General features: G+C 47.1%; 2 protein-coding genes and 1 long non-coding RNA gene across 8 annotated transcripts; 1 reads left to right on the forward strand and 2 right to left on the reverse strand.

Moving 5' to 3' along the window:
• Nucleotides 1–3,123: 3,123 nt before the first annotated feature.
• IL22RA1 (interleukin 22 receptor subunit alpha 1) lies at nt 3,124–22,590 on the reverse strand. 2 transcript variants are annotated; one of them, XM_006195433.2, is made up of 7 exons: nt 22,271–22,590; nt 18,016–18,148; nt 16,951–17,129; nt 15,021–15,196; nt 9,781–9,919; nt 6,121–6,242; nt 3,124–5,100 (listed from the first exon to the last, which is right to left on the reverse strand). In XM_006195433.2, the coding sequence occupies exons 1-7, from the start codon at nt 22,311–22,313 to the stop codon at nt 4,147–4,149; spliced, it is 1,746 nt and encodes a 581-aa protein (XP_006195495.1). In that variant the 5' UTR covers nt 22,314–22,590; the 3' UTR covers nt 3,124–4,146. The 2 variants fall into 2 exon arrangements, with proteins under 2 accessions (XP_006195495.1, XP_032351367.1); XM_032495476.1 differs by having other exon boundaries at nt 18,016–18,113; nt 22,271–22,287.
• Nucleotides 22,591–29,644: 7,054 nt separating this feature from the next.
• Nucleotides 29,645–51,742, reverse strand: IFNLR1 (interferon lambda receptor 1). Of its 5 annotated transcripts, XM_032495478.1 has the most exons (7): nt 51,421–51,742; nt 47,933–48,056; nt 40,735–40,919; nt 36,275–36,417; nt 34,589–34,748; nt 34,152–34,285; nt 29,645–33,043 (listed from the first exon to the last, which is right to left on the reverse strand). In XM_032495478.1, the coding sequence occupies exons 1-7, from the start codon at nt 51,476–51,478 to the stop codon at nt 32,300–32,302; spliced, it is 1,548 nt and encodes a 515-aa protein (XP_032351369.1). In that variant the 5' UTR covers nt 51,479–51,742; the 3' UTR covers nt 29,645–32,299. The 5 variants fall into 5 exon arrangements, with proteins under 5 accessions (XP_032351369.1, XP_032351370.1, XP_032351368.1 ...); XM_032495479.1 differs by lacking the exon at nt 47,933–48,056 and having other exon boundaries at nt 51,421–51,522; XM_032495477.1 differs by lacking the exon at nt 51,421–51,742 and having other exon boundaries at nt 47,925–48,716.
• A 795-nt stretch (nt 51,743–52,537) lies between these two features.
• LOC116668300 lies at nt 52,538–56,023 on the forward strand. Its single transcript, XR_004325422.1, has 2 exons — nt 52,538–52,640; nt 55,796–56,023. It is a non-coding gene; the product is annotated as an uncharacterized LOC116668300 (long non-coding RNA).
• The last annotated feature ends 14,696 nt before the right edge of the window (nt 56,024–70,719 follow it).

Raw genomic sequence — 70,719 nt, forward strand, 5'->3', positions numbered from 1 at the left:
GTGGAGTTCCCAGGTATCCCTCCCCTGACCAAGCCCCAGGGATGCCCTAATTCTTCCTGATGTGCCTTAACATGAGGCTATGTTGAGTAGAGTTTGGACTTGGAGCTATATGAACTTTAGTTTAAATCCCAGCCTCTGGCACCTGTTCTCACTAACAGGGGGAACTTGGCCTCCTTTCTGGGCTCCATTTCTTTGTCTGTAAATTGTATGTAGGCTCTACGATGAGAGGGAACTTGTCCGCCTGTTTTGTTCACTGTCTCCTTAGCCCCAAGAGCAGTGCCTGGCATACAGCTGGGCCCTTGATCAATGCATGTTTAAAAGTGAATAAATGAATGCCTGTCTTGCAGAATGTTTGTGAGATTCGAATGTGGTTAAAATGGGTGACGTGCGTGATAAACTACCTCGCTCATGGCTAGTACTTTTCAAAATGTTTCCTTATTTCTCTCCTTTCCTTTTCCCTTTCATTTCTCTCTTTGGACTTATGAATATGAAGGACAGTCTCTTGAACCCTATTTCACCTGCCAACCACCTTGAACCTCCACACCACTTTTTCAGGCAGCAACCAAACTGTCTTTGGCTACTGACTCCACCTGGTGGCCAAGTGGAGAACTGTCTGGTCCAGTGCTTTCCCCCTCCACCACTACCCTCCTTCTCTCTGCTTCAGTCTCCCCTCCCTTTGTCACTCTCATACTTCAGTTAATTCCAATTACTGTTCTTCTCGTACTAAGAGGTCAAAATGCACCTTCTTTATGCCCATTCCTCCTTAGAATGGGAAGAGGGAATTGGACTTGAGCAGCCAAGTTGGGGTATCAGAGCTATGTCCCACCAGCACCAGCGCCAGCAGGTGAGGCAGGGGCTGACTGTATCACTCTGGCCATTCCTGCCTCAGCTCATTGTTTCTGTCCTACTTTCTGTAAGCTGGGGCAGGGTTGGGGAGGTGGATAGCAATAGGGGACAAGCCCTGGTGGTGACACCTGGCCTCCTTGTCCAGGCTGACTCAGACTGGGGAGGAGCAGAGCGATTCGGCTCTCGGGGACGCTGGGGGACCCCTAGTCCTATTGGCCCTATTCTCTGGGTGGAAACTCAGGCAACCCCTGTGTGCTCCTGGGGTGGGGGCTTGGGAGGCCAGGGGTCTGCTGGCATCACAGGTTGAAATACCACCCCTACGTGCAGCTCGCCCACCCCCATCAGGGGGCAGATGGGCGTGGCTCTAGGGAAGTGATATGAGGCCAATGGATAGGAAAACTGCTGCAATAAGAGTATGGGTCTTGCCACTTGCCTGAGAGGATTCACCAAAGGAGTTTATTACAAACCCAGATTCCCCAGGAGCTGCGGATGCAGCAGGTCTGGGCTGGGGTTGAGGAAGCTGTATTTTTAGGGAGCTCTCCAGGGGATTCTCACGGTGAGGCAAGTTTAGGAAACCGACTTGGGCAAGAAACCCTTTGGCCGTATTTTCCTCCTTTGGAAAATACCAGTATTGCAGCCTGTCATGGAAGGTTAACAGAAGAAAGAGTGATGAAGTGCAGGAACTCTCCAGCAGCATGGCTGAGTTCCTCCTCTTACTGCTCCCAGTACTGCCACTGCTGCTCTGCTGGTCTTCCACCCCCAGGCTGGGCTCTGTATGCCCTGGAGGCAGGTGACGTCTCGCAAGACTCACCTGACTCTGGCTGGGTGGGGCTGGGCTGTGGAAAGTCCTGGAGTGGGGTCAAGGCCGAGGACACTCAGGAATGCCAAGGCCCTAGCCCAGCCCTGGGGCCTTGGACACCCTGCCTCCTAGCTGGTTCCAGCCGTATCCATAGCCTGGGCTGCCTGCCTGTCTGGGAGAGCTGAGGAGGGACGCAGCCTGGGGTCTGTCCCTTAGTGGGGACAGGGCCAGTCCAGCGAGGGTCACAGGACTCAGAGTCATGGACTGGTAGGAACGTCTATCACCTGAGGACCTTAGAGAGCTCTGTGGACTTGTGAGTTGGAAGAGATGTTTATGGCTTTTAATTAAAAAAAAATAAATAAAAAGCTTTGTGACAGCCCGTCTCGCTTACCTGGTGAGAACAGTCCAGCTGTTAAGTTGCTTTCCTTTACGAAACAAGATGAACCTTTGGCCAAGTTCACCCCAAGTGACAGGAAGCAGACTTGTTTGCAGTGTGCGGGAAGGGAGCAGCCATTAGGGCCAACTTAGCAGCTGCTGGGAGGAAAATGGGCCCCCAGGTGCTCAGGAGGGCGGCCCACCCTTCCTCTAAGGACGTGTTGGGTCTAAGTCAGTGACCCTGAAGCGATGTTAAATATTAATTACAAGCAGATAAGGACAGCACTACCTGGTGCTGTGTCGCAGGGAGGGGAGGGGTTAGGAAGAGAGGGGCAGACATACTAGGCACAGAGAAGGGGGACATTGCACACTGCGGAAAGGGGCACACTGAGGCCACTGGACTGTGACCCTGTTTCTCAGAAATGTTCAGACAGGGCTTTGGGGCAGGAGGGTGATGGGGGTGCCTGGCCCCCAAGGACCCCACTGGGGTCCTCCCCTCCTTATGCCGCCAAGAATCTCATCTTTTGAGAACCCAAACTGGTATGGAAATTTCCTTACCTTGGTGAGGAGAAAAAGTGCTAGGTTTGAGCTCCACCTGTGTCAGAGCCTTGGTGGAGGCCCATGGGGCAGTCCCTTCTCTTCTCTGGGCCTCGGTTCCCTCATCCCTGAGGTCACATGAGAGGCAAACGTTGCAAAGAATGTGACAGCACACGCTGAACGCACAGACAAGGGCCCTGCCTTAATGTCAGAGCAGACACAGGGCAGGAGGGCAGGGGAGCCCGGTGCTGCCTCTGGTGGGCTGTTGGGGAGGCGGGCCTGGGGGGCTTCGTGCAAAGCAAGTCCTCCGACAGTGCCACCACCTGCCCCAAACAGCTTCCACCTATAAGCTCAGGGAGAAGATTCCATTTGTTTCTGGTCCCTATTTCCAGAAGGCCCTTCCCTCGCCCCCTCCTAGACAGTCGCATCCCTCCGGCTTGGTCTGGAGCAATCCTGAGGAAATCAGGATAATCTGAGCCCATGGGAAAATGATCCAAAACCAACCTGAGTTGAGGGAGTGGGTCATTCCTGTACCATCAGATTTAAAAAAAAAAAATCACAACAGGAAATAGCTACTGTTTATTGGGCTCTGCCCAGGTGCCAGCACTATTAAATACTTTATAGACATGATTTAATTTCATCCTCACCATCCGTGAGGTAGGTGTTACCTCCATTACACAGATGAGGAAACTGAGGTTTTGAGCAGGGATTCATCTGCTTGAAGTCACACAGCTGGTAAGTAGTAAGGTTGGAATTTCAACCCATATGGGCTGAACCCAGGGCTGAGCTTCCAAAGCTGTGAAGTAAGTACAGTTTATAATTGTGTCTCCTTCAGGCTCCACATGGCCCCGTATTTCTTTCAAACCCTGCTCCCAGGATAGAGCCTGAAACTCCTGCCAACAGTAAAGGGTCATGTGTTCTCCCTCGCTGGTGGACCTGCGCTTTATGTGGGGTAAAGCCTCAGCCAGGGAATGAAGCTGACATGGTGCCATGTTAGGCAGTAGCCTGGGTTGGGATGAGCCACAGGCTGCACCCCACCCTGCAGTCTTGCCATTCTGCTGCCCCTGGTCTTGGCAGACATGCAGGTTGTTCTGGTTCTGCCCCATCTGCTATGAGGCATCCTTTCCCAGGCTCCTTTCTTCCTCTTCGGGGAATCACCGAGGAGGCAGAGACCTCATTCTGCTGAATTAGATGATGAAACTAGCCAGGAATGGAGTGCAGATAGGTGGGCCCCTGGAGAGCTCTGTGTCCAGCATAGTAGGAGCTGGGGCCCTGGATCCCTGGGAAGTCTCCCTGCATTAACTCCTGCCCTCTGACTGTCCCATCCTGCCCTGCAGGGCTTGGTGTGCACACGCTTATTTGCACAAACTCATGTGCACAAGATACACTTCAGTATCCCCTCTGGCTGGCGTTCTTCTCATGCCCTTTTGCTGCCATGGGAGCTTGGCCACAGCAGGGCCCCAGGGTCCTCCTTCTGCTGGTTCCTCAAGGGCACGTGCCTGGGGATGGGCAGCAGAGTGTGGGAGGGGTGGCTGAGGATGGAGGCGGGTGGCGGCAAGAGGAAGCCCCAGGCCTGCCCAGTTCTCCGTTCAGGACTCCCACTGCACAGTCAGGGCCAGGCCTCTGAAAAGAGAGTCCAGCTCCGTGGGCGGCTCCAGGTCTGGGGCCTGAGGGCCTGGGCTCTTGACCTCAGTCTCCGACACTGGACCCTCATCACTGGGACACACAAGGGACTCCAGCAGGCCCCAGGGCCTTGGACTCTCATTAGTAGGGGAACATGGTGGGGAAGGAGTGTGCAATGGGAGGGACACGGGGTGGCCCTCGATCTGGACAGAGGAGAGGAGGGGTAGCTGGCCCTTTAGGTACCTGGGTGTCCCTGGCTCCCCTCTGTGTATGACGTTAGAGTCAGGTACTCTGTCCATGTGAACCCCCAGATGCTGGTGGAAGGGTTTTGCTTCTTCAGGGTCCTCCAGAGCCAAGGAGGTTACCTGCTGCAGAGAAAGGCCACCGGAGATGCAGCTTCCAGCTAGTGCCTCTTTCTGGGGCTGACCTTTGGTTCTGAGCTGTTTGGGACTGGAGAATGTCACAGGTGGGGAGTCGCTACCAGAGCCTTGCAGGCATATCCCGTAGGAAGTGGGCCAACTGTCTGGAGCATCCTGAGGGGTGTAGGAAGGAGGCTGGACCTCAGAAATGGCCTGTGGAGTGTAGAGCGGGGGCTGAACTTCAGAGGATACCTGAGGTGCATAGCATGGGGGCTTGCCCTCAGAGGCTGCCTGTGGGGCATAGGACAGTGGGGGGACAGTCTGATGAGCTTGCCCTCTGGCGGGCTGGAGGCTGGAGAGGTCCGGCTGCCCGAGGTAGGTGATCTCAGATAGGCTGGGCTGTGGTGGGGCTCCTGGGGACTCCCTGGGCCCAGAGACCTTGACTTGGGAGTACCGGACAGGCTGGGCCAGACTGCTGGGGCCGCCGAGGTCAAAGACAGGGATCAGGACGTGCTCCTGGATGAACCGCAGAGGCTGGAAGGTGAGTACACGCTGGACATCCTGTGTAGGGGGAACAGCCCACCCATTAGAGCACATTCTAAGCTCCCGGCAGTGCCTCAGTCCTCCACGGCGGGGAGGGGAGCAGAGGGGAAGCGGTAGACCATCTGGGGGTTTTTCCAAGATGTATAAGCCCTACATCCCCATTGCTTCCCAAAGATTTTGCTAAGTGCTGGGGACTCCGTGAAGGGTCGGAGCTCCCAGCCTGTTAGCCGAGAGCCACTTCTAAAGTCTGGGTTATCTGGGGAGAGAGATTTGGGCTGTGGACTCTCTAGGCGGTGGATACTCAGAAACTAGTTGACTCAGATTTGGGGTTGCATTGGAGGGGGGTGCCTTCAAGGTGGTGGTTCAAGTGCTTTTCAGCTCCTGGGTCCCTAAGGGCCTAATGTAGGGGGCATGGTGGGGATGAATGGGGGACAGGGGGAGGCCCAGAGAGTTTTACAGGAAATGGCTCTTTGGGCTTTGACAGTGAGCACAATGCTCTTGGAGGGGCAAGGGGCATGAGCCGGCTCCTGGAGCCCCGGGCCTCTGGGCTCTGCAGCTGTGGCCAAGATGCAGCGCTGGTGGCTGAACTCAGGCTGTGGGGACTTGTATAGTTTGCTAGGGCCTAATTTTTACAAATTAGTTGCCAAGATTTGGAAAGTGGGAGATTTCAAATTACAATCTGAAATCCTGACTTTGCTTGTGAAGATGCGGCAACACTGGGCCTGCGTTTCCAGGTGGCAGTACCCGGGCTGCCCGTTTGGACGGGGTGTGTGCCCCTAGGCTCTCCGCGGTACCCACCTCTCCTTGGTCCCTGGCAGTGGCCGGCTCTCTCGGGTCCCGGTCACCTGCCTGGCCTGGATGCTTTCAAGCCACATGGGATTTCTATTCCATGCCTACTCCTCCTGGTCACCTGTCTCCAGTACACCCTGACCTGCTGGCCAGGTCTTTAGTTTGGAGGGGAGAAAGAAGAGCCGGGGTCCTCCCCTGGGCCCGTGTCCTCCCCTTGACCTCTCCTCCTGCCCCAGGGCGCCTGCTCACCAGAGAGCTGGGAGGCGGTGGCGGCTTGGTGACGTATCTGTAGCTCAGGTAGCAGAGCCCTGCGACCAGGAAGCCCATGGAGAACAGGAAGGCGCCGGAGAAGGAGTAGGTCCACGTCCGATCTGGGTGAGCAGGAGGCCAGAACAGAAGGGGTGAGGCTGCTGCGAACTCCGGCCTCTCCCTCCCCTGCCTCTCGGGCCAGGCTCCGGAAGGCCTCTCCCACCCCCAACACTGTGCTGGCAGGGATGAGGACACAGATGGAGGGCCACACACCATGTCTCTAAATATGCAGAATTTCTAAACCATGCTTTCACATTGTTAGGCAAATGCTCCCACCTTGACAAACATACCTTTCATAACAGCCTGAGAGGCCAGGTTTGAATTTTGACTCTTGGACTCCTTGGGGTACTGTGCTGAGATGTGGAGGTGCAGGGAGAGCCCGCCACAGCCCCTCACTCAGCCTGGCTCCAGCCCACAATGCCAAGGCCTCATGCACATCCAGTGTCTTCCCTTGGGAAAGACCCAAGGAAGAGCTCTGCCTAGGCTGGACGTGGGCTCTGGCCATTTGTACAGGGAAATTCAGGGTCACAGGTTCTCAGGGGGATCTGCCCACTTGGACCTAAGGACTATTCATCTTGTGGGGAGGGCCATGGCCAGAGCAGGGCCAGATGGGGCCTTCTAAAATGCGGGGCTCAGACAAGGACCACCCTTGCCTGGGTCTAAGGACAGTTCTGCCTTCCTGGTGGGGGCAGGGGAAAGAGGCAAATGGGAGGCAGATGGGACAGTGGGAGGGGCCCGTCCTCACTACCTCTCTACCCAGGTGTGAGCTGGGTATCCGGAAGACCTCACTCAGGAGGGAGCCTGGGGAGGGGCTACACTTTCTAAAAGGGAAGGAGAGGATGGCTCAGGGCTTCAGTGCCGAGCCTCCTCCCTATGGTCCTGCATCTCTGGGGTGAGTAGATGCAGCCAGTTCTTGGCATGACACGCTTCCTGTTGCCGACCCAAGTGGGACTGGCCAGGGGCTTGGGAAGGAAGAGGTAGCTGGAGTTTTTGTTGAAACTGGCGATTTGTTTTACCCAAGGGTCTTAACTCTCAAAGTCACCCTCCTTCTATTCCTGGCCCCTGTATGGCTTCAGCTTGGGGAGTTGATCACCAGTTGCCAATGACCTTGGCAATGGCCATAAACCCTGGGAATCGCTGGCGCCTTTGCTCCTAGCTCACTCCTTGCTCCTCCCCCAGCCCTTGTGGCTCAGGCCTCCCTGGGTGGGCTTCCCACTTTAGGGATACCCTGTCCCCTGTCACATGATACTCCCATCGCTGTTCCAGGGAGAAGACACGACCCAAATGTCTCTACATGACATGCCTAATGTCACTGGAAAAACCACTGCTCCCTGTTCCAGGACAGGACAAGAACTTGGAATATTTTCCTGCCATTTCACTCATGGTAAAGCAGGAAGAAATAATAGAAACAAACTGGAATGTGGGGTATTAGAGGTCTGGCTCAGCCACTGATATGCTGACCCTTCTCTCTTCTGCATGACTCTCTTTGGTCTACCATTTATTCAATCATCAGGAATGACTGAACTCTTACTATATGCCCCGCACTGCATGGGGTACTCTACCAATGTCATCCCATTCCACCAAACAGAGGGCCAGGGCCCTTCTTACAGATAATGAAGCTGAGTCTCAGAGAGGTTAATTGAATTGAACAAGGTCACACAGCTACTCAGTGGAGAAGCCAGAATTAACGTATACAATGCCAAAGCTCATCCTCACAGCCACTACACAATGATGCCTCATCAGTAAAATTAGGATATGGGGTGAGGTGACCCCTAGAGCCCTTTCCAGTGTCAAGATGCTAGGAAGATGCTCCACCACGAGGCAGATAAAGGAGGGATTCTGGGCTCTGGGGATAAGACAGACCCCAGGATACAGGGTCAAGGGCAGGACATTTCATTCTGAGGTGGAAGTGAGAGGAATAAGGGATGGGCTGTAAACACAATTGCAAAGTGGTGGTTAGAGCCCAGGCTTCAGGTTCACTGACTAGCTGTGTGGTCACCGGCAAGTTGCTTAACCTCTCTGAGCCAGAGTTCCTCCTCTATAAAATGGGAATTATGTTACCCAACTTGCATCTTATTGTTATAAAGATTCAATGGGATAATATATGTAAAGCCTTTAACATAGTGTTTGACAATAGAACAGGTACTTAAAAATGAAAGGAATTGTCATTAATATACTTGATTATAAAGGATATGGCGTTTTCTATGTGTCACCAAGAAATAGCCACCAAGAAATATGATTTATATAAAAATAGCTAATCTTAGAAAAAAATGGTATCATATCTTGGGCTAGATCAGGTAAGGACAAGCCAACAGCATGATACGAGTGGAGTGGTCTGCACATTGTCAATAAGCAATAAGTTTGGGGGGGGCAGGAATGGATGAGCTCTATCTAGCATGGTCAGGGGAGAGGGTCACAGATCACATATGCACTCCCAGCCCAGTGCCTGTAGAGCTGGTTTCCTTTTTCTAGCTCTACTCTTGCCAAGTTCTATTCTGGTCTTTGCATGTGGCCATTTCCCCGGGAAGGGCATGCCCCATACAAGTGGCCAGTGCTGGCCGCTCCACCAGGCAGAGCTTCCCATGGAAACACATGCGCTGGGACTCGGGTGGAGAAATCAGTCTCTTGTGGGCTCTTGAGGAAACTGGCGAGTTGAGTTTCCAAACAAAGCTGAGGACTGAAACCTACCCAATGAGGATTCTACCAAGCTGCAGTTATATCCTCGGGCCCAGCCTCCAGCAACCGCCTCGCCTCTATTCCTCAGAAGAGAAATCACCTACTGACATCACCAACCTAAACATGATGACTAAGTTGGAGACTGTTTCCCCAAATCCATCCAATCCAATGCTATCATTTTCATCCTCTAAATTTGCAGCTTTGAGCATTAGAACATTTCTATCTCTGTGAAAATAAACACTAGTAAAAATATCATGATGCTTATGATGAGAGTCGAGTTTCAAAGTGCTGGAGGAAGGGAGCATGGGACACCATCTCACTGAGCCAATGACTCACAACTGTTTCTATAGTAGCGCAGTGATGAGAACATGTTCTCCGGAACTCGGCCTAGTTCTCTCTCTCCTCACCTGCGCTATCTTGGGAAAGTTACTTAATCACTCTGAACCTCAGTTTCTACAGTGGAATGGAGATGCTTCATTGATTGCTCATGAGGACTGTGTTTCCTATTGCCTTGGTCCCCGGTTGGCACCGGAGAAATGCTATTATAATCACTGTAATTTTTATTTGACTCTGGAAGGTATTGAGGGATCTTTTTATCTTCTCCGTTCACCCATCTGCAGATTATTTCCCAGGATATCTCACTTGAGTTAATATTAAGGTGAATTTGCTTTGCCAAGGTACACACACAACTTGCTGGAGAGAGGAAATTCAGACATACGCTGGAGGGTGGAGTCAAACATTTGTTATAATAACCCACCAGCTAACTCGTTTATGGATAAACAAAGATTGACTCTAATAATACACTAATAACCCTTCTGTAGTTGTTTAGGACACTGCCAAGCCTCACCATGGTTACAGGGAGGAAAGCACAGTGAGGTTTGAATTCAGGAGTCCCAACCACCCTCTGGATTCAGCTGAACTTACCTGGCAGCGTCTTCACTCGGCACATGTAGGGGGCACTCTCCTTGGACCAGGTTGGAACCAAAATCATAATGGTCCCAAGGTACTCTGTGTCAGGGGTCAGGCCAAAGAACTCAAATTCTCTCTGCTTCCCTCCGAGGTGCTGAATTTGACAGAGAACCCAGAGTAACGTCTCTTATACACCAACCTCCATATGGAGCCCAAGTGAGCCCGCTTACACCTCTGGCTAGGTTACTGCACTTAATAAAACAATCCCACCAGCTGCCCAAACCATAAACCGGTAGATCAGTCTGCAGTGCTCCATTCCCATTCCTCTACCTTCTGCTTTCTCCCCAAATCCAGTTAGTTGCAAGCTTCATGTACTTTCCCTTGGAACAGTGTCTGGTACATAGTAAGCACTCTATAAATACTAGCTGCACCAGCATCAGCACCACCACCACCACCATCACCACCACCATCACCACCATCACTACCACCACCACCACCACCACCATCAATACCACCATCACGATATCACCATCACCACCACCATCACTACCACTATCACCATCACCACCACCATTACTACCACCATCACCGCCACCACCACCATCACCACCACCATTACCACCACCATCACTACCACCACCATCATCATCATCACCATCACTACCGCCATCACGATATCACCATCACCACCATCACCACCACCATCACTACCACCATCACGAAATCAACACCACCACCACCACCACTACCACCATCATGATATCACCATCACCACCACTATTCTTCCTTCTTCTAGTTATCTTCTGCCTCCTTCTTCTTTATCAAATATCAAAAACCCTTTGAATATCTATCCTTGTCTTGAGTCCTCATTGTGTCTACCCTAACTGGGCCTCAATATCTTCAATTTGGACTCTTGCAGTGGCCTCCTTACTATTCACCTGTCTCTGGTTTTGTTCCTGTCCACTTCCATATTTGTCCTAGTGCCACAGTGATCTTTCTAAAAGATTAATACACTTACAATGCTCCTGTACTCAATATCCTTTGATGGCCCGGCTCATACTAAAGGATAAAAGCCTGGTCCATGATCCCTTGTTCACTCATTTCTCCCTACAGCCCACTTGGCAATGTGGAATGACTGTCGCTCCTGCAAACACTTTGCTTCTGAAATAAGCCCTTGCTCCTTTGCTTCTGCTGATCTGTCTGCTGGAGCTGCTTGTCAGGTCTTGCCCTCCTGTATGTCACTAAACTCTTTGACCTTGAACTCCCCTCTTGGCTGCCTCATTCCATCATTCTGGTTCTCCTCCTACCTCTCTGATTGCTGTAATTGGTTTCAGGCCCTTAGTGTTGTTGTTCTGCAAGATTCGCTCTTTATCCACTTTTTTTTCCTTCTCTCTCCACTATTTTCTCACTTAGTGATCTTTTCTGGACCCCTGACCCCTGTGATCACCAATGTGATAACTCCCAAACTGATCTCAGTAAGAGCTATGGGGTTTCTGATGCACACTGCCAGATCCCTGCTAGACAGCAGTCTGTGGGCATCTCTAACTCAACATGTCCAACCATTCTGATCTCCAACCTCTGGGTCCTGCCCATGCCTAACCCCAAACTCGCACCTGCATTTGATCCCCTAATTCTGTTAAAAATATCTTTCTTGTTTTAATATCCAAGGCCCAAAACTTAAAGCCATTTTTGACAAACTCTGTTTCATACCTCATGTATCTAATTGCCCTGAAAGAATCCATAAACTTTTCTTTAAAGATCCAGGAGCTGTATTCTTGGGAGTTCGAAAGCTAAGAATTTTCTTCTTTGGTTCTTTGTGTTTCAGCAATGCCTTCTCTTTTCTAGGCACACAGAGGCTAAGGTTTAGGATTATTTGGTAGTTTTTCTTTTGAAGGGAGTGAAGATGTGCATAAATGGATTTAACAACTTATTGTTTTGTGACACTCATGTGGTTGAAATTACACCCAATAAATATCAGGTGATACAACTCCAGTAGGGTTGTCAAGGCCCCAAGACCCTCCTTTCCTCAATTTTTTACTGCCTCCATCCTGGTTCAGGCCCTTATCATTTCCAGCCTATACCATTGCAATTGCCCTCTGACTTCTCACCTTGATTGCTTTCATTTCCACAGTGATCTCCCTGCTCTCTGCTCCCAGAAATTTATAGCTTCTGTTGGACCAAACTTCCTTAAAATAACAACTATCAACTCTGGTCAAAATAAAAATCACCTACAAGCATCGGAAAGTAAGTAAAAAGCAGGCAGATACTGGAGAAGGGAGGAAAGGAATGGCACTGAATGAATTTCTCCCTCTTTTTAAAAGTCTTTTAGCCTGAAGGCAGGCCCCTATTTATACCACGTGGGGTGGCTAAGAACTAGATAAAAACCCTGTAATCTTACTGGTTTGAGTAATCCGAAGACAGACACAGGGCAATTATAAAAGTTGGAAAGTAGGGTAGAAACCACAGGTAAGAGAGGTTTATAGAGAGGGAGGCTTGAATTCTGCATAAATTCCTGGCTGGTGCCTAAAGGCTGCATGAATGGGGTAGACTCCCAGCAGCCCAGGAAAAGTTTCAACTGAACTTTACTGAACTGAGATTTTGAACTCTGAAGCTCAGTCAAGTTAACCGCCTACTAAGACAAACAAACACACACACATACACAAAATCAATACCCTTTGGAGGAATAGAACAGAGTCCAGAGTCCTTTCAACATATCGTTCACAGTGTCCAGGATGCATTCCAAAATTTTTAGACATATAAAGAGAAAATGTAACCCATATTCAGGAGAAAAGACAGTCAATGGTAACCTACCCCAAGATGACTAAAATTTTTGAATTAAAAGATAATGATTTTAAAGTGGTTAGGATAACTCTGCTCAAGGAAGTGAAGGAAAATGTGCTTAGAATGAATGAATGACTAGGAATTCTTAGTAGCATATAGAAAGTATAAAAATTAGAGACTTTAGAACAGAAAAATACAATATCTAAAATAAAAAATGTCACTGAATGTCTTACCAACAGGTTGGAGATGTTGGAAGAGTCAGAGAACTTGAAATGAGATCAATAGAAAGACAGAATTAGTGGTGATGGTTGGACAATTTTTGACTATACTGAAAACCACTGAATTCTACACTTTAAAGGGGTGAATTTTGTGGTATGTGAATTATATCTCCATTTTTTAAAAAGGGAAAGATTGTCAGAATGCTGTCTGCAAGATATACTTCAAATATAAAGGCATAGATAGGTTGAAAAATAAATGGGTGTAAAAAGATACACCATGAAAATTCTAAGTATAAGAAGGCTGGGGTCACTATATTAACATCAGATAAGGTAGAGTTCAATAAAAAGAGTATTACTAGAGATAAAAAGGGACATTTCATAACCATAAAAGGGTCAATTCACCAGGAGGCTGTAACAGCCATAAAGGTGTATGTGTATTTGTCTGATAATAGAGTTTCAAATATGCACAGAATTAAAAGGGAAAACAAAGCCATAGTCAAAGCTGGAGATTGTAACACTCTGATCAATTAAAAGAACAATCGACCTCCCTCGAATCAGGAAAGACATAGGAGATCTGAGTAGCACTATTAGCCACCTTTATCTAATTGATATTTATAGAGCACTCCACCAAACACCTGCAAAATACATATTCTTTTCAAGTGCACATGGAACATTCACCAGGAGAGGCCATATGCTGGGCCATAAACAGGTCTCCATAAATTTAAAAGGACTGAAATCATACAGAGTATGTTCTCTGACCATCAATTGAATTAAATTGTAAACCAATAACAATAAAATATTCAGTAAAGCCCCAAATATTTACCAAAAATTAGCTGTGATTAGGTCTCTCCCGGCTCAGTAATCTCTAATTGCTCCCCCCACCCCACCGTGACCACTGAAATAAATAAAGATTCCTCCAGCCACCATCCAAACCTCTAGAGCATGGCCCCAGCCTGTCTTCTAGGGTTCATCTCCCATTGCTCCTCTCCACCAGTATTTCTCAAACTTCAGGGTGGGTAAGAAGCACTGGGCTGCTCACTAAAATTCAGATCCTAAAGATGCAACTCTAGAATTTGATGAAGCAGATTATAAGGGGGGCCCCAGAACCTGCATTTTAAACAAATGCTGCAAGAGATTTTGCTGCTGTTGGTTTGGGACTGTATTTTGAGAAACTGTTCTGTATGTCCCTGTGCTCCAGCCCAAATAGGCAGTTTTGTGCTTTCCAACAATATTCTCTCTCTGATCACAGTGGGGCAGTGTAGGCCAGTGTGGGGACATGGGGTGGGGGTGGGGAATCTGGGCTTGGAGCAGAGCTGGATTTGAATCTTGATTATGCCATTACTTGCTGAACAATCTTGAGCAAGTGACTTAAACTCTCTGAGCCTCTGTTTTCTCATTCAGAAAATGGAGATAATAACACCTACCTCATAGGGTTGTGGTGAAGATTAAATGACATATGAGTATATATCCCCTGACACACCCAGGAATTGGTATTGGCACCAGGAAGTTCTGTTCTTAGAGGTCTTTCCAGAAACCTCTGAACTGACATCTCTCTCCCCTCCTGGCTCTGCTCTGTCCCACACAATACCCTTATTTTCCTCTGCCTATAGCTGTTTGAATTCTTGTTTTAACTCTCTCCCCATCCATTAGATTATAAGCCCCTTGAATGCAGGAATTCAATGGAACAATGGATCAGTGGCACATGCTGGGGGGCGGGGCGGGGAACACTCTATTTTCTGAATACAAAAAAGAAGCAACTTGTAGATCATTTTACAATTTACGTCCTTGCCTTCCACCTTTCATTACTGATCTTAAGACACTACCGGTATCCAGTTCCTACAAAAAGTGAAGAACCAGCAAAAAGAGTTACAACAGTAGAAATTGGTTCCAGCATTTTCCAAAGTGGACACCTGAGGATGTTAACAGAAAATTTTCCCCAGGATGTTAGAAGGCAACAGCCAAGAGAGGGGGAAAAATAAATATATATATATATATATATATATATATATATAATGCAAAATAAAAGGAATTGTCTGATCAAGTAAATGTGAGAGAAGTTGTATTAAACATATTGAAACTGAGTCTTGGCTTTGCAGGACTTGACAGAGCTTTAGCATGTTATTGTATATGTGACTCTACAAGAGGGAGGCTGATTTATATAGCACATCTCCTTCTACTTAATGCAATGCAGAGAGGAAAGTGGGTTTCTGAGTCAGGGAAGGACCATGGTGGCAGATATATTTACCATTTATTTACCATTTGGTAGGTGTCGTTGATGTGCAGCTCTAAGCGGTAGAAGAGGTCCTGGAAGATGTCCTCCAGGGTTAGCCGGTGGCCATTCTTTGCATGGATGGGCGTGTAGGTGGGATGGACAATCATCTGGATGGATCTCACCTTGGGGATACAGGTCACATCGGGTGGTTTGATGATAGCTGGGAGAAGGAAGAGAAAAAAGAAATGAAAAAGTTGGAATCAGCCAGAAGTGGCTGAGAGGCTGCCTTGGCCCAAGGGAAATGACTGCTTTCCCTCCCTTCCTACCCCAAACCCAGCTTATGCTTCTAAAGGCACCAGCCAGACAAACAGGTGAGAAGAGAAAAATTCTGCACGCAACTGGTGTAGGGTGTAAGGCTGGCAAAGGAGTTACCAAGGATGAGTGGGAAGGGCCCAGGGAGAGGGGCCCTGGCCCCCCAGGTTGATCACACCCTTGCCCCAGCATCCACGCATCCCCACCTAGAGTCTTCTGGGAGCACCCTAACCCCTAGTCTACCGGCAATGACAGCTTTGGGGACTGATGGCTCAACTACATATCCTGAATAATGTTTGCAGTGCCCAATATTATTGATTCAGCCTCAAAGGCCAGGCCTCAGACTTCGGTCTCTCTCAAGATGGAATTTTCTAAATAACCACATGACCTTTACTGGTTTCTAGACCCCTTTGGGAATTTGATGAATGCTCTGGCTCTTTCCCCCCAAAATGTACATATACAAAAATCTCGCACTCAATTTCAGGGATTCAGGAGCCTCATTCTCCCTGAAGCTAATTTATAAAAAGCCCTCAAGGGTCAATTGACCTCCAAGATTAAAAGCATCTGACTAGAAGAATGTTTGCTTCAGTGCTGTTTATAAAATTGGAAAACTGAGTTAAATGTCCTCAAGAAGGGAATTAGGGAGGTTAGAGTCCTCCATAGAATGGATTATTTTTGCAGCCGTGAAACATCATGTTGTAGAAAAATATTTAATGACATTAGCAAATGTTCATGATCCTATTACATGAAAAGCAAGCAACCAACCAGATTACAGAAGAGTAGATACTTTTTTGTAAAAGCTCTAGTAACTGTGGTTATGTTTAAGTGTTCAAGTTATTGGGGCCTATTTTATTTTTCTTTGTGTATTTCTATGTTTTCCAAATTTTGTACAATAAACATCCATTAACTGAACAAGCCAAGGAAAAATATAAAATAATTTGCTTAATTTTATTTTTTATTTTCTTAAAAAACCATGTGGCGGTTAAGTCAGTCAGTGCACATCATCACCTGCTTTAACTTGTGTGGGGAGTTTGGTAACTCATGCATGCATGCATGCATGCATCCATACATTCATTTTTTTCCTTCATCATACATATTGAGCATCTCCCATGTGCCTGGCGCTATGCTAAGGGGCTGGGAATACAGTGGATTCCAAGCTCTCACACATCTTCACGGAGCTTATGTTTCAGTGGGGCAGGCAGATGATACATATGCAAGCAAACACAGTAATTGCAGATTGGCATCTGAGCTCTGAAGACAGTGAATGGTTTATTGTGATGGAGAACAAGAGGCAGTGACCTCGTGAAAAGGGGTTGTTGGGGCTGGGAGTAGGGATGCTTGCTCAGGAAATGATGTTGAAGCGGAGACCAAGACTGAGGATTGAGGAAGAGTCGAGGGAAGAGTAGGGGGACCGAGTTAGGAGGCCATGGTTGTAGTCAAGAGGCGAGATGAAGGTGGTCTGAATAGGGAGGTCGGGGTGGAGACAGAGAAAGATGAACAACTGCGCTGGAGATGCTGTCTAGTCGGGGTACCTTCCCTAAAAGCCACCTCCCTAACTGCCCCTGGGAGGCTGAGCCCTTCTGGACCCTCCACTCACTCTGGAGGGGAAGAGGCCATCCTTCTCCTGCCCCTTGTCCCGGGCACCAGGGGGCTCCCACTCACTGTGCTGCAGTGAGTTGAACCGGTCGGTCATCTTGGTGGCTGACTGGCCTTCCCCGTCGATGGCCGTGACCTGGGCGTAGTAGAACTCCGTGAGGTTGCCTGTCTCCATGGTCAGGTTGCAGGATTTCCTGGTGATCCGTTGGCAGCCCTCCTTCACCAGCCACTCTCCCTCTCCGTAGCTGCAGACAAGGGAGGGGCCGGAGCACACCTTTAATGAACAGGCTTGGCACCAGGCCTGTGGTTTATTAACAGTGATAACGTTATCTAATATTTACTTAGCACGTGTCCCTGGCCCTTTACGCGGGTGATCTGTTAGTCTTACAACAATGCCGTGAGGTTCATGCGTTACTCTCTCTCCTTTTCAAGTAAGGGAGCTGAGGCTTAAAGAAGTAAAATTTGCCCAGGTGTTTGAAGCACACAAGTGGGGAGCCAGGATTTGAACCCAGTCTGAGTCCGCGTTCTGGGCACTGTTAGCCACATTTACACATGAGGGAACTGGGGCTTGGAGAGGGCAAGTGGCTTGCCACAGGATGAAGGGGCAGGACCAGGAACAGAACCCAGGTTTGCAGACACCTGAGCACCTGCTACCCTCCTCCCCTGCTTGGGAAGGGAGAGCAGGAACGGAGTGGGGGGTGGGCTCGGCTTTTTGTTGGCCTAGTCTCACCAGAATAATAAAACAACCATTGGGAGCCGACTCATTGCCAGGCACAACTGCCAATGATTATTGTCTTGAACCCACCTAACAACCCTATGAAGAAGGTACTGTGGCTGCCTTTACGTCATGGATGGGGACACTGAGGCTTGGTGAGGTTACCCAACTGCCCAGGGTTATAAGGTGAGAGCCTGAACGCAAGCCTGCGCAGTCTGACCCCAGAGTCCACACTTGTAACCACTACTTTAACCTCCCTCTGCAAAAGAAACATAAAGGAGCTCAGCTTTATCTGGGGAGGGCTGCCGTGTAACACCCGCCTGGATAGAGGGGGGGTGTGGGGAAATAGGGAAGAAGAGGGATCGTTTTTGGTTTCAGAGCAGAGTCAAAAGAGGTCATGTTGCCAGGAAGCCTACGTCTTATACTGGACGCTGTAGACGGTGTCTGGGGAGCTCTCCAGCCTGCTGTCCCACGTCAGGATGTTCTCAAAGTTGCTGGACTGGAATTTCACGTGCTGAAGGAGATTAGAGGTGTCCTCAGTGTTGTGAGCTGTAGGATGTGGGGGCAGGGTGAGCAGATGGACACAGAGACCCCCTGCCCTCTGCCCCAGGCCTCTAACGAGCTGTCCACTGAGGGCGCGAGAGGCAGCACCCACGCACCGAGACTGCGCTAAATGACCAGCGCCACTCCCCTTCATTTCTGTTTCCCCTTTTTATTGAGCTATGATTCACAGTGCATAACATTCACCACTTTAAAGCAAACAATTCAGTGGTTTCCCAGTATATTCACCAAGTTGTGCAACTATTACCACTATCTAGTTCCAGAATGTTTTCATCACCCCCCCAAAAATCCTTGTATCCATTAGCAGTCGCTCCTCATCCCTATCCATCCCCTCCTCCCAGCCCCAGGCCACCAATACTCTGCTTTCTGAGTCTATGGATTTGCCTATTTGGACATTTCCTATACATGGAGTCATGCAATATATGGCCTTTTGTGTCCGGCTTCTTTCACTTAGGGTAATGTTCTCAAAGCTCATCCATATTGTAGCATGAATTAGTGCTTATTTCCTTCTTATGGCTGAATAATATTCCGTTGTGTGGATAGGCCACATTTTGTTCATCCTATCCTCAGCTGATGGACATTTAGGTTGTTTCCACTTTTTGGCTATTTTTTTTATTGAGGTATAGTCAACTTACAATGTTGTATTAATTTCTGGTGTACAGTATAGTGATTCAGTTTTATATGTATATATATATATATATTCCTTTTCATATTCTTTTTCATTATAGGCTATTACAAGGTAATGAACATATTTCCCTGTGCTATACAGTAGGACCTTTTTGTTGATCTATTTTATATATAGTAGTGTGTATCTGCAAATCCTGAACTACCAGTTTATCCCTGTCCCCTTGTATAACACTGCTGTGAACATTTGTGTACAAGTTTTTAAGTGGACGTGTGTTTTCAGTTCTCTGGGGTATACAGCAGTGGGATTGCTGGGTCCTATGGTGATTCGATGTTCAACTTTTTGAGAGCTGCCTAACTGTGTGCCACATTGTTTTCCAAAGAGGCTGCACCATTTCGCATTCCCTCCAACAACACTCGAGTGGTGCGATTATTCCACATCCTTGCCAACACTTGCTGTTGTTTTCTCATTTATTTCTCAAACCCACCTGAAGTGAGTGTCCTCACCATCGAAATACTTTAGATAGTCAACTAAACATTGAATGTCTAAGAAGTAACTTGCCCAGAGTCAGTAATTTCAGACAAGGGTGGAGAAGATGATTGTGAATTCCTGCCTCTCTGCTGATCAAACCGACCCCTGCTCACCCACCACACGCCTTCGGAGGAGGGCAAAGGCAACTTCTGCAGCCACATGGCTTTTATACAGAGAGGATGCTGACTGAGACCACATATGGGCAGCCCGACCATATCTGGGGAGGCTGTTTAAACAACTAGAACTTCAATTTCTTCATCTCTAAAATGAGAATAATTGGACTGACCTAAAGATAAGCAGTAATGACAACAGCAGCAGCTGATACTGCGACATGCACAGCAAGTGCCAGGCATTGGGCTCAGTCTCGTCATTCAATTCTCCTGACAACCTGATGATGCAGCTACTATCGTTACCCCCATTTTATGGATGAGAAAAACCGAGGCTCAGAGAGGCAGCCTGCAATAGTCATCACAGTGCTAGACTGCTCAGGGGGTGGATACAATGGAGCAAGGAAGGGGCAGCAAAGGCCAGAGCCCCAGGAAGAGGACCCAGGAGGGGCCACTGCCCCTGAAGCAATTTTCACTGTAAATCTCTTTTCTCAGGCCTCCAAGCTTGGTCTGTGGGAAGGAAGAGAGTGCAGGCGGCCAGAGCTGGCAGCTGGCCCTGAACGTGCTCAGAGGGCCTGGCTGGCTAGGGTGGGAAATCAACAGGTGCAGACCCAGTCAAGACCTTGAGGCCTTGTGTGTACAGGCATTTTTGATGTGATGTGTGTGTTGCCTCCACCCCACCCCAGTGTGACCGTGACCACCAGCAGGTCCAGAGTGTGAGGGAGTGGACAGCTATTGAGTCTTCCACTCCGAGTCCACATATAGTATTTCTGCAAGAAGGGTCCATGGGCTTCGGAGGCATCTGTGGGGCTGGGGAAGTATCCCCATCAGTATTAGGACAGCCTGGCCCCGCTGTGCATCCACTGGCTAAATCTAAGGCCATGTTCCTCTTTGAATCTGGGTTGGTCAGGCCCTGTAGCTGCAGAAATCTTTGTGCTCCAGGCTTCCTGGAGCCTCCAGAATGAGGCCAAGGGGACTAGGGGGTTCTCACTGCCCAGCCCCAAAGTGTGGCTGATATCTTGTTTGGATCTGAGTCTGGGCAGAACTGGGGTCTGTTCTGGAGGGAGGGGGCCTGGATTCAGGGCTGGCCTTAAGTTGAGGGAAGAAATCTCCTTGAGGTCAGAACTGAATGGTGGCTTTGGGTGAGGTGGTGAGGTTCAGGTAAGGCCAGAGAGAGGGTGGGATTTGAGATGGGCCAGGGTGATCTGGGGGTGGACTTGGTTAGGGTCTGCAGTGGGAAGGTTGCTGGGGGGGGGGTCAGTGTCCTGGGTGGCCTACATGGGTTTGGAGGAGCCTGGTGGCTGAGGCTGGCACATGCTTGGGAGATAAAAGGCCCAGGTTGGGCAGAGTTTGGCACCACTTTTCAGGAGGGAACTGAAGTTGGCTTCTTGATGTGGAGTAGGTGGACCTTGGCTGGCCCCCCTCTTTTAGAGGGTGTCGAGGGCTAACGAGATCTTCCCTCTCCTCTTGCCTGCTCCTGCCTCTTCCTCCTCAAATTCATCACCAATTCTTCAGACTGCGTGGTTTCTGCACTTCCTGGGTGAAAGTCTACATTGTGAAATCCTGGGGAGACGTGTATTATCTACAGACTGACAGACTGGTACGCCTGATCAAAGGAAGTTTTCGCATTTGCTTGGAAAAACAATTTTATGTCACCCAGTTGGGAAGCTAAGGACAAACAAACAAAAACAATTCAACATGCTCTGGAATCAGCCTAAGAATGCTAGGAGTGAAGGGACCTGCGTCTCCAGAGTGACCCTACCCACTCTTAACAATCTCCTAAGGGCTGGTTACCCCGGGGCCCCATTGTAAGGGGCTGACAGCCTCTAAGACTTCCAACTAGAGTGGGTGGAGGGTCCAAAGGGCCATATCTTGGGATCTCCTGGGGGAATGCATCAAGTCTCCCTGGCTCATCATGAGTCCAGGGTGCTGGGGCTGCCCTGTTTGAGGCCAGGGGGAGGACAGACCGAGGGCCCGGGCGGCAGCTGGAAGTGCTGAGGATGCAGGCAGCATCACAGGGCACAGCCACAGATGGGGCTGGGAAGCTCTGGCCCTTTATGGCCTTCATCCTGCACTTGAGCTAGAAGGGGCCTTGCAGCCCTCCTCCTTCTGTCGTCAGGACTCTGCTTTCACTTCCTAAGAAAGTCCCCTGATTTTTATTAAACATCTCAGGGAGCAGAGAGACAATCTAGGACTTCAAACATCAGTCTGAAAGTTCTCCATAATGACACATCAAAAAAGCCCACTTTATTCAATTTGAAAAGGACATATTCAATTCAATATGTCCTTTAGTCCCATTTTCAAAAGAGCGCTGGTGTTTTAAGACCTACTGATGCAACAGACCTGGCCATTCTGGGAAAGTGCTCTTTCAAATCTAGCACAAAGGACTGGAAGGTCTCTTCCAGGCAATGGCTAGAACCAAGCTTTGCCATCTTGACGCTCCCTCGCCTCCCTACGTCAGGACAGTGCCAGCCAGAAGCAGAGGGACAGAGGTACTACTTCTACCAGAATGATCTGAATGGTCAAAGGATGTCCATCTCCCTTAGGCTAATTCTCCATCCACTGGGGTGGGGGTTCCCAGCACTCTCAGACAGGTGGCTGCATCCCCCAGTCTTCAGGTTCAGTTTAGTCTCTGGAAGAACCCAGGGTCTGAGGGACCCCCTTGTGCTCCCCAGCAACCTGAGCTGGCATCTACTTCACCAGGGAAACCCGGCACCCAGTTTGGACCAGCAGAGAAGAAACTGAAACTGGTAGTGCTGGGGCTGGATGGGGTTCCTGGGGAGGTGATTCTGATCATAGGCTCCTGGGGTCAGGGGGCGTTCTGACCACCAGGCGACAGGGACTTACCGACCAGGGATCCCGCAGCCAGGATGGTCAGTAGGGTCCTCATCGGGGCTGGGCACAGAGCCCTCTTTTGGCCTCCAGTCTGGGCTGAGCACAGAGGGAGGACTGGGAAGCTTTGGCGCCTTGGCAGCTGGCTCCACCCAGGCACGGGGCGGGGAAAGGAGGGGAAGGTGGGACCCGAGCAGTGGGGAGCTGGGTACAAAGGTGCCTGGCCGGTGTGCTTCGGAATTCCAGGTCCTGGGCAGGATCCAAGGGAGTTCCCTTCTTAGTTGCAGAAAGCAGCAGTGGTGACAGGCCGGCTTGTTTATCTGGTCTGGTGGCTGACTCACCCCAAGGCTCTTCAATGCTTTATTAGGGAGCCGAGAGGCAGAAAAGGCAAAAATAATCCATGATGTACAGCCTTATCAGAGAGCAATCTGGCTCTATGTATCAGAAGCCTGCAACCCACAATAACTTTTGCTCCAAGTATTCCGTTTTTAGAGATTCACCCAAGGGAAACAACTGGAGCAGGTGAAGAAGCAGAAAATATATTCCAGAATGTTCCTTGTGGCAGAGGAGAAGCTAGACTGCTTGGCTTTGTTCTGGCCGGAGCAGACAGAGGGTGTCTGCTGCCCCTCCTTGTGCCCCACACTGAAGTAGGTTGGCCATGCTGGGTGGTGGGCTTGGGGATCGCTTTCCTCCTACAGAGGCCGCTGGGTGAGACACTCCCACATCAAACCTTTGGGGTCTAGGACCTGCAAAACATTAGGAAAAAAAAATGGATCTGAAATTTCAGTGACTCTTTCTACTGTGCTAGAGATGGGGGGAAAATCATGAATGGGCCTTTGGTTTGGGACAGTGAGGATCTGACCTGCTCACCCAAGCGGTCCTGCCTTGTAGAACTGTATCTACAGGAATAATAGGAAATCCACGGGGATGAACATTTAGGAAATGATTTTCCCCTTCTCGCCTGGCCTCAGAGAAAGTTGAGTTGAAGGGGCCTCGACTCTGGTGAGGGTGGACATGATCAGAGATCTCTGCCCCTGGGGAGGGTCTGGCTGGCCCCAGTCACAGCACAGCAGGCTGAGGCCTCTAGCAGGAGAGCAGGCTCCTAAGGGACCTGGCTTTAGGATGTAATAGGCTGTGATATCCAGGGACCTGTATTTCAGCTTTTCTTTTCTGTGTTGTAATTGTTTTCTGTCAGCTCTGAGTCTCTGGTAAAGTCAAATTTGAGCTGTGCTTTGGGGAAATTAAGGTATGGCTGGTGCCAGTCCTTTCCTGTTACTTGCAGGAAACTACATTTCCCAGGCTCCTTCGTCAACTGCTTCCTGATAGGTTCAGCCAGTGGGAGGCACTGGAGGAAGACTGCTGAGCAGGAGGAGAGACGCCAGGGTATTTCTCCCCCTCTTTCTCTGCCTTGAGTGGACCCTGCACAATGGCTGTGTCTCCTCTGGAGCTCCAGCTCCCTCCCGCCAGGCAGACGGCACCATCTTTCTGTCAGGTGCCCTGAGTTCTGATAACAACATCTCCCATTTTTCCCTTTAGCTCAAAGGATGGAGCCACTTCCTGGTGAATCTCGAGGCTGCTCCCCAGGCCCTGACTGGCTTCTCAGCTCTTCCATCACCTGAGTAACCAACTCCCTTGTATAAAAGTCCCTGGATTTGAAAAACTTCAGGGGTTTCTGTGCTCCCGAATGGACCATGATGGATACAGGGCCTTTAATGACTTTAGGGACAACGGGGTGTGGGGAGATCATGGCCAGAGAAACAGTTACAAAATACCAAGAAGGGACCACAGGGAGAGGAGCAGTCGCTGGAGCAATCTGGGCTGGCTGGGTGGGAGGACAAGCTGCAGCTCCACAGATCCGTGGAACGTGGGGTCTTCCTGGGGCACTCTCAGAAGCACCTGGAGGAAGGTACCTGGTAAAAGAACAAGACTCCCTCTGGTTATGAGGGACTATGATTATGGGACTATTAATGAGAAGGAAGACACCTGGATTGTTAAAGAACTTGGGAACATCCAGACATCATTTCTAACAGTTAAAAAAAAAAAGAGAGAGAAAGAGAGAGAACAGCATCCTTGTCTGACAATAGGGGTTTGGTTAAATGCATAATGTCCACTCAGTGCAAGATGAATGCAACCTTCAAAATAATGCTAGAGAAAACTGTTTTGTGGCCTGATAAAGATTCATCATATTCTGTCAAATGCAAAGAAGCCTGACGCAAACTACGTACAGTACAAGCGTCATTAAAACACATACACACGTAGAGAAAAAAAAGTCCTGAGCGATATATGTGAAAATACTCATGGCGTTATCTCTGGGTGGTAGTAGAATTACAGGTATGTTTACTTTCCTTCCTTTGCTCATCTGCATTTCCTGAAGTTCTTATAGCAAATGGATTATTTTCAATTAGGGAAAAGTAAGATCACTGAATAAAACAAGCTGATGCTGAAGACGTGCCTTTGTCTGGGCTGTACCATCTCTGGGAATACTATTTCTTCTCCCTCTGCCAAAGTCCCTCTTCTTCCAAGCCGGCTGGGATGGTTTCTCCTCCTGTAAGAAGTTCAGGACGACTGCAGCCCACCACAGATTCGCTCTAACAAGTCCTCCTGGAGCTCTGGTCTGCAGTGCCTTTGGCATCACCCAGTGTTATTCCTCAGCTGTGCTCACGTTTACCACGGGAAAGGAGAGACCTGGGTTGGGGGCAAGATGAGGTATCGGCACCATCTTCCAAATATTGGAGGGGCTGTTGGAGGGAGAAGGGTTGAGCCCCCTTTTATGCCATTACCTCTAAACAAAAAAACCACAGGGGTTGGGGGAGCATATTAAGGAGGCAGATTTCTTTTGATTTAAGGAAACAGCTCTCTCTACAAAAACGTGGCTGACTTCAGGATGGGCTGCTCTTGGTTACTGGGGGTATTCAGTGAGAAGCTGTGACCATAAGTAGATGTCCCCTAGATAACCTCATGCTCTGATCCCAAAATTCAATTGTTTTGTCTCCCCAGTGAGGAGGACATGTTCTGAGTGCAAAGAGCACCCCTTGCTTTTCTCTGCACCTCCATGTGGTTGAACACAGAGCAGCTGTCCAACCCTGACCATGGAACTGATCTTTATGGCAGCAGATTGACCTTGCTCATTCTCCAGTGCAGACTGCCAGGAAAATGTACTTGTTTTCGCTCTGATAAATTTTTTCCAACACACCTTGCACTGTCTTGCCTCTGAGCCTTTGTACAAGCTGTACCCGCTGCCCAGAACACCATTTCCACCCCCTTCCCCCCTAATTCCTATTCCTTCTTCAGATCACTTCTCTAACTCACTTCCTCCAGGAAGCCTTCCCTGGGTGAGCGCACCCGGGTGGGTGAAGAGCCCCAGCTCTGTGCTCCCGTGGCCTGCTGTCTCTCCCCCATCCCAGTATGTATCTCACCACATTCTTCATTTCCCACTTTGGGGGACAAAGCATGTAACTTGCTCTCTTTGAGATCTCAGCATCCAGCACAAACTGACACAGAGCGGGTACCCAGTAATATTTTCTGAATGAATGAGTGTGCTGGAGGGAGCTGGCCAGGGCATCAGTCCTGGCTGTGGAACATCCCTAGGCTGTATTTGTCCTAAAATGACAAATACTCAGGAGTGTGACCTGCTCCTGTCCCTTCTCTCAGCACCCAGGGATGCCAGAACCTGTTCTACAGAAGCAAGAACATCTGAAGGCAGTGGGGTGTGCTTTGGGGGAGGGCAGAGGGCTGTTTCCTGGCCGGTGACTCAGCAGTGAGAGAGCCTGAGGGGGGTCCCTGGCCATTTGAGGATAGGAGGAGCAAGGAATGAGGCTCTGACAACTCGGGCCAGAGCCTTTTCTTAAAGAAAAACCTGAGAGTCAGATTTATTCTGGAGTCCATCTGACTCCAAGCCTGGCTGTGTCAGTCAGGGACATTGACTTGGATGGTCCAGGCTGGGAGCCTGGGTCTGGCCCGAACCCTGTGTCTGACTCCAGGTGAACTTTGCAGGGTCTTGGTCCTTCTCAGAGCCTCAGTTTATCTGTCTGTAAAGGAAGCTGGGTCTGGAAGTCCTCTAAGGGCCCTTGGAGCTCAAATGGCCTCTGCTTCTATGTCGTTTTGGGGTTGGAAACCTCTCCTGACATCCTGGAAATCCCTGCATGGCTGTTGTCAGTGACACCAGCACAAATTCAGCTCAACATTCATTGACTCTGCTTCAAATTTCAGGTCTCTCTCAGGGTAAGGAGGCCCAGAAGCTTATTGCATGCTTATACGATCATGCTTCCTTATAAAAACATTAAGAAGACCCTACGTCTCTTGCCAGGATTGGGGAAACAGTTTCATGTATACACTGGGAGCCAGGAAATGCACAGATTACTGGCTTTGGGCGTGAAGACCTGGGTTCGAATCCTAGCAGAGCCACTTGCCTGCAGTGTGCAGGTGGCTTAATCTCTCACCCTCAGTTTTCTCATCTATAAAAGTGAAGTAACAATCTCTACTCCTCAGTGTTGCTGGCGGGATTAAACAAGCTGATGTCTCTGGACAGTTTCCGAGGAGGAGACCTCATACAGTGAGTCTCCTCTGTTACAAAATGAGAAACCAAGGACTAAGTAAGGTCCCTTCAAAACCTTTGCAAAAACCCAGCCTCCTGGGTGTGTAGGTATGGAGGTGGCAGGAGGTGGCAAGGAGGACAGTGATAAGTGTGCCCTTAGAAGTTTGAGTTGGTGGTAGTTTTCTGAGACCAGATTCCAGGGATGGGAGAACTAAGGGCATTGCATTGTGCAGTTTAGTCTTTGAGGCTGGTTGAGAGCTATTTGGAGGAGGGGCGTTCCCTGAAAGGGCCTGGAACTCAGAGATGGGAGTTAGAGTGGGGGATTCTGAGCCCCTGTTGGAATCTGGCTTCCAGGACATCCATTTAGTGCCCAGAGAAGCCAAGGCTTGGAGCGGGGTCGCATATGTCGTGTAAGAATGGATGAGACTCACCCTGGAGGCATAGACTCCTGGAAGAGGGCCTCCTACCACCTGCTGATAGTTTTTTTCACCAGGATGGGCTACTCTGAGGCATTCTTACCTTGGGATCCCCACCTCCTCCTTACCCACTTAGGCCGTAAGGGGGGAAAAGACCCTTGATAGTTTATAAAAGGCAGTCACACTTCTGCATCTATATCATCGCATGCCAAGGGGTGGGGCTCCCTGGGCTGGACTAGGTCCTGGCGCCAACCAGTATTTCTTGAGTAATTGACTCATGGAACTGACTCACTCATTTAAATATAGCTATAACTTCTGGTCTGTTTTTTTTTTTTAAACCCCGACACGGTCATCACTTTAGCCCAATTTTGTGTACACAGGAACGAGCTCAAGGAAGCTGTAAGCAAGCAGTCATTGACCAAGTGCTAAGTCATACAGAAAACAACGTGTTACAGTTAGAGGATGAAGGGTCAGTTTGTCTCCCACTTCGGACCCCTCCCTCGCCATTTCACTTACTGAGCAGCACTGATTCCCCGCCCCCAAGCAGATGCTGGGTTGAGAGAGGGCAGCCAACCACATGCAACAGGATTTGGGATCTGGGATGGTATCTAATGCAAGATCTCTGGCTACTTTATGTGTAAGTCAGCCCCAGCCAGCCCCTTACTGACTCCAGTTCATACATCAATTCACTCATCCATCCATCTATCCATTCATTCCTTCATTCATTTATTCAATACCAAGTTTCCATCCTGTGCCAGATGCTGGTACCAGGAGGGAAACAGTCCCTTCCCTAAAGGAGTTCTCCATTACCTCAGTGCTGCCCACCGTCAGACATACCCTGAGCACTGTTCTAAGAACCTATGCCATGTGGCAGCCCTACCATCCCACCACTGTCCAGAAGGTGGCAGAAAACAGGCCAAGAGGAGCTCAAAAGGTGACCTGGCATCAAAGGGCAGGGTGGGAGACAGTTGGGGATCACCTGGAAAGGAAGTTCTGCCCACCTCTCTGAAAAGGACCTACTGAACATCCATTCGAGAGGGCAGATGCCCCAACCTGACCATAAGCTGCAATATGCACTCAATGTGAGCTGGCAAGGATACTGGGTTACAAGTAATAGAATGCCCTGGGAGTTGGCTTAAAACTAGGATGCAGGGAAGCCAAGGACAGGGCTGCAGGGGGGCCTCGAATGGACTGGGTCCGGAGTTTATCATTTCTCATCCTGGCAGCTCACATGGAGGCCCCATTCTTGTCTTGTCTGTATCCTGGACTTTCCTGGTCCTTGGGGTGGGAAATAGTGTTATAGCAGGTGGGATTCCAGAGAAAGGGACTTGTTAGATCAGCTCATCTTGGGTATGGAGCTTGCCCTGGCACCAACCAGTAAATGATGACAGTCTGCAAGCACAGTGCTGGGCAGTGTGAAAATTAATAAACAGAAACCTCATTTAAGCTGGAGTTGGGAGGAGAGAAGGGGAGCTCTCATGCCCTCTAGCTGTCAATTGCAGACTCAACAGTTAGAGACATACCTTTGCATCTCCAACAGGAATAGGGTTACTACCTTACTATCCAGCAGGAGGAAAAAATTTCTCCTTGCCTGGCAACAGCCTAGCCAATGAGACACTGTCATAACCCAGCCAATGAAAAGCCACTACACTTCGAACTCCCGGTTTCCTCCAATGGACTCTTGGTTTATAATAGCCACTCCCAAACCTCATTTCCCCTCTGAAAGAACTCATTTCCTCTTCTCTGGACTTGCCTGTGGCTCACCATAGAGTGAATGTTCCGAATTGTAGTTTTTGCTGTTCCCGAGTAAACTGATTTTGCTGGTAAAATACCTGGCTGTTTTATTTTATTTAAATCACCAGCAGTTACCCCATGGGAGAATCAGTGGGAACTGGGAGACCCTTGGGGGTAGAGAGCTACTAGAATGAGTTTGGGTTTGCAAGGCCTCTGCATAGAATGTTCTGTATCCTTCCATAGACCTCTGTTGCAAAAGGGTGAGCTGCCAGGGGTGAGGTTCAGCTCTGGCCTCACTGCAGCACCTTTCTCCTGCACTCAGCTTGATGGATTCCAACTGCTGGTACCTGCGACTCTGTGGAAGGGAGTGGCCTTCTACACAGGCCTGATGGGATAAATTCCCAGCTCCCGCCCCTGGCGCGGGAACAAATCTGGAGGGTCCAACGCTGAACTCCCAAAGCTCCCCAGGAGGACTGAGTCCCAGTGGCCCAGAGCGATGACCTGTTTGATTATGCCCCTGGACTGGCTGCCTCCCCTCCCTCTCGTCCCACTTTCCTAGCAATACTTTCTGGAATCGCTGTGCTGCTTTGTACCCCGCAATTGTTTCTGGGTCTGCTTTTGGGGACCCAACCCAAGAGCCTTCTAGTCTTAACAGTGAGATGAGTGGTGAGACGCCTTTGAGAAACGAGAGCACACACTTTTCCATTCAATTCTGCCTTTTTTTTTTCTCTAAAAATAGAGCTCTTTATTAAAAATGGTTTAAGGTAGGTTCCAACAAGCATTAGAAAATTATTTAAATATGGTATAAACATAAAATAAAATTAGAAATAAATATAAATATCCAAGAACAATATGCAGGCTTCTCAGTACCCTGAGGAACTGTAATGTGGCTTTCATCTAGGGTGTCACCCGCTCTCCCCTGATGCCCTTCAAGCGTGGCCCTGGAGCTGGTGCTAGTTCCTGGCTGCTGGGGACGGGAAAGGGCTTTGTAAACAGTTAAGTGCTGAGCACACCTGACAAATGATTCTACTGATTGGCATGCTCTTTCCTAATGTTTCCCACAGTTTTTTATTTATAACTTAATGACTATAAAGAAGCTGGAATTTAGAATTAATAGAAAGCCCCGCCTATGTGAGAAATTAAACTTTGGAAAAATGCTTTAAAAAACCTCACAAGGTTTCCAAATAGAGATAAGGTGGTTCCTTCACACAAGCCGAAGACAATAGAGCTGATAGCTGTTAGTTATTTGGAATTACCTCCTTGAAGCAACTTGGCTGGTTCCAGAAAGGACATTAGGCTTGGTCTGGGTAAGGGCATTTTCCTGGAAACTGGCCCTGAGCCACAGCCTTCTCCAGCTCCATGGTTTCAGTTTGTTCTTCCTCTTCTGCCCTCAGTGATGTATGTGGAACAAGCCTCACTGCAGGCAGACCCTTGCAGAAACGCAAAGTGTATGCACGGGTGTGTGCTGTCATGTGCCTGAGTCCCAGCGGTGGTGAAGGCCCTTTGCCAGCCTAGTGCCCCTTGGAAATCCTTGCTGAGAACTCGGCACTGTGTTGACATGGCCGAGGGGACAGGGGCTGGCCCAGCTGGTGAGACCAAAGATCTCACCTTTAGGGACATACGCAGTAAGTCAGCATTTCAGCTCCTTCATTTGAAACAAAAGGCAGGTGTTCAGTTTCAAAAGGGGTTTGCTCACTTTTTCTTTAGCAGTGGGAACTCCTAAGCACAACGTCACGGGGGAGGCCGCTGGGGAGTCAGGCCACAGCGAGGCTGCTCTGGGTGAACCGGGGGCATCCGACAGCCCATGGCTCCCCCCTAAATTGAGACTCCTCCCGTGAAGCCTGGGGCCTTTTTGAGAGCACTGCTTGGGAACCGCTAGACCAAATGCCCTGGAGAAGCTTTTCCAGATCTTTCCCTTTATGCTGTATCCTCATGTTGGCTTCAAAACAACACAGCCCTGTGGCTAAAATGGCTATGAAGATGCTTTTTACACAAATGGAAAAGCGTTAAGTCCTGGCAGGTTAAGCGGCAGACCCCAGGTCATAGAGCCAAGGACTGACTGTTCCGATCCCTGGTCACAAAGCTCACAGAAAGCTTGGTCTAGTGGGGGAAAATTCAGCTATGCTCATCCACATACTGTTGGGTGTAGGTTAACAAAGCAGTTGTTTGAGAACATCGATCACGACCCCCAGGGAAGGACAGTCACTTGTTTCCAGGAGACACTGGTTTCTCACTCCTGGAAGGGGAAATGGGACTCCTTGACAAACACAATGTTCAACCGAAGGGTCTACAGTGCTAAGATGGGGATCACAGGCCCAGCCTCACGAGTTAATCAGACGCCCTGGAAGGTGGACCGTTAGTTCTTGCTTTGCTGGGAAAAGGGAGAGGGACCAGGGTCCCCCTTGGCTGGGCTCTGGCTCTGAGAGTTCAGTGTCCTGACCAGGAGGCGGGGGCAGCGAGGGCAGGAGGCAGACCAGAAGTGAGAAGCTGACAGGTGGACGCTTCCAGTCGCTCTGAGTTTAGGGTCACAGGTGGTCCCCTCAGAGCCTGGGTGGATGGAGAGACCTACCAGCCACCAGGTGACATGTGCCAGTGGTGTGGCAGGCATGGCGCTACACACATCTCTGTGGAAACCCTCCCCTTGCCCCAGGTGGTACCTGCAAACATGGAAACTCAGGTAGAGAAGGAAGGTGTCTCCCCCAAGGCCACACAACCAGTAAAGGGCAGCGCTGGGATTTGGACCCAGGTCTGTCTGATATCAAAAACTGTGCAACATGTGACTCAGGACTGGGATTTGAATGATGACGCCCTCCCACATCCTCTCCAACACCCTCAGCCAACTGGGTTTTTCTTCACCGAGGCCCACCGTAGGGGGCTTATAAATCAGGATGCTGAGACTCAGGGAGGAGGGAGCCCAGTGGGTGCTGGAGAAGGGTGTAAGACTCTGCTATACCAGGTGTGCCTCCAGATTTCCTCCCCTCCTCCAAATCCAGATGGGCCCTTATGGTATCAGCCTTCAGCGTCCACTGTGGCCTGACCTCACCTGCTTCATGTTGTCCAGGGATGATTTTTCCAACTGGCTTGTCACCCCCGGGACAGTGGGGGTGATCTGACACCCAACCAACCTCTGACTTCAGCCCATCCTCAGCTCTACACTTCTTGGCAATCAGCCCAAAGCTGGCAGGTCACAGGACAAGGGGGCTTCTGGCTGCTTAACCTAGCAGACAGCCTCCAGCTGGGGTTCCCCAAAGGGCTGCAAGAACTCCCTGCTGCCCCAGCAATGATGCTCTCAGGCTTTCAAGTCTAGGGGGCTTCTTGAGTCCCCAGGAAGCTTGGCAGCACCAAGAAGCCAGGGGCAGCTCACCTGGCCAAGTAATGCCCCAGTGTCTGACCTCTGGTCTCGGCCCTCCGGAGGCTCTCAGCTGCCCAGGTGCTGGCTCGGCTGTCCTCGCTTTCTGATTCCCTTCCATCTTCTTCCTCCTCATCTTCCTCCTCCTCCTCTTCCTCAGGGCTGCTGTCCCAGCAGAAGGTCAGTGTCCGAAGAGAAACTAGGGGCTCTCTGGGGACCAGATTCAGCCCTGATGATAAGCCCCAGCTCGCCCAGGAGGAGAGGTCGTCTTTCAGGGGCTCTTCCAGGGAGCTCGAATCCTCAGGGAACTCAGATGATGGGAGAGGCCCTTGGCCTGGCCCCTTCTTGGTCAAATAGCCAGAGGACCCAGCCTCGTCCCAGGGGGAGGAGCCTGCAGTGCTGGCCCAGCTTCTGTCTGAGGAATCACAAGCAGAGGAGACTTCGACCTGGACCAGAGGAGGTCCAGTGTGTCCTGGAATCTGGTGCTCCCCACCCAAGAAGAGGGGCGTTTCGATGTAGGGCTGGAAGCTGACATCGTCGTCTGTGTCCTCCTTGTCCGTGTCCTCCTTGTGGTCCTGCTCCTCCTTGGCACTGTCCTTCTCTGATCTTGCCTGGACGGTGGCAGGGGCCCTGACTCTAGGGGTCAGCCTGACTCTTCCAGTCAGGTCCTTCTGGGGACAGAGGATCAAGTCATGCAGGCACTCTGGGCCACTGGGTTGAAATGTTGCCTCGGGGTGTCTGTGTCCAGAGAAATCCTAATTTGGGGAAGGGAGAGAAGAAAATTCAGCCTTTCCTGAAGCATGGCTGTTCTGATTTGGGCTCCCCTGGAAATAGCCCCCGAGACAAATGTAAGTAGTTTCTTTGGGAAGCAATCCCAGGAAGTGGCAGCAAGGGAGAGCAGCCGATAGTGGGTGTAATCAGGCAAGTGACCCCCTAGGGCAGCTGGAGCTTAGCCCTGCTGGGGACTCGGAGCCACTGCAGCATGTGCGCCTCAGAGCACTGTTGGGTGAGGAGTGGAAGCACTATGGCGGCGCGAATTCCCCGGCACTTGCAGCCTGTCGTGTGCAGGGGCAGAGTGGACCCCAGAGGCCAGAGAAAGCCCCAGGTTGCAGGTGCCCACTGCAGAGGTCGAGCTGGTGACTTTTCACATAATGGGAAGGTGGAGGGATAGGGCAAGATGCAGACGCATCTAACACAGAGGTGGTCCTGCAGTGAGTGGGAGTTCCCTGCAGGTCCCGGAGCCGGGAATGTTGCAAACACTCTCGTGTGGCAGGGACACTCAGAGTCCATCCTTAAAGCTTCCACTTGACCTGAGGGCCCACTGAGCCTCCTATGGCCCAGCCTCCCTTTCCTGGCCTTCATGTGAACAAGTCTGACACCTCCGACCTCTCCAGGCATCCCCTGTCCCAGCTGGCTCCCAGGTTCTAAGCGAGTGAGCTAGCAGACTGGCGAGGAAGTTCCAGGGTCTGCCGAGGCAAGACTCACCCTCGGTTAGATTATGAAATAAGTGCTGGGACCCTTTTAAGATGTCCCCTTTTGGTGCCATCCTCCTCGCCTCCCCTCTGGGTATCTCTCCTGAGTCCCAAGGCTGGGGGCTCTGCTCTCAGCACCTAACAAATCCTTAGCAGAGATGAAGTTATTTTAAAAAGGGACTTAAGGCATGTGTCCCTCCCAGGCATATTTACTATTTTAATTTGGTGCCAAAGGAATGAATTACTAATGGTGAAAATTTAGACAGGAAGATAGATGTTTTACAGTCAGGACAATCTCAATATTCTATCTGAACTACCTCTAAGTCTAGCTTCACTTCCTTACTCTTCAACAACCCTCCTTCTCTGTTGCACACCCCCAGATTTGCCATACCAGGGCCTGTGGCATCTTTGCACGCTGAAACCAGGGGTTCCCCTTGAAGCTCTTCCAGATCACACACCCTGTGGCAACCACCACCAGCAGTGGCAGCAGAAGTGGTAGGAGCACCAGGAATGCCCAGTTGGAGCCTAGGAAGAAAAAAATAATAACAACTGGAGAAACAGGGGGTCCTATCTATCAACTGCATATGTGCTGAGGGCTTCACATACATTATCCTATTTAATACTCATAAGAAAGAACCCATCCTATATACTGTGGAAGCCAAGGTTCAGAGAGGTTATGTAAGCTGCTCAAAGACACACAGCAAGTGGGGCGAGCTGGGATTTTAATTGAGGTGAGTCTGTTTCTAGACTTGTGGTCTTCACTACCATATTATGAGGATCCTAAGGGCCTGTGGAGAAGTCCCCACTTCTGTACCACTCTGCACTCACCTGGGGCCTCCAGGAAGAAGCAAGTAGGCTCGGAGAACTCGCTGTATTTAGGGTCACCAAAGGTGTAGATGGTTCTGGCGCTGAGGCAGTGGTGTCCGCTGGTGGCTGGCTGGAGGGGAATCTGGACTGGCTGGCCATGGGGAGTGACTGGAAATCGGGTCTGTTCGGAGAGAGAAGCAGAGGTGGGTAGACCTGCTGTGGGGACTGCCCTGTACAACCAGGACAGGGTGGGGTTGGCAGGCGGGACACAGCTGTGATTCCCACATCTTCTTTTCTTGCATTCAGGTTTAAACATTAAGGGAGAACTTCCCAACTCTCTTCCACTGAGTCTTGACGTAGAGATGGTCTGGGGTCAAAAGTAGCCGTGCTACTCGGGGTCAGTCCCATGCACACCCCACCAGGGCCCTCTGGTCCTCACTTTCAGGGGCAGATTCCTCAGGCTTCCTACCCTCAGGTCCTCCCCATCAATTGCAGGGGAGGTGGGAGTGGTCATTCAGCCACTACCGACACAGAGAACTCTAGGGCTGCCTGTCCAGCAGAGTAGCCACTGTCCACATGTGGTTACTGAGCATTTGAAGGGCGGCTGGGACAAATCGAGATGTGCTCTAAGTGTAAAATATGCACTGGCTTTCAAAGACTAAGTGAAAAATGAATGTAAAACAGATCAATAATTTTTACAGGGAATTATATGTTGAGATGATAATGTTCTATTGGATGAAATAAAATCCATTTTGAAAATTAAATTCCCCTGCTTCCTTTTACTTCCTTTAATGTGTAACATTTAAAATTACACATTGTGGCTTGCATTATATTTCTACTGGAGTGTTTGAAAGTATCTGTGAGGTTCTTAAAGGCAGGGACCACATCAGATGAAGATCTACATCCCTGGGAGCCAGAGTGTGCAGGAAGTCAGGTGTGTGAGCCTTGGTTCAGTAAAAGAAGGAATGAATAAGAACAGGGGTCAGTAGACTACAGCCCCACCTGTTTTTGAAAAGAGAGTTTTACTGGAACACAGCTACGCCTGTTCACCTACTTACTTACTTAGGGCTCCTTTCATGTTACAGATGGAGTTGAATACATGTGACAGACTGTATGGCCCGCAAAGCCAGAAATATTTACTATCTGGCCAATTACAGAAAAAGTTTGCCAACCCCTGCCACAAATAAATATATACAGACATGTGCACATGCATACACAGAACAAGTCTGAAATTGGAAATACCCCAGAGTTATTTGCGATCATCTCTGGGTACTTCCGGTTGTCTTCCCAGAACTTATTAGCGTATTCTAGTGTTTTTCTGATGAATCTGGTGGCTTGGCAAGTAGGTCTTCTGGAGCCCATCATACTTCAATCAGATTTTATTTTTTAAAAAAGAAGTTTTCATAAGTAAAAGAAAAAGATAGAAAACCACTGTGCTATTACTACCTGTTATGTGCAGGGGCAAGATGCCCTGAACTTGGCCTCTCAGGTGGAGAGGGGCAGAGGTGGGGTGGAGAGGGGCAGAGGTGGGGCACAGGCCAGTCACACTGTGCAAAGTCAGCGGGTGACTGTCAGGAGTGAGAGGTATGTGGGGAAGGCTTCCTGGAGGAGGCATTCAGGGAATAGGCTGGGAGGGTGAGGAGCACTGGGGTTTGCTGGGAAGTAAGGAAGGGAACCCAGCCTGGGGGTGTGAAAGGGGCTTCTCACCTTGTTCCTGGTCCCCTCCTTCCAGAAATCCACCTCATAGTTCAGATCCGGTGGGGGCACACAGTGGGGTAGCCGGTATGTGGCATTGACACTCAGGATCTCCTCTGTCTGGGTGAGTACCAGGACAGGCGGGGCCGGCTCCACTGACAGAAACAGAAAGGACCTGTCAGTACCATCTGGGGCCACAGAGCATCCATCCGCCTGCCCCCAGGCAGGCCTGCTTCTCACCCAGCCCAGAGACAGTGACTCCTGCCGTCCCTTCCACCTGGCGGCCCTTCACACATCATTGATCTGGCAGAATCCTGCTCATTTGTGTAAGTTTTCTATTGCTGCCATAACACGTGGCTTAAAACAACACAGATTTATTATCTCACAGTTCTGTAGGTTAGAGTCTGGGTCGGCTCGATGGGGTCCTCAACTCTTAGTCTCACAGGTTGGAAATCAAGGTGTCAGCTGGCCTGGACTCTTACTGGAACGTCTGGGGGAGACTTCACTTCCAGGCTCATTCAGGTTGTCCACAGAATTCAGTTCCTTGTGGTTGTCAGGCAGAGATCTGTTTCCATGCTGGTTGTTGGCTGGGAGCCTCTCTCAGCTCCTGAAAGCATCTACATTTCCAATCACATTGCCCCTCATCTTCCAGTGAGGAACACCATGGCTGAATCCTTCTCACTTCAAATCTCTCTGACTTTCCCTTCTTCAACATCTCTTCTGCTTCCAGCTGGAGTGAGTTCTCTGCTTTTAAGGGTTCATGGGATTAGACTGGGCCCATTTAGATAATCCAAGATAATCTCGCTATTTTAAGGTCCATAAACTTAATTAAAATCCTTTTGCCATGTAATAGAAACACCTAACATATTCAGAGGTTCCAGGGATTAGGGCATGAACATCTTTAGGGGAGTCATTCTGCCTATCATGGTCCGGACTCCCCCAGATTCACGTCCCTCCCAACTGCAACATCCATTCACCCCATCCCAAGGTCCCCCAAGGTCTCATCCCATTACAGCATCAACTCAAATTCCAAAATCCCATCACCTGAAGTATCTACACCAGGTTCAGGTGAGACTCTGGGTACAATCCATTCAGTGTGACTCCTGGGGCACAACTGCCATCCACTTGTGGGCCAGTGAAAAGAAAGTACACGTTATCTGCTCCCAACATGAGATGGTGGCAAAGGCACAGGATAATCGTTTTAGACATTCTGGTTCAAACAGGGAGAAATAGAAGGTAAAAAGGAATCACTGGGCGAAAGCAGTTTTGAAATGTTGCCAGGTGAACTCCATTAGATGTTAAGGTCTGGGAAGTACTTCTTGGCTCTCAGCACTGCTCTCTGGGCTCTTGGTCCCACCCTCTGAATCATCCTTCCTTTTCACGGAAGGTAGCAGCTACTTGCAAGCTAGGTCGTTTTACCAGTCTGCTTCTTTCCAGTGAAAACTGGGACGGGGGGATGGGTAACAGCCTTCTTTCATTTCATATTCTCTCTGTCCCTTTTTGTCCAAGCTGGCAGTGTTTCTGCTGATATAAAATTCTCAAGAATTTCATGGGTCTCCTGTGGATGTCACGGGGACCCACTCCATTAGACAGACGCTAGTTCCACAAATTGTTCTGAAATAAGCCCCTCTCGATTTTTGGCTTTTGCCGAGCTGGTTGAGGGGTGCCACGTTAGCTTTCAAGAGGCCCCTCGATTTGACTGAGGGAAACTGAGTCACACCCTTAAATCCGCTTCAAAGAGCCATTTTTTGACTGAACATTTTTGATCTTTCTGGGGTCTTAGTAAATGGCTGTACAACCACCCACTTGGCTACTTCTCTCCTTCACACTCTTGGAAGCAATTTTTTCATTTTAATCTCTCTGGCCATCCGGATAGGTTGAGAATTTCCCAAATTTTAAAGTCCTGGTTCCTTTTTGTTTAGGCTCTGTTTTCAATTTCTCTCTCTCTTTCTCCTTGTGTTTTGCTATAATTACCAAGAATAGACCAGTATTTTACTTGGAAATCACCTTGATTAAATATCCAAATTCACCATTTACAAGTTCTGCTTTCCATAAACCTGCAGGACAATTCTGCTAATCTTTTTGCCAGTATGTAAGAGGCATTCTCGTTCCTCAAATTTTCTTTCTTTTTTTTTTTTTCAATTAAGTTATAGTCAGTTTACAGTGTTGTGTCAACTTCTCCCTTCCTCAAATTTTCAACAACACATTCCTCACTTCCTTCTTTGAGGCAGTGCCTTTAACATCCATAATTCTACTAACAGTCTGTTCAGGGTGATTTAAGTATTCTTGAAGGAGATTTAGGTTTTCTCTAGGATGCTACTCACTTCCTTGTGAGCCCTCACTGGCAGTCTTTAATGTCCATATTTCTACTGACAGTCTGTTCAAGGTCATCTAGGTGTGACTGATGGTTTGAAGATGCAGGAGGCAAGGAATAAAGCAATAAGAGAAAATTAATACACCACTGTTCAAGGTCCAGCTGAAATGCCACTTTTTCCATACAGCCCTCCCTGATTACCAGCCTGCATGAGCTCTGACCACACTGGTCATCCCTACCCTGCATTTCTGCTCAGGGAAAACATGTGGCTTCCCCTAGATACCACTACTTATGTGTTCAGGAAATATCTACTGGACACTGATATGTATTCAGCCCTGGGCAGGGAGCTGAAAGGAATGGGAGATGAGGCCTCCACAAGCCTTGACCTCCAGGAGTTGGAAGAAATTAGGGGAAAATGAAATATGCAAACTACTGAAATTCAGGAAAGAAAGTGACCAGGGCCACATTTGAGGGCAGCAGAAGAAAGGTCACTGGGACTTGAAGTGTGCTGTAGGGGAATCAGAAGAGCTTCAAGGAGGAGAAGGTAAAAAGAATTAATAAAAAAAAAAAGTAACCTGGTCTCTGCATCTTTCCCTACTGTTCTAGTTCTTATTGCTATCCATGCAACCACTGCAGTGGTTCATCCATCATCCTTCCAGCCAGACAGTCTTTCTGCCTGCCTTCCCTTCTTTCTTTTCCTTTACATCCATCTATCCATCCTTTCCCTTCCCATTCACTCATATTTCTAAATGGTCCTTCCTTCTTCTTAATCATCCTGCCTTCCTTTCTTTCCAACCGACATCCCTTCCTTCCTATCCATCCTTTCTTCCTATTCATTTATACTTTCTTCCTTCCTTTTATCTAGCCAATCAGCCTATGTTTTTGTTTCTACTCCTCCATGCTTCCCATCCATACATTCTTTTCTTTCCAGACCTCTTTCCATCTTGTTTTTCCTTTATCCTTTGCCTCTCCTCCCCTCTCACCCTTCCTTTCCTTCCCAGGCAGCCAGCCTTCCTTCTATGCTCTCTACTCACTGATCCATCATCTGCTTTCATTCCTATCCTCCACCTCTCCATCCATACTTGCTTCTTACCTTGTAAGCATTTATCCCTCCATCTAGTCTCCTTCCTTCCCACTCATCTCATCATCACTCCCCTTCCATCCTCTCCATACTTCCTTTCTGCTTCCCCATCCATCCTTTTCCTCTTTCTATCCATCTACCCAGTCAGCTTCCTCCCATCCAAATCATCCCTTCTTTCTTCTCTGCCATTTTTTCCTGCCCCATCCTTATTTCAATTCCTTCTTCCCCTTCCTTCAAGCCCTATTTTGTCCTCAGCAGCCTGGACAACAAGTTACAGATCTCAGCTCCATGAGGCTATTGTCTGAGTATTTTTTTTTTTTTTTTTTTTTTTAGTGGAGGTACTGGGGACTGAACCCAGGATCTCGTGCCTGCTGAGCATGTGCTGTGCTACGGGGCTATACCCTCTGCCCAGCGATTGTCTGAGTATTTATCCTTCCCTTCTTACCACCCCATCTCACTCTTGACCTGATCCAGTGCCTTGTCTATGATCAGAAAGAGCCATTTCACGCCCATCTCCACCACTTACTAGCTGGCAAGTTCCTTAACCTCGATGAGTTTTGTTTTGCTTATTTTTAAAAAAACGGGTTGATGAAAACAAACCTCACAGGCTTCTTGTGAAGATTAGAAATAAAATATATCGTGGGAAAAAAAGTGCTCTCCTGGCTCAGTGTGAACACTGGTGACTTCTGATGCCATAAGCATAGGGAATGTATCTTTTCTATTTCGTCTTCTTTTCCCCACAAATTTCTACAATGTACAGAAATTACTTTACATTTTTTTTTTATTTCTCAAAGAGAGAGACTGAACATAAAAAAGTAGGTATGAGCACATAAAGCGCCTTGTGTAGTTCACGACCAAGGTTGTGCTCAATAAAAGGTAACGGACCACATTAGCAGGAGGCACACACTGAATTGCTGGTGCTGGTCACCTCCTCTCACTCCCTGCCATGAAGTCGGGCTGCCAGGGCCCATGGCGGGCTGCCCACTGCTTTGGGGAGGTGGGAGACAGGTGACTAGGACAGCAGCCGCACTGAGCCCAGCTCCTGGACAGAGAGCCTCCCACAGGTCCCTCACCTACCTTCAAAAAGGTAATCTATGGAATTCGACTCCACCCAGGGGGACCGGGTGCTGGGAGAAACCGCTTGCACGCGCCCCTTGAACTTGTTGCACAGGTCCTGTTTTTCCAGGCACATCAGAGAACACACCAGCTCTTTGATCCCTGCACACTTATCCACTCTTCGCCACCGTTTGGGGGTTGCAGAGCTGAGGGAGGAGACAGGAGAGAGCAGGACATGGAGTCACCCTCTTGGTGTGAGGAAACTTGGAGAACATGTGATCACTCGTCCCTCTGTCCCACCTGACCGTCCATCCACTCATCTGTTCAGCTAGCCAATCACTGGCTGAAACAGAATGAGAACAATCCAGTTAGGAGCTCAGGGCCTGTGGTGACAGATGAGGGTGGGAATCCTGGCTCTGCCCCTCATGAGCTCTGGAACCTTACAAAGTCACCACCCTAAGCGTCCGTCTCCTCATCTGTCACGCCTCCCCACAGGGCCATTGTGGTGGCTGCTGTTGTTAAGACTAGTAACCATTTTCCACATGTGTATTTGTTCAGGCACTTATGGACCACCTGCTGTATGTCGGGCACCATGCTGGGTGCTGTGCAGATGTCAGAGGGGAACACACGGGTTCATGACTCCAACCTCCTGAGAACACTGAGATCCAGAGATGGGACCTGCTTGCCGGGCATGTTCTTGGGGAATTAGTGATACATGACAGATAAAGTCCTGCCCTTAGGAATTTCCGTGCTGGTGGGAGGGGATGTGAGACAATCATCATGTCAACAAGATAGATCCAGGGGCTGGTAAGTGCAGTGATAACAGGGTAACGTGGGGTGACTGCTTTCCAAAGGCAGCTCAGGAAAGGCCAGGAAGGGAGTGTTGAAGCTGAGGCTGCGATGACGAGAAGGAGCCAGGAAAAGGCCTGGGGGAAGGACAGCAAAAGTAAAAGCCCTGCGATGGGAAGAGGCTTGATCCGTCCAGAAAAAAGCAAGGCCAGGGTGGCCAGTGGACAAGGAGGCAGAAGATGGACAGACTGGAGCTGAGGGTGGAGGGGGTGGGCAGAGCAGGCAGGGTCTCGCCATCTTGGTAAGGAGTTGGGATTTTATTCCAAGTGTGATAGGAAGCCGCCAGAAGGTTCTGAATAGAGGGACTGAGGTTATCCAGTTTATGTTTTTAAAGTATCACTCTGATAAGCCAGCTAGGAGGCGCAGCAGTACTCCAAGAGAGAATGGTGGTAGAGATGGCAAGATGAGGTTGGATGGAGGGTATATTTTGGAGGCAAAGCTGATAAGACTTGCTGATGGATTGGATGTGGAATGTGAGGCAAAGGAGAACTGGGGACTCTTCCTGGGCTTTGAGACTGAGCAATGGGCGAAAGGAAAAGGCTGAGATGTGCGTAGGCAAAGAGAACAGATTTGAGGGAAGAATTCCCCCGTTTTGTTTCTTGCTGGTGTTAGAGCATGTGAACTTTAACAAAAAAAGGAACTGGTAATATGAGACAAAATAGAGACTTCAAAATTCAAAGCATTACTAAAGATGAAAAGAATCAGTACACAACAGTAAATGGTTCCACTTACCAGGAAGATATAAAAATTCTAACTTATACCTGCCTGCTAAGTAGCTTCAAACTCTATTCAGCCAAAAAACACAAAACTACAGGAAGGATTAGAAAATCCACAATTACAATGAGAAATTTTTAATACACCTCACTCAGTAATTGACAGTTAAACAAACAAAAAAAATTAGTCAATATGTTAAAAAACGAACTACATAATTATCAGAGTTGATCTAATGGACATAAACAGAAAAAACAAAAAATGGGTTTAGCCACACAGATACTATAGACAAAATATTAACAGATATTAACAAATATAAAGCAATTCTCAAGAAATTTCAAAGAATCAGTATCTCTCAAACTACTCCCTCTGACTGCAAATAATCCAGTTAAAAATCATTAACAAAAAAAGAGAACTAAAGAAAGTTTGAACATTTTTAAGTGTTTTAAAATGACTCATGGATCAAAGAAAGAATTAGGGAAGTCTCTAAAACTGAATGATGATGAAAATAATGCAAATAAAGATTTGAGGTGCAGTTCAGTAATACTTAGAGGGACACGTATAGCTATAAATATTTATAACAGAAAATAAGGAAGAATAGAAATTAATAAGCTAAGCAATTGACTGAATGAAGCAGTCAGAAAACGCATGCTAAAAACACATCCACAAACAGATCAAATCTGTGAACTGCTACTTCCAACTGGGCTAAAGGACATTTTAAAATGATACAAGACATGAAAGAACAACACAAACCAGAATCAGAGAAACCCAGAAAGAAGGTAACAGAACAAGGGAAAGAATCAGATTAAAAAAAGAAAACAACCACATTTCAGAAATGAGGAATCAATTAGAAGAAACGTAGAGCAAATCAAAACAACAGATAATGCCTTAAAAGAAACAGAAAATGAAAAGAGAGAAAGTTTTCACAATAAAAGAGAACTGAAACATACATGCTGAAATTAGACAACTTCCAGAAGAAAGCACAGAAGGGGATCTTTGTGACCTCGAGTCAGGCAAGTAGTTCTTAGGACAACAAGAGCCTTTACTACAAAAGAAAAGAAACCTGTTGTGTTAGTCTGCCAGGGCTGCCGTGACAAAATGCCAGACTAGGGGGCTGAAGCAATGGAAAATGTATTTCTCACCATTCTGGAGGCTGGAAGTCCAAGATCGTGGAGTTAGCAGGTTTGCTGTCTCCTGAGGCCTCTCTCAGGAGATGGTCACCTCCTTACTGTGTTCTTACATGGCCTTTTTTCCTGTGCAAGAGCATCCCTGGTGTTCCTTCCCCTCTCATAGAGACCAGTCCTACTGCATCAGGGCTCCACCCTTAGCACCACATTTAATCTTAATACCACTTTAAAGGCCCTATCTCCTAATTCAGTCACATGAGTGCTAGGGCTTCAGCACGTGAGTGACTATAGAGGGGACACAATTCAGTCCACAACAGGGCTATTATGAATTAAGCTGCTATGAAAGTTCATGTACAAGTCTTTGTACGGACATATGTTTTCATATCTCTTGACTAAAGATCTAGGGGTTGAATCTGGGAAACTTGGTAACTAAATGTGTAACTTTTTCTTTTTAGGTTATTAAAAGATATTGAATACAGTTCCCAGTGTTATACAGTAGGTCCTTGTTGTTTATCTATTTTATATATAGTACTGTGTCTATGTTAATCCCAAACTCCTAATTTATCCTTCCCCCATGAATATGTAACTTTACAAGAAACTGTTAAGCTGTTCTCCAAACTGACTGTACCACTGTAGTTCCCACCAACCATGTATAGTCAGTATCCATGGGGGACTGGCTCTAGGACCCCCTTTTTGGTATTGAAATCTGTGGATGTTAAATTCTCGTATATAAGATGGTCTAGTATTTGCATATAACCTATTCACATTCTCCTATATACTTTAAATCATCTCTAGATTACTTATAATACTAAAATGTTATATAAATAGTTGTAAATACAATGTAAATGCTACATAAATAGTTGTCTTTGTGTGGCAAACTCACATTTGGCATTTTGGAACTTTCTGGATTAAAACAAATATTTTTTTTTGACCCATGGTTGGTTGAGTCCATGGATGCAGAACCCCTGAATATGAAGGGCCAATTGCATGAGAGTTACTCCACACATTTGTCTACACTTAGTATTGTCAGACCTTTTAATTTTAACCATTCTAGTGAGCGTGTAGCAGTATTTCATTGTAGCTTTACTCTGCATTTCCCTAGTGACTGATAATGGTGAACATATTTTCATATGCTTATTGTCCATTTGTATATCTTCTTTTGTGAAGTGACTATTCAAATCTTTTTGGGTGATTTATCTTCTAATTTTTTTAAACTTTTTTTAATTGAGTTACAGTCATTTTACAATGCTGTGTCAAATTCCAGTGTAGAGCACAATTTTTCAGTTATACATGAACATACATAATATATTCATTGTCACATTTTTTTCTCTGTGAGCTACCACAAGATCTTGTATATATTTCCCTGTGCTATACAGTATAATCTTGTTTGCCTGTTCTGCATATGCCTGTCAGTATCTATAGATTTTGAAATCCAAGTCTGTCCCTTCCCACCCCCTGCCCTGTCTTCTTATTATTAAGATGTAGGGGTTCTTAATCTATTTTGGATACAAGTCTTATATACAAGTGTAAATACTGTGAATATATTTTTTTCTCAGTGGCTGGCTTTTTCATTTTCTTCAGGCTCTTTTTTTGAGAATAAAAGTTTTAAATTTGGCGAAATCCAGTTTATCAGTATTACTAAGTTGTGCACCCCTTTAATTCATATGCTGAGCCCCTAACCCCTCAATGTGACTGTATTTGGAGATAGGGCCTTCAAAGAAGTAATTAAGATTAAATGCGGTCACAACAGTGGGGAGCCCTCAGCCAATAGCACTGGTGTTATAAGAAGAGGAAAGGGCACCAGGGATGCTCTCACACAAACAAAAGACCGGGAGAGAACACAGAGGGAAGACGACCATCTCCTATGAGAGGCCTCGGGAGACAGCAAACCTGCTGACACCTTGATCTTGGACTTCCAGCCTCTGGAATGGTGAGAAATACATTTCTGTTGTTTAAGACCCCAATGTGTGGTATTTCGTTACGGCAGCCCTAGCAAACGAATACAGATTTTAGTACCATAGTGGGGTGCTACTGTAACAAATATCTAAAAATAAGTTAGTGGCTTTGCAGCTGGCTAATGGGTAGAGGCTGAAAGACTTTTGAGGTTTATGTTATAAAAAGCTAGAATTACCTTGAAATGACTGTTGGTAGGAATATACATGTTAAAGGTGATTCCAGGGCGATCTCATATGGAAAGGAGGAGCATCTTACTGGAAACTGGAAGAATGATCCTTGTTATAAAGTACAAAGAACTTCGCTGATTATACTTTAGAGTGTCATGGAAAATTAGAAGTGAAAAGCGATGAACTTGGATACTTAGCTGAGGAGATTTCTGAGTAGTGTGTTAAAGATGTGACCTGGTTTCTCTCTACTGCTTACAATAAAACGAGAGAGGAGAGACAAATAGAAGGAATTCTTAAATAAAAAGGAAAAAGAACTTGAAGATCTGGAAAATTCTCAGCCTATACCTATTACAAAACATGAGAGAGCATGTTTTGGAGAGAATACCAAGGTTGTGGTTGGAAAATGATTTTATAAAGAGATCATGGGTGAAGCTCCCAGATTTAATCAGTCATCTCGGTAGAAGCCAAGAACAGAGATGGGATTATTATATACATCACCCCAACTCTGTTCCCTGAAAAGATGTAAAAGCAATGGCTAAGTAGTGATCAGCACAGGTAGCACACAGACTATGTTCTTTAAAACCACTTCCCACCAAATGGAAGAACGGCTGGTTTCGGGTTTTAGGTCAGGAATCATGCAAATGAATCTGGAACATGTCTTCATAACAGATAGCAATAAAGATAGCAAGACTTACTAGGGTCAAGTTAAAAGGACCCAGGAGCCAACATGAAGAGACTTTCACTGACCAAAGATGAGACAATTCAAGGTTCAATGAGTAGAATACATTGCAGTGAATTGAAACCATCGGGTATAAGTACTTGAGATCATAATGATAATAAAACGACAAGTCAGGGGCTGGGTGTAGCTCCGTGATAGGGAGCATGCTTAGTATGCACGAGGTCCTGGGTTAAATCCTCAGTACGTCCATTAAAAAAAAAAAGAGAGAGAAATACAAGAGAAAAAAAGAAGTCAATCAATTTTGGGACACAAGAGGGAACCAACTCACTTTTTTGAAAACTGGTATATTAAAGGAAAAAAAAAAAAACCAAGTGTTTATTCTATCTTGCTTATTTGAATAGTACCGTTGAATATCAAATACTACATGAGAGGAAGCATCTCTTTATAAAATAATTCCAACCGATAAATGGAAAAATAATACAATTAGAATATCACTGCTTTGGAATCCTCACTGGTGTTGAAAAAGTATAAAGGGGAAGGAAACTATCATAAAGATCCAGAGGTTGGGCTTTCGACTCTTTAGTCAGTTTATCCCATCTCCACTATTCTCAGCTGTGAATGAGCAAAACACACTCTTGGTGCTTCAATCCCCTCAACTGCAGAGTGGGGTTACCGAACCCTTTCTCACGGGGCGGTGTGAGATTAAATACGTTTCATGTTATGGACACAGTGCAAACAGCAAACACACTGGACATGTTAGATGTTTTCTGCCTCCTGATACAGTTCTATACTGTACTTTCTTTTGACAGCTCTCTCACAGTCTGTCCGCTGCCCAGTCAGGCCCCCAACACTCACATCTGGATGCTACATTTGGAGAGTCCGTATATTAACAGGAAGAGCACAAGCTTTGGGGTCAGAACAGACTTAGGTTTTTCTTCTGATTCCATCACTGGCTTCCTTGGGCAAGTCATGGCACCTCTGAGCTCAGTTTCCTCACCTCTAAAGTGGGGGAAATGCAGTGCCTGCCTGGTGATACTGGGAGGAAGAGGGGAAATATTCATGCAAGGCTCGCAGTACTGAGGCTGGCACAGGGTTGGTCTCGAGTACCAGGCAGTCCCTTTTCCCTCCTGCTTCCTCCTTCTTACCAAGTCTAGATTAATCCTCCTATTTGCTTTTCTCAGCTTACTCTCTTACGAAAGCTCTTTAGATGACTTCCCACTGTGGGCAAAGATGGCCAATCTGCTTTCATTTTCAGATTCTTCTGGATCAGCAATGGCTGCCTGGGCTGCCAAGCTGAGAAGGACCCAGGGCTCTGTGCAGGCTCCGTAGGAAAAAGGGTGATCAGCGAGCGACGCCTACCACAGCTCTGCAAGAGATACACTTGCCTCCCATATCCCCTGGAATGCTGAGCACCCCATCCGGGCCTTAGAGAATTCCACCATTGGGCCCTCGCAGCTCCATCCAAGTCCTGCTCTGACTTTTCTCAAAGATCCACCCCATCCTTGGCAGGCCCATCACCTGTGCATTCACTATTTTCCATTCAACATCATCCCCATCTCCAGACCTTTATCAAACTCCCTCTCCCACTACGTGTCCTGTGCTGGCTCCTGTAGGACACAGGGAACCAGTGAGAGCTGCTCACACTGGATGCAGCTATTCCAGAGAAGTCCCTCCAGCCCCTGCCCACCTCCTCAGTCTCCCCACCCACCAACCCGGAGGCACCTCTCCACCTTTGATAGGCCACAAAATAGGTCACGTCCTGGGGGTTGCCAGGCCCAGGGAGCCACGTCAGGTAGACACTGAAGTTCCGGGAGAGCAGCGTCACGTTCTGCGGAGGGGCCAGAACAGGCTTCCCTGCGGGGGAGAAAGAGGTCACGAAGCCTGCAGCTCCTGACTGGTCTTGACATGGGCCATTCCAAGCTGAGGAGCTGCATGGCAGACAGTCAGGTGCTTGCTGAGTTTAAGGACCAGGAGTTTCCTGGTGTGGCTGAAGCATAGGGGACATGATGTAGGCTGGAAACCAGAGGGTCAGGATTCCAGTCACGGCTGTGCCACTGACCGGCTGTACTGCAGCCCCTTCCCCTTCCTCAGTGGCCCATCTGAGTCATGAGAGGACCGGCCCACTCTGGCCCCTGAGTGTTCCGGCAGAATGCTGCAGAACAGGAACCATCTAATAGATCCCTGGACTCCAGGAGGGAACATCCCTGAGGGTCTCAAGGAGCAGAGGCTCTGTCTTGTTTTCAGCTGTGTCCCCAGAGCCTGCCTGCAATGGTCCCTAGCACGTAGTAGGTGCACAGCAAAAATCCGTTGAGTGAATGCATGGATATTGTGATAACCTGGACTATTTCAAAGGCCTCCTAACTGGTCTCCCTGATTCCAACCTTGTCCCCACAATCCATTCTCCACATAGCAGCAAGGGTTAAAATGAAAGTCAGATAATGTCACTCTTCTGCTTTAAACTTCTAATGGTTCTATTTCACTCAACATAAAATCCAAAGGCTTTCCAATCACCCACAAGACCCTACCCAATCCCACCCACGACTCCCCTTGCTCCGTCTGCTCCAGCCACGCTGGCCGGTTCCTGTTCCCAGAGCTTGCTGGGCTCGCTCCCATTTCTGGACTGTTTCCTCTGCCTAGACTGCTCTCTCCCTGGATATCCATCTAGCTCACTCCTTCACATCTCTGCTTAGATGTCACTGTCTCAATGACTCCCTCACCACCTCTAACTGGCCCCTATTTCCTTCTTTGGCACCTCCTCCTTCTCACCGCTAACCCTCATCTTCGGAAATATGCATCTGATTACACAACTGCCCAGTTTCTGCCTTCCCCGTGTCCTCAGAATAAAGTCCATGTTCCTTGTCAAGGTACGTAAGGCCCTGCCCAGCTTGGCCTGGCTGGGCCACCTTGTCAACCTCTTCCTGACACCTCCCCCACTGACTCACCAGGCTGCAGCCAATCTTGCTTGTTGCCCATCTCAAACCACTGCATTCTTTTGTGTGCCTTTGAACCCAGGTGTCTTTGCCTGCCTGGTATTCACTATCTCATCTTGCACAGACTTGACTCAAACGTCACTTCCTCCAGGGAGTGTTCCCTGACATCTTTCAGACGTAGTGGTGATGCTGATGCTGATAATAACAGCTGCTAATGTGCACTGTGTCCAAGCTACGTGCCAGGCACTCTGTGAAGCACGTTACCTGCATTTTCTCTCTCAATTCTCCCCACCTCCCTAGGAGGCAGGTACTATCTATGAACATCACATTACAGATGAGGAAACTGAGGTCCTCTCAGCTAATAAGGCGTAGATCAGAACTGAAATCACACTTCCTCCCCCAGGTTCTCATGGGGCCTGTTCAGCCCGATTCTTCCAACATCTATGGATCACTATTGGTCAAGGACATCTATTGGTCACTGTCTTGCCAGAGGTCACAAAGTGGACTACAACTCCATTCCTGTCCTTTAGAAACTCATGGGCCTACAGAGAATTCAGTGTCTCGAAGTGTCACATGGGCTATGATGGAAATCCATACAGGTGACAGACAGTATCAGGGAGGGAGGGGCTGGTTTGCTGATGGCTCTCAGTTTGGCTCCCCACCCCTGACCTTTAAGACTCAATTATGGTGCCTGCTTCCTCCCCACCCAGCTGTGTGCTCCAGCTGGAAATGGATCACCAGGATGTTAATGCTGACAGTGCTCCCAGCTTCTAGACTGTCTAGCAGGTGGCAGGCAGGAGGCCAAAATCTGTCTACAAGTGGCTTATAAACCATCCTTTGGGCAGGACAGGCCTCAAATCTGAGCTTGGCCACCGTGGAGAAACAGCAACTAGAGTAGTTACTGTCTCTTGAGCCTTCGAACGGTGCCAAGCACCAGGGTGACACTTTACACACAAAATCTCATTCAATCCCCAGGACAAACCATCGTATGGGATAAGCATCATTCCCCTTCCATGGAGGGCACCAGGCTCAGAGACAGACGGTAAATAATTTGCTGAGGCTTCACAACCAGTGTGTGTGGCAGCCAGGATGTAAAACTGAACCCAGCTGTGCTTCACCCTAAACCTTCACCCCACAGTTTGTGTCGAGTACATTAAATATCTCTCTGGTGTAAGTACAGCTAGGTCCAGACAGGAAAACCATTGAGGTTGACAGCGAGAAAGGGGGACAGAGAACCCCCGCCTCCCCTCCCCCCGCACAGGTACACTGTCCCTCATCAGCTGCAGTAACACTTGCTGCTGTGAAGGCACCAGGGGCTGGGCATCCCTGAGCTGGCCTGGGTGAACGGGCCGCCCTGAGTCAGCTGCCCGCTCCACAGCCAAAGCTGGCCATGCTGGCTTCAGCCTGGCTTCTGTGTTCTACGTGTCTCACCAATGCCTTCTCTCCTGGGAAATTCCCTTAACTACTCTGAGCCTCAGTTTCCCCAACTGAACAGGGAGAATATAATATCTACCTCATAGGAAGGCTGGGTTGTGATACATAACTAGAATAATGGGGTGCCCAGGGCAAAGACGCTCAAAGAAAAGTTGGCTTTTAACATTAGTATTAGATTATTTCCCAGGGGCCTTCTAGCTCTTAAATTACTAGTCTAAGACTAGGGAGAGATCCTGGAGCTTTCTGGGGCCGACTTTCCCCCTGGATTGGTTGGGGCTTGGAGGTTGGGTCCTTTCCCAAGGTATTCTGTACCCTGTCACCTTATTTACCAGTGAGGCTCAGCAGAAATGAGGCTTGTTAGAACAGCAGGGCACAGGCTGAGCTGGAGCGCCTAATCCTCGGGACCCAGGGAACTTCTGAAACCCCCAGCCGAGGGAAGGGGAGGAAGGGCACTTCTGCCTGACTTCTCCTAACTGGGGAGGGTCAAGTATGGTATTTACGCAGGGGACAGCGCTTTTAGGAAACTTTAAGAAGCACTTTATATAAATGCAGCTGACTTTTGAACTGCCACCGTCTCTTTTCCTGTTCATCTGAAGCTGAACTGGCATTAGGAAACTGAATCAGTTTATTCCCGGAAAGGAATTTCAAAGACCCAGGTCTGTTCAGTTCTTGGAAGAAGAAACCTGGTGGTGGATGGGCACCGGCCGATTCGCAGCACCCAACACCAGTCACTGCGTACAGACTGCGGCCCCGCGGCCCTCCCTCCCCGGAGTTCTGGGTCCGAAGGTGGGTGCATCCTGGCTGGAGCGCCCCGCGGCCCCGCGCCCACCCCGCGGCCCGCGCCGCGCCCTTACCTGAAGCGGACTGCAGCAGGCCCAGGAGCAGCGGGGCCCACCGCCAGGCCCCCTTCATGCCGGCCCTCCCGCGGCCCTCAGGCGGGGCCAGGTCCCGCCTCCTGCCTCCAGCCTCCAACCTCCTGGCCCCCCCCAGGGCAGGTGACTCGGCCGACAGCCAATCGGAGGCCGAGCCGCGGACCAGCCGCTCCCTGGCCAGGATTCCTCCGGGGCTTCCCCTGGGGCAGCCCCGGCCGCCCGGCGCCCTGCACCGGCTTTGCCTCCGCTCAAACGCCCACCATAGCTCCTCAGTGCCTCTACTTCGTTTCGTTCTTCCCAGTCCTGGAGGAAATCTCAGTAAATCCGTGTGTGGAGGGAGAGGAGGGGAGGAAAACTTTATTATTAATAACCACAGTTAGAAATGCCGACACAGGGACTTTTAACAGGTCTAAGAGTCAAGTTCAGGGCCAGTTTCAACATAGCCTCAGACACCAGTGGCTGGATTCCAGCCGAGTTCTAAGCCAAGCACTTTCTGCTCATCATCTTTAATCCCCGCGAGAATCCGGTGGGTCTGTCCTGTTTTTCTCTGCATCCTTCACGCGGAGAGTGGCAGCCTCCAGAGCTTCATGGGCTTGTTCCAGGGAAAACCGGTCCCCCGACCCCAAAACCTGTGATGTGTTACCGGTCACCTGAACAGTAATAGTTCCCAAATATCAGATCCAATCTCACCACAGACTAGTCTACGGTCATTAAAAAAGATGTTGCCGAAGCATATGTAATGACTTCAGGGATGTTTCCAATACACTCAGTAGCAGAAAATCAAGTACCAAAAGATGGGCCCATTAAAACCATGTGCCTGAAGGGAGGGATATACACCAGTATATTAGTGGTTGTCCCTGAGTGGTGAGGGTTTTTTTTTTTTTTTTTTTTAGGTTTTGTTCTTTCTGTTCATGTTTAATTTCTAAATTTAAGCAATTAAATTCATCGTAAATTCAGTTGAGTTAATGCCAAATTAATATGTATTGCTTTTCCAACAAGAAGTCACTTTTATTCTAAATATAATCATAGCTCTCCTTTATTAAATATGTTATTTTCTGTCCTTCCACAACTCTCAAAGGAGGTATTGCTTCCTCTTTTCAGATGAAGAAACTGCCATTCTGAGACTCCAGAGAGCTTATGCAAGTGCTAGATTCTGGATTCACTCCCAGACCTGTCTGACTCCATGGTCACATCGCCTCTGGGTAACTGCTTTGTTCACTCTCTGGCCTCAGGGATGGGTTGGGTGATCGTTATTCCCTTGTGATGGAGCCTGTGAACTAGGACCACGCCCGTCGCAGAGAGAGTCCTGGGGCTCACTTCCATGGTAGATGCTGGCTTCCAGCTTGCATCCCAGAAGTTCTTGGGAGAGAGAATGCATTTTCATAAGGACTTGGTTGCCCTGTGTTTGGCCCTGGGCACAGATGTTCAGAAATTTCAGGATGTTTCTAGGATATGCATCATGCTTTTAGCTCAGTCACTACTTCTTAACAGGGGCTCACAGAGGCCATCTGCAAACCTCAAAGGCAAGGAAGATGAAAGAGGTCTCATGTGGGAGGCACACTAAGTATCTCTGAAATCTCTGAAACTGTGACTTTATCTGATGAACTGCAGCTCTTTCAGACCCAGAAGCCCACTGAACTGGGAGCAGTTTGGCTGGGGGAGGAGGGTGGCGGGGAGGGAGGACATGGACAAAAGTGTATTCATTTGCCTCCTGTTCCACACGTTTGGCTCGTCTGAATCTGGCACCTGTTTTTTTTTTTTAATTGTTATTTTTATTGAAGTGTAGTTGATTTACAATGTTAGTTTCGTGTGTACAGCAGAGTGATTCAGTTATCCATACGTTACACATTTAGATACACATATATATTCAGATTCTTTTCCATTTTGGCTCATTACATAGTTCTCTGTGCTATACAGTAGGTCCTTGTTGTTTATCTTTTATATATAGTGATGTGTATCTGTTAATCCCAAACTCCTAATCTATCCCTCCTCCACTTTCCCCCCTGGTAACCACAGTTTGTTTTCTATGTCCACTGGCACATGTTCTTTCTGACAAAATCTGCCACATGCTTGCTTTCTCTTGTTCCCTTTCCCTCCACCCCATAATTTCAAGTTAGGAAACTGTGTGTCTCAACACCTTGTTGCATCAATACAAAAGGATATTTTGTCACCACAAAAGTCAAGCAAGTTGCATCCCTTAAAACCTTAAAAGATGTCATCATGGATGTAGGTCAGAAAAATCTCAGCCAGTTACCATGACCTAGCCTCTATGTGGCTCCTCAGTGTGCTGCTTCAGTTTATTTCTGGTGTGTCAAATACTGATAAGTCCTTCTGGAATAAAATGGGTTTATCTCTATTGAGACCTCTTTATCTAAAACAGCATTCAGTACTGTTAATATTTATTTGAGTCTTTGTTATGCAACAGGCATTACAGTTTATATATTATAGTATCTGAGACATACAAGAACCCATTGAATTGAGTATTATCTCTTAAGAGATGAAACTCTGAGAGGTAGCATTGCTTGCCGAAGGTCACACAGGTAATTAGTGACAGGTTTGGGACTTGGACCTCAGTCTGGCTGTCCTCCATGCCTGTGGGTTCAAAACTTCTGCTATTCAGCCTCCAGATGGTTAAAGGCAGACAAAAGCAAAATACCCAAGTCTAGATCACTTCCTGGTTTGCAAAGATCATAGCACTAAATTCTCACCAGTGCTGGAATGTCAGCCTCCTCTTTGGATCAGATTATTAAGTGGAAGCAGTGGTGCTGGTAAATGTTTAACAACAGGGTCTCTTAGGTCAGGGGAAGGCCCTGCTTGGTAGCATTTGCCAATTTCTGTGGTATAAATACTTCCACCATAGTCAGTTTCAAGTTGAGGTCACTGAACACAAGAGTTGGGAAGAAATGCACACAGTCAGCTCTCCTGAACTTGCATGAGCCTGCTTCAGACAACACAGGGTAGAAGAACCAAAATTGAGCTTTTCCATATTTAGGACAAACCACATCCCAAGCTCTCAATGGTAGGTGGGGCTTGTGTTGAAATCTCTGGTCCACAGCATGAGGCTCATGATCTCTCAAAGGCTTTGACAACAGGCCTCCACCTACCTTATGAAGCTCCCTCCAGTTCCCGATGCTCCAGGCACACAGGGAGTCCTCCTGGTCTCTCTCTCTTTCTCTCTCATATCTTTTCACACAGTGTGCCCAGGAATCCCTTCCCAGGCTTCTTTCCCCCCTAGTCTTTTAGTCTTCCAGCCAACCCCTACTCTTGCTTCCCATCTCAGCTCATGAGTCACTTTCTCAGGGAAACCTCCTTAACCTCTGACCTTGATTTGTTCTGGTAAAGGAAATTTTCACAGATTGAGTTCTAGGGAAGTCATTCTGGCTTACACATGAGTTAACTTGAATTTTATGCTAACTAATATAGCCTGTTTGTGGCTATATTAAAGAAAAGGGCACATTGATCAGAAGTAAACAATGCTCACATTAAAAATAAAGATTAAATGACTCTCTTCCTGGAACACCAGTACTGGTACTGCTTTGATGGTAAGATTCCCATCCCAGGTGCCAAGGCTGGACTCTACCAGTTGTACGTGTATGTGCTGGTCTTTTTTTTTTTTTAATCTTGTATCCCTGACCTGTTTAATGTTCTTTGTTCTGACAAGATAAAAAACTGTGCTGGAAAACATGCTTCTCCAGAGCAGTTCCTCAGCGTAACCTGGGAATGGGCTTCCGGGCTAGTCTTCCATTTCACTCAAATAAAACGTTTTTCTTTCTTTCTTTCTTTTTCTTTTTTTTTTTTTTTTTTTAACATTTTTAGTTTTTATTACCTAAAATGCTGCTATGACATTCTTGAACATATAAATAAAACTCTTTTCTATTCTCATTATTGTTTGTTGATTTTCATTGACAGCTCCCAGTCCCCACAAATGTCTCCTTCAGCAGTTCTTAATCACCATTTCATAGAAATCATTTTTGTGCCTTTAATATTTTTCCTCCTGGATATATCCTCAGGGAGTGGCACACAGGAAGAAATCAATGAAGAGTGAGTAACAGAATCTTGATGTCTGGGGCTCAACCAACCCAATTCCAGATGCCCGAGACAACTCAGCCCCACTCCTGACTCTTAGCTGGCACACGGTAGCCACTCACTAAATTTTACTGAGCTGAACTTGGCCTATGACTCATACTTTAAAGACCTCAGTATCTCTTCTGAAAGTATGACTTCATAGTCATGCCTCCCTCCAGAGACGAGATTTTACAATCATGCCTCCTCCATCAACCCTGAGAATAATGTGTATAAAACCACATCACTGTATGAGGAGTCACAGCCTCCCCATCTCTCTCTTGTGTCTACAAAGGGCCCACAAGTTTGGATGGATAACACTGGAAAAAGCAGGTGAGGAAGAAACAGCTAAGAGCCAGCTGGAGCTTGGAGAGAAGAAAGAAGCAAGTTTAGGAGCCAGTGTTGTGACTGTAAGCTGAAGAGAGAGGTGGAGAAAATGGATTTTAAAACTTTTCGTTCTGTAGAATCTCTTTTGGCAATTTTTTTTTTCAAGAGGCTAAAGATATTAAATGGTTTGAAACTATTGTTGTTTTGATTGTTGTTTTTCTTGCTGTTGTTTTAATGCCATGCTTGGGGGGAGACAGGCCCAGTACAAGAATAGGAAAGCCCCTTTTTATATGGTAATATTACTCAAATTTTTATTAATGATAGGGACAGAAACCCCAAACTGGCTTAAGTCAAAAAGTAATTCTGCAGGCTCACTAGAGACTGGGAAATTCAAGAATGGGTGTGACTTTGGGAGGGCCCTGGCAGAAAAAGATTCTGATTGTCTTGGCTTGGGTCACATGCCATTCCCTGCACCAATGGATGTGGTCAGGGAGGATGGGATAGTCTTAATTGGCTAGTCTGGGTAGTATGCCCTCCCCTGGGGTGGGAGGGGTGAATGGAGCACCCGAATTGACAGCCCCTCCAACCATGTGGAGTGGAGGAAGGGCAGCTCCCCTAAGAATAAATGCCCAGGAGACAAACACCACATATCCACTACAAAGGGTTACATATGAGGAGACCTCAGAGAACATCCGTGCCAACTTCCTACCCTGCAAAGATAGGCATCCATATGCTGCTTGGACTCATCCAGTGATGAACTCTCACTGCCCTTTGGGGTGGCCAGTTCTGTTTCTGAACTGTTCCAGTTAGGGACTTCTCCCTTAAATTGATCTACCTCCTTGTAACTTTCCCCAATCATCTAGCATTTCTTTTGGGAGCTTCAAAGAATAAAACAAAGCCCTCCTCTCCATGTGCACCTTTCAAATGTTAAGGTCCCTGGGTCCTTCCTGTCGGATGGTGTAGTGTTGACAGCCAGTTTCCTGGGGGCAACAGCACCAGCCTGGAAATCAGGCGGCCTGAGCTCCAGCCCTTGTTCTGCCTTTAACGAACCTGGTAGCAGGTGCACACTGTTCCCATTTTATAGACGAGTATACTCAAAACTCATATGTGGAAATCCTAACCCCTAAAGTGATGGCCTTTTGAGATGGGCTCTTTGGGAGGAAATATGTTCCTGAGGGTTGAGCCTTCATGAATGGGATTAGTACCCTTAAAAGAAGAGACACAAGAGTGTTCATTTTTCCCTCGGCCATGTGAGGATACAAGGAGATGCCTGCCGTTTTCAAGCTAGGAAGAGAGCTCTCAGCAGGAACAGAATTGGCTGATCTTGGACTTTCCAGCCTCCAGAACTCTGAGAAATGAATGTGTTTTAAACCATCCAGTCCATGGTATTCTGTTATAGCAGCCTGAATTGACTAAGACAGATACTGAAGTAAAGGTAGGCTAAGGGACATGCCCAAGGTCACACAGTTGGAAACAGGGAAGCTGGAATTGCATCCAGAACCACGTTATTCCAAAGCTTCCAGTCTTCATCATTCTATGGCCATAAGCAAGTTACATCCTTTCTCTGGGTCTGTTTTCTCATCCACAATTTGGGAATCTTCCGGTGCATTAGAATCACCTGGAGGATTTGTTAAACCACAGACTTCTGGAGGGTGGGGCCTGAGGATTTGTATTTTAATAAGTTCCCAAGTGCTGCCAGTTTGGGTTCCACACTTTGTGAACCACCGTAGTAATTGATTCCAGCTCTAACGTACATGTTGCAGGGTGGGAGCAATTTTACCTTTCCATTTAGCTTGGGCTTAGTCCTTTATTAAATAAGGTGTGTGTGTGTGTGTGTGTGTGTGTGTGTGTGTGTGTGTGTGTGTGTGTGTGTGTGTGTGTGTCAGAGAGACAGAGAGAGAACAGGCAGCGGGAATTTTGCTCCACAGTAAAGTTAATTTAAGGGAAATTCAAGAAGTAGGTAAACAAATGGAGGTAACTTGGCATAGAAGCCCAGTCAGCTTGAAGGGAACCAGAAGGAACAGGCTCAGAATCTTACAGGTTTTCTAATGATAATGATTCCACTTGTTGAGCACCTACTATGTGCTAACTACTTTCTCTACTTTTTCTCATCTAATTCTTACAGCCAATCTATAAGGTAAGTATCAATACTGATGCTTTGCCGATGGGAAACTGAGGTTCAGAGAGGTTAAGGAACTGAGCTAATGGGGATGTAAGAAGGTACAGCTGCTATAGAAAACATTCTGGAGGATTTCTGGAGGATTTCTGGAAGATGGCGGAGTAGAAGGATGCTCGCAGGTCACCCTCTCCCACAGATACACCAAGACCCACAACTACAGACCCACTCAGCCAACCAGAGCACCTGTGGAACTCCGACAGAACATCGCCCTCTTCAAAAGATAAAGACGCCAAAAATCTGGTAGGAGAAAAGGAAAAAAGAAAGAACAAAAGGCAAAGCAGCGAGGGACGGGTCCCGCGGGGAGGGAGCGGCAAAGGAGGACTGGCGCTCGCTCGCTCGCTGGGTCTCCCCTCTCCAACTGATAGGCCAGCGGGACGGAGGGGGAGCCTCCGAGGCTCGGATCTGTACAGAGCAGCCCTTGACTAACAGAACTAAGTTAAACGGAGACAGAGCGTCCCCCCGACACCCAGCCTGAGACACGGGCCGGCAGCCGCGGGCAAGGCCAGGCTGCACAAGCCGGGCGGAGGATGGAAGTGGCTGCACGGAGGCAGCCCCGGGGGAACGCAAGGGGCTGCGCGCCGTGGCTGTGGGTGCACAGGGCAGAACAACCTGGGCCCTCCATAAAACAGCAAGGTTGATGTGCTCTCGGGGGAAGGGTGCACACCCCCATCCCTGAAAACCCGCGGAAAGTTTTCGGGGGAAGAGAGGCGGGGCTCAGGCACAGCCGCCATATCCTCCGCGCTTAGCACTCAGGCGGGGGCGGGGGCGAAACCTGCATCCGCACCGAAGGGCTTAGCAGCCTCAAAGGCCAGACGGAGACTGGCCTGCAGCCCGGGGCAGATAGGATCCTTCCATCCTGGTCCCTCAGAGAACTTGCTCCACAAAGACAAACAAGGAGCTGGGTTTTGGCTCGGAGCAGGGACAGGGCTGTTCCTCGGTCTTCCCCAAGCCCACCCGCGGAGCGCCGACCAGGGCGGAGCCCGCAGCCGCACAGAGAGCGGAACTACCGGCGGCGGCGCAGGTAGAGCGAGAGCGGCCCCCCGCCTTTCGGGCAGGAACACAGCCCCTGACCGAGGTGCTGGGTGGGGGCACGACCCGCCCTCCTACCCGGCCAGTCTGCAACATCTGACTGCGGCATCCGGAGGGGCAGCGACCCGCCCGCCCACCGCAGAGAGCTGCACCTGACCCAGTGTTAGGAGGAGGCGCGGTCTGCTTGCTTGCCGACAGGTGCTGGGAGCAGCACAGAAGAGGGCGCCAACGGAGGGCCTCTGAAAACAGCAAGCTGAGCTTCCAAAACAGGACGAAGACAGAAAGACTTCACATTAAAAGCACACAGACTCCAGGAGAACACCGACAACCCCCCCCCCCTTTTTTTTAAAAATCTGTTTTTACCTGTTCTATTTTCTATTACTCTCTTAATCTTTACTTCTTAATTCATTTCTATTTCTCTTGGGTTTTGATGTCCTGCTATTGATTAGACACAGGTTTCAAATACATCTGTTCATCTCCCCCCCCCCTCTTTTTTGTAAAGGTTTCAAAAGGACGTCTCAACCCGATTAATACTCTGCTTCAACTCACTCTTCTATTATTCATTATACACTGTTTTCAAACCCTCTTTCTCCCTTCTTTTAAAATTCTTTCTCTCTCTCTCTTATTATTTTTTTCTTTTTTTCCTAAGTTCTATTCCTAAATAGACATCAGATAGATAAAATCCTTAAGGACCAAAATAAACAACTGATACTCCATAAACCACAGTGCCAAAGAGGTATGAGCAAGATGAAGAAGCAGAAAAACCTTTCCCAATTAAAAGAACAAGAGAAATCCCCTGAAAGAAAGATCAACGAAATAGACATCGATAGCCTACTAGATCAAGATTTCAAAAAAGGAGTGATCGAATTGCTGAAAGAATTAAAAGAGATAGTGTTTAGAGATATAAAATATGTCAAAAATGAAATTGAAACTATAAAGAAGAGCCAAGTAGAATGGGTAAACTCATTGACAGAGATGAGGAATGATCTAATAGCTGTGCAAAGCTGACTAGATAATGCAGAGGAACGAATTAGTGATCTAGAAGACAGGGCAATAGAAAGCACCCATTCAGAAGAACTACAAGAGAAGCAAATAAAAAATAATGAAAATAGCATAAGGGACCTATGGGATAATATAAAGCGTCCCAATCTTCACATAATAGGGGTCCCAGAAGGAGAAGAAAGATCAAAGGGGATTGAAAAGGTTTTTGAAGAAATCATGACTGAAAACTTCCCAAACTTAAAGAAGGAATCAGATATCCAAGTACAGGAAGCTCAGAGGGTCCCAAACAGGAAGAACCCAAATAGACCCACACCAAGACATATCATAATCAAGATGGCCAGAGTCAAGGATAAAGAAATGATTCTAAAGGCAGCAAGAGAAAAGCAAAGAGTAAGTTACAAGGGAACCCCCATAAGGCTCTCAGCTGATTTCTCTACACAAACACTACAGGCCAGAAGGGAGTGGCAAGATATATTCAAAGCCCTGAATGAAAAAAAGATGCAGCCTAGGATCCTTTATCCAGCAAGGCTATCCTTGAGGATAGAAGGAGAAATAAAGAGTTTCACAGACAAAAAAAAAAAAAAAAAAAAAAAAAAAAAAAAAAAGCTGCAGGAGTTTAGCAACACTAAACCCATGCTAAAAGAAATATTGAAAGGGCTATTCTAAATAGAAAAGCAGCAGGATGCTACAGAAATGAGAAACACACAACTGGAAAGGTGATAACTCATGAATTACAAATAAAGTAAACATGAAATTATAAAAGAAGACATACAAATCACTGAGAGTGGGAGAGGGAGGCAGGGAAATATAGAATATTTTTTTCTTTCTTTTTTAAATTTTTTTCAACAGTAGGATGGGTTTGAGATCATGTTACTATCAGTTTAATAAAAACAGTTATAGTAATGGGTTGATAGATTTACAAAAAAGGGTAACCACAAGCCAAAAATTTACAAAGGAGTCACAAAAATTAAATAAAATCCATGATAATACAAAGGAAAATTACCAAACCACAAAAGGAAGAAGAAAGGAACAAAGAGGATATACCAATTCAGCTGCAAAGATAAGTTCAAAATGGCAATAAACACACATCTATCATTAATTACTGTAAATGTTAATGGACTAAATGCTCCAGTCAAAAGACACAGAGTGGCAGACTGGATAATAAAGCAAGAACCTTCAATATGCTGCATACAAGAGACCCACTTTAGGGAGAAGGACACATATAGATTGAGAGTGAAAGGATGGAAAATGATATTCCATGCAAATGGAAAAGCCAAAAAAGCAGGTGTTGCAGTACTGATTTCAGACAAAATAGACTTTAAAATAAAGGCCATAAAGAGAGATAAAGGAGGACATTTTATAATGATTAAAGGAGTGATACAAGATGAGGATATTACACTCGTTAATATATATGCACCCAATATAGGAGCACCTAAGTACATACAAGAATTACTAACAGAGATAAAGGGGGATATTGATGGGAATACAATCATAGTTGGAGATTTTAACACTGCATTAACATCACTAGACAGATCTTCCAGACAGAAAATAAATAAGGCAACCGAGAAATTAAATACTACAATAGAAAAACTAGATTTGGTGGATATTTTCAGAGCATTACACCCCCCAAAAATAGGATATACATTCTTTTCAAGTGCACATGGAACATTTTCCAGGATCGATCATGTACTTGGGCACAAAAGAAACCTCAACAATTTTAAGAAGATAGAAATTATCTCAAGCATCTTTACTGGCCACAATGCCATGAAACTGGAAATCAACAACAGAGAAACAAAGGAGAAAAAAAGGAAAGCATGGAGATTAAACAATATATTATTGAAAAAACAATGGATCAATGAGGAAATCAAAGCTGAAATTAAAAAATACCTTGAGACAAATGATAATGAAAGCACAACCACTCAAAACTTATGGGACACAGCAAAGGCAGTGCTAAGAGGGAAGTTTATAGCGATACAGGCCTTCCTCAAAAAAGAAGAACAATCTCAAATAAACAATTTAACCCACCACCTGAATGAATTAGAAAAAGAAGAACAAAAAGCCCCAAAAAGCAGCAGAAGGAAGGAAATAATAAAGATCAGAGAGGAATTAAATACAATAGAGATTAACAAGACCATAGAAAAAATCAACCAAACCAAAAGCTGGTTTTTTGAAAAAGTAAATAAAATCGACAAACCTCTGGCTAAACTCACAAAGAATAAAAAAGAGAGAGCACAAATTAGCAAAATAAGAAAGGAAAATGGAGAAATTACAATAAACAAAATAGAAATACAGAATATCATACGAGAATATTATGAAAAACTATATGGAACCAAACTGGATAACCTAGAGGAGACGGACAAGTTTCTGGAAACATACTGTCCACCAAAACTGAATCAAGAAGAATCTGAACACTTGAACAATCCGATCACTAGAAAGGAAATAGAAATAGCAATTAAAAACCTCCCTACAAATAAAAGTCCAGGACCGGACGGCTTCACTGGGGAATTCTACCAAACATACAAAGAAGAACTCATACCAGTCCTTCTCAAACTCTTCCAGATGATTGAAAAGGAGGGAATACTCCCAAACTCATTCTATGAAGCCACCATCACCCTGATACCAAAACCAGGCAAAGACACTACAAAAAAAGAGAATTATAGGCCAATATCACTGATGAACATAAACGCCAAAATCCTCACCAAAATTTTAGCAAATAGAATCCAACAACACATAAAAAAGATTATACATCATGACCAAGTGGGGTTCATCCCAGGGACACAAGGCTGGTTCAACATACGCAAATCAATCAGTGTAATACATCACATCAACAAGAGAAAGGACAAAAACCACATGATCTTCTCCATCGATGCAGAAAAAGCATTTGATAAAATTCAACACCCATTTATGATAAAAACTCTCGCCAAAGTGGGTATAGAGGGAACATATCTCAACATAATAAAAGCTATATATGACAAACCTACAACCAGCATAGTACTCAATGGTGAAAAACTCAAAAGCTTCCCACTAAAACCTGGGACAAGACAAGGATGCCCACTATCACCACTCCTATTCAACATAGTCCTGGAAGTCCTAGCCACAGCAGTCAGGCAAGAGAAAGAAATAAAAGGGATCCAAATTGGAAAAGAAGAGGTAAAAGTGTCATTATATGCTGATGACATGTTACTATATATAGAAAACCCTAAAAGATCCACACAAAAGCTACTAGAGCTGATTGAAGAATTCAGCAAGGTAGCAGGTTACAAAATTAACGTTCAAAAATCAGTTGCATTTCTTTACACTAACGATAAATCAACAGAAGAAGAAAGTAAAGAAACAATCCCCTTTAAAATAGCACCCAAAGTAATAAAATATCTGGGAATAAATCTAACCAAGGAGGTGAAAGAATTATACACAGAAAACTATAAACCATTGATGAAGGAAATTAAAGAAGACTTTAAAAAATGGAAAGATATTCCATGCTCTTGGATTGGAAGAATCAATATTGTTAAAATGATCACACTGCCCAAGGCAATCTACAGATTTAATGCAATCCCTATCCAATTACCCAGGACATATTTCACAGAACTAGAAAAAATCATAGTAAAATTCATATGGAACCATCAAAGACCTAGAATTGCCAAAGCATTACTGAAGAGAAAGAAAGAGGCTGGACGAATAACTCTCCCAGACTTCAGACAATACTATAGAGCTACAGTCATCAAGACAGCATGGTATTGGTACCAAAACAGACATATAGACCAATGGAACAGAATAGAGAGCCCAGAAATGAACCCACAAACTTTTGGTCAACTCATCTTTGACAAAGGAGGCAAGAATATACATTGGAATAAAGACAGTCTCTTCAGCAAATGGTGTTGGGAAAACTGGACAGCAGCATGTAAAACAATGAAGCTAGAACACTCCCTTACACCATATACAAAAATCAACTCAAAATGGATTAAAGACTTAAACATAAGACAAGATACAATAAACCTCCTAGAGGAAAACATAGGCAAAACATTATCTGACATACATTTAAAAAATTTTCTCCTAGAAGAAATAAAAGCAAGAATAAACAAATGGGACCTAATGAAACTTATAAGCTTCTGCACAGCAAAGGAAACCACAAATAAAACAAGAAGAAAACCTATGGAATGGGAGAAAATTTTTGCAAGCGAAACCGACAAAGGCTTGATCTCCAGAATATATAAGCAGCTCATACGACTCAATAAGAAAAAAATAAACAACCCAATCCAAAAATGGGCAGAAGACCTAAGCAAGCAATTCTCCAAGGAAGACATACAAATGATCAAAAAGCACATGAAAAAATGCTCAATATCACTAATTATCAGAGAAATGCAAATCAAAACTACAATGAGGTATCACCTCACACCAGTCAGAATGGCCGTCATTCAAAAATCCACAAATGACAAATGCTGGAGAGGCTGTGGAGAAAGGGGAACCCTCCTACACTGCTGGTGGGAATGCAGTTTGGTGCAGCCACTATGGAAAACAGTGTGGAGATTCCTCAAAATACTAGGAATAGACTTACCATATGACCCAGGAATCCCACTCCTGGGCTTGTATCCAGAAGGAAATCTACTTCAGGATGACACCTGCACCCCAATGTTCATAGCAGCACTATTTACAATAGCCAAAACATGGAAACAGCCTAAATGTCCATCAACAGGTGACTGGATAAAGAAGAGGTGGTATATTTATACAATGGAATACTACTCAGCCATAAAAACCGACAACATAATGCCATTTGCAGCAACATGGATGCTCCTGGAGAATGTCATTCTAAGTGAAGTAAGCCAGAAAGAGAAAGAAAAATACCATATGAGATCGCTCATATGTGGAATCTAAAAAACAAAAACAAAAACAAACAAACAAACAAACAAAAACAAAGCGTAAATAAAGGACAGAAATAGACTCACAGACAGAGAAGACAGACTTGTGGTTACCAGGGGGGTGGAGGGTGGGAAGGGATAGACTGGGATTTCAAAATTGTAGAATAGACTACACTATATAGCACAGGGAAATATACACAAAATGTTATGAAAACTCACAGAGAAAAAAATGTGACAATGAGTGTGTATATGTCCATGAATAACTGAAAAATTGTGCTGAACACTGGAATTTGACACAACATTGTAAAATGATTATAAATCAATAAAAAATGTTAAAAAAAAGAGAAAACATTCTGGTGGTTTTTCAAAAAGTTAAATATAGAGATATCATATGACTCAGAAATTCCACTTCTAGGTATACACCCAAGAGAACCAAAAACATTTCCACTCAACAACTGTGCATGAACGTTCATAACAGCCAAAAAGTGGAAACAGCCCAACTTCCCATCAACTGATGAACAGATTTAAAAAAATGTGGTGTAGCCATACAATGGAATACTATTCAGTAATAAAAGGAATTACGTACTGATACATCCTACCACAGGGGTGGACTATGAACACATTATGCTAAGCTGAAGAAGCTAGACACAAAGAGCCACATGTTGTATTCACATGTTTAGTCCGTTTATATATATGAAACGTCCACACTCGGCAAATCTATAGAGATGTTAAGTATATTAGTGGTGGCCAGGAGCTAGGGGCAGGCAGGAGGATGGGGGAGACTGCTAGTGGGTAAGGGGTTTCTTTTTCAGGTGATGAAAATTTTCTGGAATTAGTCGTGATGGTTGCAATGACTTTGTGACTATATTAAATATTGTACACTTTAAAAGGGTGAATTTTATGGTAGATGAATTTTATCTCAAATAAAGAGGTGGGTAGGATTCTTAAGGGTACACAGAGGTGGAGCTGGGATTTGAACGCAGCAGCATGTGGCAGCCTGGGAAAGAGCCCATGGTTACCCATCTGGGCTCAACACTTAATCCTGGGCAAGCCCCCTCCTTCTTCCCTGCTGGCCGCCACCTCCCCTGCTGTAGGGTGAGGGGTGGGACCCTTCCCGGCCCTGAGGTGAGAGGACCCCAAGTGTGGCACTGTCCTACTGGATGGGCCCGGGACGAGGCGGAGGGGGTGGGTGCAGAGGGGGTGGGGGAAGAGAGGCAGGGCCGCTCTCCTCCGAGAACCCCCTCTCCCTTTCCTGTAAGAACAGCCAGGCTCCTTCCAAACCTGCCTTTATCGTCTCCTTCCAAGAGACTGCAGCTCCCAGATGTGCTGGCCGCCGGGCATGCGGGGACCTAGGCTGCGTGCGCTGAGACCCGACGGCGGCTTGCCTGCTCCTTCTGGGAAAGAGGCGGCGGCCAGGAGGGCACCTGCAACCGGGGATCCGCGCATCTCCGCGTGGGAGCCTCTGCTCCCACCCGGGTTCTTCCAACTCAGTGGGGCCTCCTTTCCTGTCCGCCTGTCCTTCGGGCCTACTGTGTGCTACATCCTCCCAGGGCTCTCCCCCGCCACTTCGTTAATTCCTCCCTCCCTCCTGTCTTTTTATTATTTCTCGTATCTCTTTCTTTACAATAATGAATTTTTAATTATACATGCGATAGATGAATATATTTTCCTTTTAACACGGAATCCTCTGTCCTTTCTCCTCCCCATCCCCCCACACCCCCAAAGTAACTGCTATTATCAGTCTGGGGGTGATTTTTCATGAACCCATAGTGTATGATATTGTGTGTCTCTGTGTGTGATTTGTATATAAATTGTTTTATATAATTTGTCATGCTCTAGCATTTTGTAAATTGCTTCTGGCATTTTTCACTCAACAAAACTTCGTGGAGAACTTTCCGCATCAGTATATAGAGACAATTTTTTTCACTGGTCAAAGTATTCCGCGGTTCGGATGTGCCCTATTTTATTTGACCATTCTCCAGTTGATGGGTATTTAGAATGTTTTTAATTTTTCATGTTGATAAAACGCCTGGATGATTACCTTCGTACACCATGCACACTTAGGCAGGCGTTCTCTGGGGTGCATAACAGAGCTGTAGATCTGCTGGGTCACAGGGTGTGTGCATTTTAAAATTTAACAAATATTGCAAATTGCTTTCCAAAGTGGCTGAACCAATCTAATTTCTACCGGTTGTACACATGAGATAATCCTTTCCCCAACATCCTTGTCAGCCTTTGATCTCATCAAATTAAAAAAAATTTTTTTGCCAATAGTGCTTTCTTACCATTGTGCTAATTTGCATTTCCACGGAAGTTTTCTTAAAGTTCCAGGTTGCTAGTGTGGGGGAAGAACTCAGGAATGGGGGTTAGACCCACTCTGTCACCATCTGCTGTGTGACCCTGGGCATCTAGTCCAGGGCATGTTCATATACACGATCTCTCTGCAACCTGTATTTCTCTTGATACCTGAGAATCTTGGTCACGAGCTTTCTTTTGGGTTCCCCATTTCTTTGTCTCTGGGATCTAAGGTTTCTTGGTCCTCAGGAGCCCCTTCTCCCCCCATCCCCTCCCTGACAGGACTCTGAAATGCATGGGTAAGGTACGTTGTCCAGAAGCTCCCACTAGAATGCACACATGTTCGTTTCAGTGGACAAATCTTTAACTCGCCATTGCTCACTGAACCCCGACCACCTCGCAGCAGGCAACAGGGATGGGACACCAGATGGAAAGTGCTTTATTATTATTTTTTCCTTTACAAAACTTTAGAAAAGTAAAATAAGCTCAGTGTAGAAAATTATAAAGAAAAATTGAAAAACATAACCCCACTCCCCAAAGAGATTCACTGATGTCATTTGTGTCTATCATTGATTGATATGTACATACATAGTATTTTTATAAATATTTTGGTACTAATTTTTCACTTAGTATTATAGGATGAGCCTGTCATTTAAAACTTTTTTTGGAATCTTGCTTTTTTTTTTTTTAATGACTGCTTTTAGATAAGTTGTACCAATCTGGGTTCCCACAAGAAGGTGTGGATGGGCAAGCTTTGAAAGGAGCAGCATGGCCCTCACGCACCTGGACACCCACTGGTCTCTAATGAAGACCCCTTCTGGGAGGGAGCTCCTTCCTCTGAGAAGGTGGTCAGAGAAGCCCCAGGGAGACCGCCTTGAAGTGCGCTACCTCCCTCAGAAGCTTTCTTAGAAAAATCAACTACATTTCATAGCAGTGAGCACCAGGGGGCACCACACACCTAAGGAAAGTGACTGACTATGAGCTGTTGTACTAGACTAAGATTTCTGAGGACACTCCGAGGCAGAGAGAAGGCTTCCTGACTTCCTTGACAACCTCCTTACTGGACCTCCTGCAGCCTCTGGGGAGTGTTACCCTCAGAGGTACCCATAGGAAGCTCTGGGAGTTGGAGGGGCATGTCTGGGAGCGCCAAGGCAGTGTACAAGATCCTGGTAAGAGCCCTGGTCTGCAGCTTTCCCGTTCTGTGTTCAGGCCAGTTCCATCACTGTTCTGAGCCCCAGTTTTCCCCATCTGTCAAATGGGAGTGACAATCCCCTGTCCTCCCCCCTTTTATACTCTGTGTATGTGTGTGTAACTTATGTAAAAGTACTTTGAAAACCAAGAAGGCCTATGGACCCTGTCTGCAGTGTGGACTAGAGTGTAGAGGGTTAGGGTGCATGTAGCAAGACGGGGTAGGGTGGCTGCCATGCTAGTCCAGGGAAGATGATGATGGTGGGAGTGTGGAGATGATGAACAGTAGTTGGATTCTGGATGTATTTCAAAGGTAGAACCAGTGAGATTTGTTGAAATATTGCTTATAGGGTGTGAGAAGGAAAGAGGGTCAAGGGTGATACCAAAGCTTTTGGCTTGAACAGAGACCAGTGGTGCCTGGTACTGAGGTGGGAGGCTGGCTTTGGAGGTGCACAACAAGGGTTCAGATTTGGACATGATAAGTTTGAGATGCCTTTGGGGTCACTGAGTGAACGAGTGAAGATAGAGGTCAGAAGATGGAGCCCTGACCCCTTTCTTGGGGATGCTGTAAACACCCCACTGCATAGCAGGTTAGACTGGATCAGAGATGAAAACACCTGACATTCATCCTGCCATATCCCTTCCAGCACCCCTGGCAGATGTCATTCATTCATCATGGCATTCAGAATCCTTCTCAACCCAGAGTTTTCCCAACCAAGTGGAGATGATACAAAGGCAAAAGCTCTCCATTGTCCTCGGACTTGATGGGAGGCCCAACAATGTAGTTAAAACCATGGGGTTTTGAGTCAGAAAGACCTGGGCTAGAAAGATAACCTTGCTACAAACTAACTTGAGACCTCAGAAAAAAGAATTTATCCTTTCTGCCTGTTTCCTCATTTGAAAAATAAGGTTGATACTAGCTCCTATCTTATTAGGTTTGTTGTGAAGATTAAAACAGATAATACAAGAGGAGTATTTAGCACAGCTCCTGGGACACAGTTCTTAATCTATAAAGGCGGCAGAATCAGTAATAGTTGTTGAACTGTATTATTCCAGCTCGAACATTCTAGAACAAATCCCCCTTACTTGCTGTTTCTGACAGAGATGGTGTAATGCTAAGGCTTTCCAGCAGGGGGCACTGTTTACATTTACATCTTTATTGCCCACAGAGATGCAGGAAGTGGGGAGAAATTTCCTCTGGGGGAGTGTCCTGTAATGACTGTCCTGGCAGCCACATAGACCCTTTTTTTCCTGGTGCAATAAACCAAGCTCTTGGTTCCTCCCAAACCACAGTGTCTCAGCTTTCTTCACTGGGTCTGGTCCTATTTTCTCAGACACAGTTTCTGGCCTCCTCCTACTTACAGACTCAAGCCAAGCCACTGATCATGGCATCCCACACCCTAGGCAACCTCTCTGCACTATCCAGACTTCCAGCTGCGGCTGATGTCCCCAGAGTGACCAGATACGTGCCGGCAGCCTTCCCTTTGCATGTTGTAGCCATTTGGAATGTGTGTCCCGTATCCTCTCTCTTCTCAGCTCTATAGGAACACTTTCCCCAATTCCTCCTCTTCTGAGCAGGGAAGAGATGCAGTTGGTTTGTCCACTGTGCAGACGGAACAGAAGCCAGGCATGTGTTCCATGACACACCCAGACTCGGGTCACCAGTGAGCTAAAGGGGAAACCAGAACCTGGGTCTCACCAGCCTCAGGCATGAGTGAGTGAGTCACTTGCCACCCAGACCGTATTCATCTTCAGACTCAGGCTTACATTTGGCCTGTGTTGAACACTTGTGATTTACCAGGCCCTGTGCCCAGTGCTGGGCCAGACAGAGATGGAGGAAGTCCCTGTGCAGGGCCTCGAGGGGCACAACCCGGGGTAGGGGGGCAAGAGAGCACTCCAATGGATGAAGACAGTGCAGAGCAAGTGAGCTATGATGGAAGGGTAGACGCCAGGGTGCTGGTCAGGGGGCAGTTTCTGGCTGCCTATGGTTACCCTCCAAACCAGAGCCTCAATGAAGCACATACCTATTTTAAGTTTTAAATTTTTTACAGATTTATATTTTTAAATGGAGATACTGGGGATCAAACCCAGGACCTCGTGGGTGTTGGAATACACTCTACCATTGAACTATACTCACCCCACCTATGTATGCCTATTTTAAAGGGTCCATCTTGGGTCCATCTTTCCCCACACTCAATGGTTAACGTGGACTCCTCCTCAGCCTCCATACCCCTTTCTTGACTGAATATTACCTCTTCCCTGCTGCCTCCAGCACCCCCAACACACACACACACACACACACACACACAAACACACACGCTGCTGCTGCTGCTTAGAGGAAGACAG

This window comes from Camelus ferus, chromosome 13, assembly GCF_009834535.1.
Source record: "Camelus ferus isolate YT-003-E chromosome 13, BCGSAC_Cfer_1.0, whole genome shotgun sequence".
Taxonomy (NCBI): Eukaryota; Metazoa; Chordata; class Mammalia; order Artiodactyla; family Camelidae; genus Camelus; species Camelus ferus.

Coding starts and splice junctions, on each gene's coding strand:
- IL22RA1 (XM_006195433.2), bottom strand. CDS start 22,313: ATGAGGACCCTACTGACCATCCTGGCTGCGGGATCCCTGGTCG. Junction 18,149..22,270: donor GGCTGCGGGATCCCTGGTCG/GTAAGTCCCTGT, acceptor CACATCCTACAG/CTCACAACACTGAGGACACC. Junction 6,243..9,780: donor CCGAGTGAAGACGCTGCCAG/GTAAGTTCAGCT, acceptor CTGCTCACCCAG/ATCGGACGTGGACCTACTCC.
- IFNLR1 (XM_032495477.1), bottom strand. CDS start 48,136: ATGCAGCTCCTCAGCTTGGAATGGCCCATGTCAAGACCAGTCAGGAGC. Junction 36,418..40,734: donor CATAGATTACCTTTTTGAAG/GTAGGTGAGGGA, acceptor TGTTTCTGTCAG/TGGAGCCGGCCCCGCCTGTC. Junction 34,286..34,588: donor CTTCTTCCTGGAGGCCCCAG/GTGAGTGCAGAG, acceptor TTTTCTTCCTAG/GCTCCAACTGGGCATTCCTG.